This window comes from Salvia splendens, chromosome 17 (assembly GCF_004379255.2).
Source record: "Salvia splendens isolate huo1 chromosome 17, SspV2, whole genome shotgun sequence".
NCBI classification, from domain to species: Eukaryota; Viridiplantae; Streptophyta; class Magnoliopsida; order Lamiales; family Lamiaceae; genus Salvia; species Salvia splendens.
Genome location: NC_056048.1, coordinates 19,193,577 through 19,265,665, shown reverse-complemented (window position 1 = coordinate 19,265,665; position 72,089 = coordinate 19,193,577). Strand labels below are relative to the sequence as shown.

At 42.1% G+C, this 72,089-nt stretch overlaps 1 protein-coding gene and 1 pseudogene across 1 annotated transcript; both read left to right on the top strand.

Annotated features, from left to right (window-relative positions):
• The first annotated feature begins 9,967 nt into the window (after positions 1 to 9,967).
• LOC121774008 (heat stress transcription factor A-5-like) lies at positions 9,968 to 13,985 on the top strand. Its single transcript, XM_042170927.1, has 2 exons — positions 9,968 to 10,180; positions 12,729 to 13,985. The coding sequence occupies exons 1-2, from the start codon at positions 9,980 to 9,982 to the stop codon at positions 13,944 to 13,946; spliced, it is 1,419 nt and encodes a 472-aa protein (XP_042026861.1). The 5' UTR covers positions 9,968 to 9,979; the 3' UTR covers positions 13,947 to 13,985.
• A 24,831-nt stretch (positions 13,986 to 38,816) lies between these two features.
• LOC121774423 lies at positions 38,817 to 49,945 on the top strand (annotated as a pseudogene).
• The last annotated feature ends 22,144 nt before the right edge of the window (positions 49,946 to 72,089 follow it).

Here is a 72,089-nt window from a genome sequence, read left to right as displayed (position 1 = left end):
TTAGAAAAGTACCTTAGGTGAGATACATACGACCAAGTACTAGCAGAACGAGAATTTTTACCGCCTTCCAGGGCGATGAGACCAATTAACACCCATCAATTTGGGTAAGCTTCTAATTCTAAGAAATTATGAGAAAGAAAAGACGAATCAGAAAGTACTATTGTACTACCTATAGACAGCAATTAAAGGAAGTCCATTCCTTTGAGCACACAGATAGTATACATATATACGTATACTAGACGATGAACCAAGAAGTTCCCAATGTCTTTATAAAGTCTTAACGAAAATAGTATACTTTCAAGCATGTTCGGGAGATACATCCCTACACGAAAAGAGATCGTACCCGCGATCTAGTAAAGTGATCTAAGCTGGCGTAACAGGCCCAAGTGGCTACGTGAACTAGAAACAACACTTAGCATGCTGTGAAGCACGAAGGAGAATGCAATGTTTACAAGAACCAGCGTTCTAAGTTATCGAGAAGGATATGAAAGCATGACCTCCAGCTGCGGTTATCAGTTTAACAACACGAGAAACCCCATCTTGGAATGTATGGTTTCCTAGAACATAGATATCATGTACGAGCTTCACAAGAACAGACAAAGGAGTGTCACATAACTAGAACCGATGATTATAATCAATAGTGCTTACTTGGATTCCCAATGAAATTCTTTCTAAGAGTCCTCCCAAAGGACGGTACCCCCGTCTATTCAGAACTTAGTTTGACTCACTTCCAGTTTATGGACCGCAGTCCTTTAACTCATCGTTCATAAAGAGTAAAGTTTGACTGTGTAAGCTCCGGTCATAAATTCTAAAGTTGCTTTTATCTATTACCTTCAGAATAAGCTTATTCTTCAGACATCGTCTATTGAGACTTCTGATTGACTCATGTTTTGCAAGTAGTACGCCACTTTCATTCTTTCACGAAAGCGGTGACCCAGTTTCAGTTCCCAAATTTGGGATACTTCTATGTTTCAAGCATCGTTATTTGTTGATTGTCTCTTTTGAGCCACAATATGGGGGATCCATATCCCGATTTCTTAGACTCGTGCAATGAAATTTCATTCTTATGATGCTTACAGTTCCGACTCCCAGAATGGTCGCGCCTTTTAAATATTTCTCGGCGCATTTCATATTGTGTTGGAACTCTTGTTCACATCCCTATTTTGAAACTGGTTGTAGCAATGTTTTCCCTACAGAGGTGAAATGATTCTATCTCAGTTTCAGTACATGCATTATTCCTAGTCTCGGAATTTTTCTACAGTTTGAAGTTAAGGCAAGCATATTGCACTTTTCCCTAACGAGCTTAGCCTAGCTGATTTTTCTGAATAGTTCATTTCAGTGTATTGCCTTAATGAACCTATGAAATCATTGATGTGATTTTGTTATTCCATATCAAGATGCCTTTGAAACATGATCAATGTTCTTTCATTGCAATCGCCTACGTTTCTAAATTTTTCGCGATTGATCATCTTAGGCGGTGACATGTTTAAACCACTATCTTTGATGCTCAGATCCTTTCAGTTTAATTGGACAACAGTACTGTCCTATTTGGCAACTCACTATGGAAATTTACAGTTAATTCATTTCCATCCATTTTTCGTGACCTATCTCACGATTATTTCTAGCTCCCACCAGGGGCGAGCCTCAGCTTCTATGAGTTTATCTGAAACCAGTTGAGCTACGTAGTTCTTTGAATGAACTCAATACTTACCTTCAAGGTCGATTACCGATGAAAATTCATATGAGTTGAACAAGAGATGTTATTCTTGTCCAGTTGGGTATTCAGGAGCCCTTCAAATTTTCAGTCATACTCATGTGTGAATAATAATCCAAGTTAAGACTATTAGATTAATCATCGAGTTATTGATACGAGACTATCAGAAAAGGCATGGTCTCAGTTTCTTTCAGATACGCATGATAATCATGTCTCTATTGAGACACGTGCAGAAAATGATGCACCAACCAGAAGCGTCGCATAACCAACGGCACAGAGCGTTAAATATTTCACATCTACGTACCTCTTGTAACAAGCCGGTAACAAAATCGAATATTTGTTGTATAGAGAAGCAACTAGCCTTGAGTAGAGAAATAGCAAGGAATTTATATGAATTAAAAGACGTCCGAAGACGTAAAAGACCTATATGACAGTTTGAACAATCGAAATGCTTATTCCGAGTAGGATAAGTAAGCCACCAGAGCAAGGACTCAATCATGGGTATGTAATGAAAGCCATGGAGAAAATGCAAGTACTTTCGTAGCTTATGTTTGACGAAGCAAATCCCATCAGCAAGAGAGATTCGTCTGAGAGGTGGCCAAGAAAAGCTAAAGCTGGAAAGACATTCGGGAAAGAGGAACCCGTGATAGCATCGCTATCCTTACCATCCCTACTGTGAAAGGAAGAACCAAAATTCTCCTTTAAAGAGTTATCGCAGAAGAACCGATTTAGAGCCCTATAATACAGAGCAAGGGCAAACGTTAGCAGTAAAACGCGAAGAAGTATTCTACGATATGCCACACCTCAGTTAAGCGGCTCAGAAAGGAGCTGTCGATAGAGTTTTGTGTTAATCTAGACACGAGATCTAGACCACGTTGGAAAGTCATGCTAGATTAACTCACCACGAATCGCTTAGTCGAACCAAAAGGGCATGGAGACTGGCTGGTGCTATTTCTTGTCACGAACTATTCGTGATGCTCTAATCGTAACCTGTACGTTTTTTATTCCATTTTCTTAATCCTTTGTTCTCTTACTAATTAATTTTATAATTTTATTCCTATGCACCAAGAAAGATACTCCCTCAATTGACAGATTTTATACAACTTTATTTTGTATGTTATTCGGAGAGAATAAATCAAAAATAAATAAATAGGGATAAAATGTGTATTTTTTTAGTAATGAGTCATATTAGTTGGAGCAAATAAAAAAAGAAAGTAGATTATCTTCGGTAGGACATACGGAATAGTAGATTTTAGTAGTTCTATTTTTTTCCACATTCACGCAATTGGCTATAGGAAGATTTTTTAACACCTCGTTTTTATCACATAAGCTAAGAGAACGCACAATAAGGGCGTCGGTCGGCACCCATTGCAGCATAACCGCCAATCGGTGGCCTCCCCCCCACCGCCTACATCCCGTCCGCGCCCATTCTGATGTGACACTACCGATCCGCGCCCATTGTTTTTATTTTTTATTCTCTCTATATATACCCCGTACCCCATATTTTACTTCACACCTCTCCATTCTCTCATCATCTAATATTTCTCTCTTTCTAGCAATGAATCCCGATGGAAGTACTCTGAATTCCGGTGAAAATCAATACCCAGCGGTCCCCCATTCCTCGGCTTATCTCGGTACTGGTTGACCCTTCACCCTGCAAAACATCACAAAATTACTACCAGGTTTGCTACGCCCTCGGGTATGACCCGTATTTCGGTGACAAAATTTATCGGCCAAGCATACTCGATACCCCCTATTCGGGCGAATCCAACATTGTCCCGAGTTCCAAACCCTAGTAACTTACTAAGGACCAGTTTTATTGCTTGGTTTGAAAAAAGATGGATTGGATTAATTATTTGGATAATTTTGGCTTTAACCAAGGTTGAAGTTATCCACGTGTGGGAGTTTTATAGCAATTGAAAAAAGATGGATTGGATTAAATATTTGGATAATTCATTTCTGACGTTTGGTGTCTTCTATGCACTGAGGAGTATTAAGTTGAATTTACCATTTTGTCCTCAAATTTGTGGGAACTGTGTCGTGTTGGTCTCCATTATGTACGAGTGGATTTTGCAGATTAGAGGGGCACGGTTGGCATTTTGCTCCTTAATCCAGATGGAGGAGATGACTAGGGTTTAAAGTCCATAAAAAATTGATGAACTATTTTTGCCAATTTTTCTAAACCCAACAGTGAATAAAACCGGATCATAAATAATAAACCCAGATTCTTAAGAAAGCAGCACAAAGTTGTTATCAAACGACGGATTGTGGTGGGACCCTCACACCTTAACCTGGCTTTATGAAGCAATAAAACGGGTCCTAAAGGTTTAGCAATATGATATAGTACTATGTAATTTGTCAGTGCAGTTAAAAAACTATCTAGATTTAAAAAAAAATCCACTTAAAGCCTTTTTCAATATTTACCCAATTTCATATTCAAATTTATTTGTCAAATCATTCTTTAGAGATAGTGCTATATTTTCACAATAACTTTATAATATTATCATATGTATATCATACTCTATAGTACAAGATAAATATTTTATCTTATTTTATATTATATTATAATATAATTAAAATTTATTTACTCAATAACTAAAGATTAATATTGAAGGGATTTAATTGTTCAATGACTTGCATATATTGGAGTAGTAATAAACGTTATGTAAATATTTTATTTTAAATACGGAGTATACTTTGTTATTAGAAATATACTAATTTTACTAAAATTTGTTAATAGGTACGATTAAACAAGTTTGCTTTGCTTATAATAAAACTTAAATTATTAATTTGTAAGCTTCTTTCGAAGATGATTCTCGACAAGCATTTGTTTTTTCATTTTCACATAACTGAAAACGCATTTTATTTTAAAGATATTCTCTATGATAATTAAATGGAAATGAGTTTGGTGGACCTTCTTGTTGCGATGGATCCAACGAAGAGAGAACTTTATTTGGGAAAGAATAATTAATTAGTGCTGTGATGCATGAAATAGAAGTCTCAATAAATGCTGAGGTGGCTCTTTTTTCATAAAATAAACGGGTGCATGGCTGCATGCACACGCTAGTTGTGTGACGCGAAGTTTAAATCTACACAGCATAATTAGTCAGATCTTGTTGTGAGTAGTTAATTACTTAGTTGCTATATAAGCTGTTTCCCATTCAGTTGTAATAGTTGGTTATGAATTAATGCAAAACTCTCCCTCTTTCTCTCCATCTTCTTCTCTGCGTAGCTCAATACGTATAGGTGCTATTCCGGTCTCTGTTCATAACTCAGGGGACCCCAATACTGCACCAAGTGGTATCAGCTTAACCGATCCTACCTCTGCGATGGTTGAAACACGTTCCGGCGACATGCGCCGATTGGAGGAAATGATGGCTAATCTCTCCGATCGAGTGGAGGAATCTGATAGGAGACGTGCTGAGAGTGATAAGATCCGCGACACTACGGACGGATCTCGCGATCTAGCGATGAAAGAGCTTCGCGACAGTCTCCTTGCTTTGCAACTTCAACAGAACGAGTTTCTAGCTCGTTTTAATCCGCACACTCACGGCGCTGGGCAATTTCCTGGTGGTGTTGGTGCGGGAGGTCCTCAGCAACGTCCGCAATACTTTGCTACTCGTCAATCTAAAGTCGGATTTCCGATCTTCTCCGGAGAGGACTTGGCTGGATGGTTTCTGAGATGTGATCATTTTTTCGCGGTTGATTTAACTCCGGAGGATTCTAAAGTAAGGCTAGCGGTGATCAATTTTGAAGGAAGAGCTCTTCAATGGTTCCAAAATTGGGCAAAATATCAGGATCGAGCTATGTCGACCCCGTGGCCGCTGTTTGTGCAGGCGCTTGAAGCTCGATTCGGAGATCAACTTCTAGGAGATCCGATGACTGAACTCCTCGCCCTCAAACAGACAGGTTCCTTTACTGATTATCATGATCGCTTTGAACTATTGCTAGGCCGTGTTTCTCTATCTGAATCGTATGCGATTAGCCACTTCATTAATGGCTTGAAACCGGTTGTTCAAAAGGCTGTACGTATGTTTATGCCGCAATCCTTAGTTCATGCGTATGCTTTGGCTAGATTGCAAGACATGTCTGTGCCAGTAAAGGACAATTTTACTGCTAGTACTCGTCACTTTACTTCTACGGATGCACGCTCTTCAAACACTTCTACACCACTGCTGCCTACACCTATTACTCCCGCTTTTAAGTCTAGGCGTTTATTGACTGAAGAGGAAATGGCTGATAAACGTGCAAAAGGTCTTTGTTATGGCTGTGATGAAAAATTTGAACGAGGCCACCGCTGTGCTAGGAAGCAACTCTACTTATTGGAGATAGACGATGGGGTAATACCAGTAGATTTAGCCTCTGATCAGGTGTGTGAGGAAGGTGCGGTTGAGGATAATCCTCTGATTTCAATTCATGCTATCAGTGGCTCATCTTCTAGGCATTTTCGTACAATGAGAGTCACTGGTAGACTCGGGAAGAAGGCTCTTCATATACTGATAGATTCCGGCAGCACTCATAACTTTCTGGATTTACAAGTTGCTCAGAAATTAGGCTTTTTCCTCACTAGTGTACCTCCTGTTTATGTGGATGTCGCGGATGGGAATAAATTGGAATGTAATTCCATGTGTAAAGGCTTAAAATGGTCATTGAGGGGTACCACATTCATCACTGATGTGCTCCTTCTTCCTCTTGGAAGTTGTGATATGGTTCTTGGTATTCAATGGCTGGAGACTTTAGGTGATATTCAATGGAACTTTAAGGACCTAACAATGGATTTCACCTTAAATGGGAAGAGGCACTTATTGAGAGGGGGTCATAATGATCAAATGGTGCAAGCTGTTTCAGAAAAAGAGATGACTAAGCTTCTGGCTTGCAATCAGGGTATTCAATTGTGTTGTATCCGGGTGGATAATGAGGGTCGTTCGGAGCTCCTTACTATGCAAAACACAGCTGCTGAGGAGCAGCCTATTCCCTCACATATGCAGGCTTTTCTGGATGAGCATAGCTCTGTTTTTGCAGAACCTAAACACCTTCCTCCTATGCGCTCACACAACCACAAAATTACTCTTGTTCCTGATGCAGCTCCAGTGAACTCAAGGCCTTATAGGCATTCAGCCTTGCAAAAGAACATTATTGAAAAGCAGGTGGCTGCCCTCCTACAGCAAGGGTTTATTCAACCCAGTTCTAGTCCCTTTTCATCCCCGGTTGTGTTGGTAAAGAAAAAAGATGGAACATGGCGCATGTGTGTTGACTATAGAAGGCTGAATAAGCTTACTATCAAGGATAAATATCCAATCCCTCTCATTGACGAATTATTGGAGGAGCTAAGAGGAGCCACGGTTTTTTCAAAAATCGACTTAAGATCCGGCTATCACCAAATTCGAATGGAGGAACAAGATATTCCCAAGACCGCTTTTAAAACTCATGATGGCCACTACGAGTTCGCGGTGATGCCCTTTGGCCTCACTAATGCACCTGCTACATTCCAAAGCTTGATGAATGATGTGTTTCGGCCTTACTTGAGGAAGTTTGTGTTGGTTTTTTTTGATGATATCCTAGTTTATAGCACGAATATGGAGGTTCACCGTGACCATCTTCACTTGGTTTTCCAGAAGCTGAAAGAGCACTCCTTATTTGCTAAAGCTAGCAAGTGTGAATTTGCTAGACATCAAATTGAGTATCTTGGCCATATAATCTCTGCCGTAGGTGTCTCCACTGATCCGAAGAAGGTTCAAGCCATGCAAGATTGGCCTACTCCCTCGGATGTATCTCAGTTAAGGGGATTTCTCGGGTTAACGGGTTATTATAGGAAATTTATCCGGAACTATGGCATTATTTGCAAGCCTCTTACTGATCTTTTGAAGAAAGATGCATTTAAGTGGACTGCTGATTCTGATGCAGCTTTCCTGGCCTTGAAACATGCGATGATTTCACCTCCTGTCCTAGCATTACCCGACTTCAGTGTCCCTTTTGTAGTGGAAACGGATGCTTGCAGCTACGGTATAGGGGCTGTTCTAATGCAGCAAAATCATCCCATTGCATTTATAAGTAAGGCTTTATCCCCAAAGAATAAAGGCCTTTCTGTGTATGACAAGGAATTGTTGGCAATTGTCTTTGCGGTCACTTATTGGAGTCATTATTTGAGTGCTATGCCTTTTGAAGTTCGCACGGATCACAAAACTCTTAGTCACTTGATGAAGCAAAAGTTAACTACACCGGGGCAGCTTACTTGGCTCTAGAAACTGATGGCCTTTGATTTTGTTATCACTTATAAACAGGGTGTTGAGAATGTGGTGGCAGATGCACTTTCTCGGGTGCACTCATCTGAAGTGTTCTGCTTAGCTATTACCACGGTGGCTACGGATCTTTACCCTACTATTCAAGCTACTTGGAACTCTGACCCCTCATTGAAGCTACTGATTACTGACCTCAAGCTGCACCCTACTGCTGCCTCTAAATACTCATGGATAGGTGATCAGCTGAGAAGAAAAGGGCGTTTGGTTGTTGGAAACGATGAGGCCTTGCGCTTGAAAATCATCCATCTTTTCCACAACTCTAGTTCCGGGGGACACTCAGGTGTTTTAGCAACATATAAGAGGTTATCTTCTCTTTTCTACTGGTTAAACATGGAAAAACAGATCAGGCAATACATTCGTGAGTGTGATGTTTGTCAACGATTTAAATACGGCAATAGTGCTTCACCTGGATTGCTTCAACCCTTGCCAATTCCTGAGGCTGCTTGGTCTCAGGTTAGTCTTGATTTTATTGAAGGACTACCTCTCTCTCATGGGAAATCCACCATTCTTGTAGTGGTTGATCGGTTAACAAAATATGCTCATTTTATGTGTCTCAACCACCCTTATTCGGCCTTGTCCGTGGCTCAGGCCTTCCTTGATACTGTCTTTAAGCTTCATGGCCTTCCCACTATTCTCATTAGCGATCGGGACAAGGTCTTCGTCAGCCAATTTTGGTCGGACTTCTTCAAGTTACAGGGGGTCGAACTACATATGTCCACGGCGTACCACCCTCAGTCCGATGGCCAAACTGAGGTTGTGAACCGTTGTTTGGAGACTTACCTCCGTTGTATGTGCGGGGACCAACCAGCCAACTGGAGTAAATGGCTGAGTCTTGCGGAGTTTTGGTATAATACTTCTTTCCACACTGCCATTGAAACTACCCCGTTCGAGGCTCTTTATGGTTACCCCCCTCCTCTCCATATTCCCTATTTCCGTGGTGATTCGTTGGTGCATGACGTCAATGAAAGTCTTTTGGCTCGGGAGGCTATGTTAGACGTGCTTAAGTTCCATCTTGGCCGTGCTCAGCGACGTATGAAGCAACAGCACGATAAACACCGATCCGATCGACAATTCTCTATTGGTGATTGGGTATACTTGAAGCTGCAACCTTATCGTCAAAACACACTTCGCGATCGTCAGTTTCACAAGCTCTGTCCTAGGTACTTTGGGCCCTTCAAGGTGATTGATAAGTATGGGTCTGTGGCGTATAAGCTGGCTCTTCCGGCCGATGTTAAAATCCATCCGGTTTTTCATGTGTCTCAATTGAAGAAAAAGCTTGGTCCTATTTCACAGCTCCATGGTACTCTGCCTGTGGTTGGGAATTCGACGTTCTTAGAACCTGTTCAGATCTTGGATAGGAAATTGGTGAAGCGTGGCAACCTACCGGCGACTAAGGTCCTCATTCATTGGGCGAATTCTTTTCCCGAGGACGCGACGTGGGAATATCTCCATGATATTATGGAAAGGTTTCCTCATTTTCAACCTTGAGGGCAAGGTTACTTGAGGGGGGGACGTTTGATGCATGAAATAGAAGTCTCAATAAATGCTGAGGTGGCTCTTTTTTCATAAAATAAACGGGTGCATGGCTGCATGCACACGCTAGTTGTGTGACGCGAAGTTTAAATCTACACAGCATAATTAGTCAGATCTTGTTGTGAGTAGTTAATTACTTAGTTGCTATATAAGTTGTTTCCCATTCAGTTGTAATAGTTGGTTATGAATTAATGCAAAACTCTCCCTCTTTCTCTCCATCTTCTTCTCTGCGTAGCTCAATACGTATAGGTGCTATTCCGGTCTCTGTTCATAACTCAGGGGACCCCAATACTGCACCATGCTGCTGCTTACTTTGTTTGTAGATTAACGCGTAATCCACAGTTTCCAAATAACAACTCCCATTCCAATTCCGTATCCTTCAAAATTCCAGTCAACTAAATAGTTAATCAGAAATCCCCAATTCTTGCCTCTGATGGACGGCGGCGGTCCGGCGCCTTTCCTGCTTAAGACGTATGAGATGGTGGACGACTCGTCGACGGATGCGATCGTATCATGGAGTGGGAGCAGGAAGAGCTTCGTCGTCTGGAATCCACCGGAATTCGCCCGCCTCCTCCTCCCTTCTTACTTCAAGCACAACAATTTCTCCAGCTTCATTCGCCAGCTCAACACCTACGTATGTCTCGTCTCCATCAATTTAACTCTTATGTCATCCGTTTTCCGCTGAATTGTTCAATTAGGGTGTCCACTATAAGGCGGACACGCCCAATAGCCCCGCCCCAGTTTTTGTCCATAGCCCCAATTTTGTTGTCCATAGCCCCAAAATTCTATTTCCGCCACTATAGTGAACAACTCCAATAGCCCCAAAATTTTATAATCAATTTTCATTTTTAAATATTTTTTAGTTTCAATCAAGTGTAATTTAAATAATCGCAGTGTAAATAACTAGAATACGAGGTAATTAGGCCGAATATTCGTTGTATTGCAAACCGGTAAAATTATACAACGAATAATGAAAATAAAATACAACTACAAAACTCCGGCACCGTCTACTCGGTGTCGGTCTACTCGGTGTCGGAGTCGGCTTCCTCGTCTTCCTCTTCTTCTTCTTCTCTTCCTCCTCCTCTCTCGCTACTGCCGGCCGCGGTATCCCCAGGCGCATTATCAACCAACCCCAGTCGACTCTCAACCCGATTGATGAGCCTCTTGTAGACGTTCCAAGACGTACGGGTCAGTTTCCCCTGCGTATGACCTGCATACGTCTTGCAGTTGTTGCATCAACGTTACGTCTATGCTATTGGCCAATACCTCGTGGGGTTGCACCGTGGGCTGTGGGATTGGGGCAGACTGGGGGATGCGCGATCCGGACGCGGCCGCCGTTTGGCGGGAAGCACTTCTACCTCCTCTGGCTCTGCGGATAGAGGCCTATTGTCCCATGGGCCGTCGTCGCGGCTGGCTCTTCGACTTGCTCGTCGGACTGCTCGAACTCGTGCGAGCCGCTCCCACTGCTGTATTCCCCGGCAAGGTTGTGCCTTGTGCGCTTCGGGCCACCGGCTGTTTCCACCTCGTTCGCCACGATCGACCTGAATTTCGGACAATCCGCGAGGACAAGATACTCCTCCCACAAGGTGAACTTCGGCAGGCCCGTCTTGCGGTATTGGCCCTCCGACAGGGTCTTCACATCTTCTGCGCTTCTGCCACTCTCGGCGTGGCGAAGGTTGTTCTCGTATATGGACGCGAACAGCTTGGTAGCCCGCAGTATCCTACCGAACTTTTTTCGGATCTGTTCTGGGTCGCGCTTCTCGGTGCCGTCGGGCTTCAATTCCTCGTATGCCATCATGACGCGCCTCCAAAAGCTCCCCGACTCCTGATCGGTACCCACCACGGGGTCCGAAGTGATAGCATCCCACGCCTTCGCCACGGCAATGCTCCCGTCTTTGCTGTATGGCTTGCCGCGGCTGGACCCCTCGGGCTGATCACCGCTACCGTCGGCTCCACTGCCCTCGCTACTCGCAATGCCGGGGGAGCTGCCCGAGTGTCCACCGACGTTGCCGGTGCCACGACTGCCGCCTCCGCCCCTAGGGCCTCTGCCCCTACCGCCACCAGATCCCCGGCTGCCGCTACCTCCTCGGGTCGGAACGGGTGTTTCCACCCGCGCTACCGGCGTATCTGGGATGCCGGTACTGAGCAGACCCAGCATAGTATCAAATGCGTCTTGATCTGCTTTGGTGATCGGAGATTGGCTGGCTTGAAAAGGGGAACCCGGTCGCGCCAGGTGAAGCGCGTCTAGGTTGGGTCGGTAATCTCCAAAAGCGGAACGACTCAGATTTCGATGTAAAGCGGGCGGCGTTGGTGAGGATCTCCACGACTGAGATGGAGGAAGGGGTGGACTCGATGCCCACGGTGGTGGAGATTGATTCCAACTCCAAGACTGTGACGGAACCGCATATCCGCCAAATCCCGACGGCTGAGAAGCATATCCGCCAAAACCCGATGCCGGCGAATGATGGGCCGACGGCTGAGATGGATTGCTGTCATATCCCGATTCCTCAGTGTCGGGTGATTCGTCGTCTCCTCGGTGCATTTTGTAGAGAGTGTTTTTGTAGAAAGTGGGTGTATGGATGTTGTGAAAATGGGAGTGGGGGAGGAGGGAGAGTGGTATTTATAGATATGAAAAACGAAAAAAAAAAAAAAATTCAAACAATGCGGCTATAGCCGCGGCGGATTTCCGCCACTATAATAGCCGCGGCTATAGCCGCGCCTATACACTACACGCCGCGTCCTCGCCCCACTCGCGGCGAAGCCTCGTCCGCCGCCCTCCCCCCACCCGCTGCGTCCACCCTCGCGGCGGACAGCCCCTCCACTATAATCGCCGCGCCTACCGCCCCGCTTCCGCCCCGCTCGCGGCTATAGCCGCGTCCACCTTATAGTGGACGCTCTTAGGGTTCTGTATTGAGCGCTTACTGTTTTACCCAATTTCATACCTATTTCAATTTCGATGATCATGATTGTGTTGTCTTTGATTCTTGTTGTTGACATCGTTTTCCTAGTGGCTTCATAGGGAATTTGTGCATTGTTGCTGAAAACTTCCTTCTTTGCTTCTCTTTTAGATTTCCCTTTTGGATGTAGGAAATTCGTGAAATCAACTGGACTCTTGATTTTCCAGATAATAATTGGACTTAACCACGGTTGCTAACGTGTAAAAGGCACATTTTTGGTTGTAGGGATTCAGGAAGATTGATCCGGAGAGATGGGAGTTTGCTAATGATGAATTCGTCAAGGATCAGAAGCATCTTCTTAAGAATATACATCGTCGAAAGCCTATCCACAGCCATAGTCAGCCTCAAGGATCAGTTGATCCTGAAAGAGCGACATACGAGGAAGAAATTGATAAGTTGTCACGCGAGAAGGCTGCTCTTGAAGGAAACTTGTTGGGATTCAAGGAGCAGCACTCTGCAGCTAAGGTGCAGTTGGAAGACTTAACGCAGCGTATAGGTAGCATGGAGCAGAGACAGGAAAAACTTCTAAGCTACCTGAATAAGTCGCTTCGAAATTCTGAGTTTGTTGAACGCCTTGCTCAGAAGCTTGAATCGATGGATTTTTCAGCGTATAATAAGAAGAGGAGGCTCCCCCAGTCAGATGATGTGCAATCGATCCAGGAGACTGTTTCAGTGGACAACGACAGCAGCTGCAGGCCTGAGTTCGATTGTACAGAACAAGACCGAGACTTCTGCAATACACTCAGGCTGGAGTTATCGACAGCTGTTTCTGATGTCAACCTGCTTTCACATAGCACACAGAGCTCAAACGAAGATGGGATAAGTCCTCAAGGGAGAATCGAGGCATGGCCAATAGACATGCATACGGGAACAGAGGGTTTCATATGCCCCCCTGAAACATTGGAGCTATCAGATACCGGGGCTTCGTTAGATCTACACATGGATTCGTCTTTGTCTTGCAAAGTGGGACCCAAAAGCCCGAAACTGCATTCCTTGCATAATACCTCAACATCAAATGATCAGGGTGATGCTCACCTGTCCTGCCTGTTGAACCTCTCTCTTGCTTCATCTCCTTTGGAACTCAATAAGAGCCAGAACTCCACCGTGATGCCTCAATCAAGTTCTGATATGTGTACCTCCTCACGGCCAAACAGCGATACTATTGATGTTGGCCATCAGACTTCTACAGCTGATAGAACATGTCTGGATGAGGCTCAGGCTTTGTCTTCCTCACCCGATGCAGAAAAGCAAGCACCAGCAACGGAGCAGAAACGTGTGAATGATGTGTTCTGGGAACAATTCTTGACCGAAAGACCTGGCTGCTCGGATACTGAAGAAGCCAGTTCTTCTTTTAGGGCTAACCCTTATGACGAACAAGAAGAGAAGAAACCAGTCAAAGGCGTGGCAAGGAACACCAAAGGTATGGAACATCTTACACTCTAAAATTAACTTCATTGCTTTGTTTGGATCTGCTGTGATTCATGGAAATTCATGTCAGTTTTTTTTTGTATTTTTATCTGCCTCATGATCATAGGCTCATGCATAAACCTTGTAATCTTATGAGGCTAGTGGTTATTTTATAAGAAAAAGTTCACCATTTAATCATGTGATTATGGTTGTGAATAAGCTTAAGAACAACTCGGTTGACTTCAAAATGTCTTTAGTTTCAATTGTTCTCAATCAATGCTTGAAAAGATTAAAAGTTATACTCCCTCCGTCCCAAAAGAATATGCACTTTTGATTGGGCACGAGTTTATTGTACAATTGGTAAAGTAAGAGAGAAGTAGAAATAAAAAGTAATTAAATTATTGTTAGTGGAGAATGAGTCTCACCTCATTAGACATAAAAGAGTTTCCAAAATTAGAAAGCGAATATTCTTGTGGGACGGACTAAAAAGGAAAAAATGCATATTCTTATGGGATAGATGAAGTAACTGATTGGATTTAAACGAGTGTGTAGAACTTATTGATATATTGGAACATAATTTGAAATTTTGATTAAGAAATGATTTTGTGGCCATGATAAGCCAAGGCTGTAATGCAAGGCTTTCATTCCTTCCCCTGGGTGTTGTTTGTTTGTCTGTTTTCTTTTTCTTTGGTCATTTCATTATCGAACGTTGGAAACAATAAGACTAATGTCGTGTGTATTTCAATGTAATAACAAAAATATAGTACTATTGATTAGTCACATTCCACTTATTTTATACTCCCTCAGTCCCACAATAGGAGTCACACATAAATATGAGCCTGAGTTTTATGAAATGTAATGAATAATGAGTTAGAAAAGTTAGTGTAATATAAAGTCCAATTTTTTATATTGGTTTTATAATAAAATGTGAGTTAAGTTAGTTAGTGGAATGTGAGACCACTTATCATCTATACATATATAAAAGTTGAGTTTTGAGACGTTTTGAATAATAATTTTGTGCAAGGGAGATAAATGCAAATAAGAAAAGCTGAGGCGTTACTTATGCCTATAGGAAGAAGTAGAGGGGCAAGCTTCATTTGTATTACTAAGCAATTTTTTTACAGCCAGACTAATCACACAAATAATGATATTATTAGGAGAGCCAATTAATTAAGAGCATTAAGTTGTGCGTTTTATAATAATTATGCCATTGATAATTGCCATTGATTATTTAAAAACGGCCATCATGTTAAATTGTGCTTATTATAATGATTATTGCCATTGATTATTTATAAGCCTATCAGACAATGAACGGACTCATAAGAATTTACATAGAAATAAGAATGATTAATTGAAATGAAGAGACTCTTATGCAAATCCCTATAAATACCAGCAATCAAATATTTCATTTCATTGCCTATTAGCAACATCAAAGCTTTGCATTGATCTATGTATTTCCTCTCGAATTTTGTTTTTGCAGTGTAATTACAGAGTGAAATTTGATGTGCTTTCCCTTCGACCTTCGTAGCTTTCGTGTGCATAATGATTCTCTGGATTGTAAAAATTTCTTCTCTCTCTCTCTTAAATTTCGGTTTGCGTTATTAGAGATCGCATGCCAAATGTGAATGGGTTCGTGCAATTTTTTCTTGTTCTTCCTAAATTTGTTGTTGAAAAAATTTATGAGATTTTACTATATTTAGGTAGAAATTTAGATAATGGATAGAAAGCCAGAAAGATAGTGACATACCTGATTTGAATGGACGAGGAACAGAGGAGGACTCTGATGAGGACAACGAGCATCTTATATTAGATTAACTTTGTATTTAAATTGGCTTTATTTCTATAATGAACCTTCAAAATTTTATTTTATTAAATTCTCAAATATGTGCAATGGTATTAACTTTTGCAATTGAGAATAGTTAGTGATATAAACTTTTCTACAACTAATTGTGAATTAATTTGTGACACAAACTCCTACAATAATTAAAAATCGGACATGCGAAAGTGGATCAGTTGTAAGATATAACTTTTTTTTCTTTTTAGGGATAATATCAGTTTGATATAGAATTTTTTTTATCGTTGAACGCATATTAAAACTGGAATTCCGATAAATAAGACATAATCAAGAAAACTTTTGTTATAACTCTAAAATAGTTACGTTATGTATTCCAGAATTTATATATACTATTATACATGGTTATTAATACTAAATATAATTATAATTTTAAACCCATATAGTAATTACCCTAAAACTCGCCTTTTATATGAATAAGTTAGCTAAATTAGATTATTCGGCCATTTTAAAAAAAACGTTTGGAATATTGATATCTAACCATATCATTTAATTAGGAGTATTTGAATTGTCGTTAATTTATTTCGAAATAATAACTATGGCTCTTTTATGTGCAAATCATCCCAAAAGTCAAATAAAAAATTTGTGGTTGCCACATTAATTCTCGCAATTATATATTATGCGTTTAAATGAACAATACTCATCCCTATAAATCTTTTCTCTTGAATTCTCGAGACTCACAATGTCTGATGTTTGTTTTTTAATAAATATACACTATAATCAAGATATGAAAAAAGAAAAGAACAAAACAATGCAGTTTTATAACTTTTGTCCATAATTGCATCGAGAGAAGACTTCTTTCCACAAGACAAATTATGTTGTTGTAGGCACCGACAAAGTTGATGGAGCTCCGAGAATCAAGCAATATAGTGGTCCTAAAATACACAAAAAAATGTCAAGAGTTTGAGAGATGAGGGAGAATGCTTTTATTGTTGTGTAATCCATATACAACTTGATACTTTTTATAGGCACAAAATAAGAATATAAAAAGACATGAAATTAAATCTCTATAAATAATAAAATTAAGGTGATGAATGTTATAAGAAGTGAAAAGCCAAAGCGCTCCCCATGATCACATTCCATTACTCACGCCATTTGATGTAGTGACAATAGGAGTAAAACTAAAATTGAGGAATAAGGATTTTTAATGAGCTTACTATTTAGGGTATTAGTTACTGGTATTTTAATTTTAAACATTTATGTAAATGAGTTATAATTATTTGACCTTTCAAATAATAAAAATAATTTTAATTTATATATAAATTTTTAATTAAAATGACATTATTTTAAATTTGTTTAAAACTCTCCTTTTATATATGGAGTTATAATTATTTGACCTTTCAAATAATAAAAATAATTTCAATTGATAGATAATTTTTAATTAAAACAACATTATTTTAAATTTTTCCAAAACTACCATTTTATATATGTATATGTAGATATATTTTAAATATCCAACAATAATAATTATTTTATAAAATTATTTGAAAAATAAGAACATTTTTTTGAAAATTATTAAAATATACCAAAAGACTAAAAATCCCCAACTTTGTAGCATATGAAATGTAAAATTAATTTAAGATATTTTTTATCAAAACCTATAATTTAAGATTGCACTGGTGAGACACTTCCTATTAGAGCTTCATTTCATTGCAATATAGTGACCCTAAAACCTAAACCCTTAACCCTAAAACCTAAACCCTCGACGTGTCCAGAGCCTTTGTCCTAGCGGCAAGGAGCTTAGACATTATTGCATGAGGTGCCGAGTTCAAGCCCTCTTGACATCAGTCGTAATTTCCTCCTATCTATAGTATAAGAGTTTATTTGTAATTTCCACCCTTATATAGGAGTTAATTTTTTTTAAAAAAAACCTAAACCCTCGACGTGACAGGCTGTGGTGGGGGAGTGGTTCGTGGTTCAGATGGCTCTCTCTTGAGGGCCTTTTGCACTCCTCTTGTAGCTGCGTCAGCCTTCGAGGCAAAGCTTTTAGCTCTTCTTCATGGGTTGACGATGGCTATGGAGTTCTCATCACAGGTTTGGACCATGAATTTTACACAGGTTTTAAGTATGCTAATTAGGTCAGAAAACTGAATATTAAATTTAAAAATTGATTAGCATTCAAAGCTATAATGACATATTTTTTTTCTTATAATGTAGGTCGGGTAATATTAATTGTGGAATTTAAATGTTGAATCACAAAAGACATTTAAATGTTTTTATGATAATAGAAAATAATAAATTATTATCTATATTTCAATAAAATTAGAAGTTGGAAATATTTTTTTTGTTTTTATGATAATTAGGCGAAGAGTTAGTGAGAAAGTTTTTGAAAATTAATACTAATACATATCTCCATATAATTGAGATGAAGGTAACGGTTTAGATTTTTTTTTTTAAAAAATTAACTTCATATATTTATATCATTCATATGAAGGAGGAAATTACAAATCAACTCCTATAACAAGGAGGAAAGATAAATTACGCCACCCAGGGTTCGAACTCGAGACCTCCAGGATGGACGCGGTATCCAGCACCCTTTACCGCTAGGCCAAGGGGCTTGGATAAGGTAACGGTTTAGATTCAGGGTTCAATGTTTAGCTTTTAGGGTTTATGATTAATGGTTTAGGGTTCAAGTGTATCGAGCCATTCTAATTGATCTCAAATCTAGAAGCTAATAGGGTTTAGGGTTTAGTATTTATGGTTTAGAGTTCAGAGTTTAGTGTTTATGGTTTATGATTCAAATGTATCGATTGAGCGACTCTTATTGATCAAAAACTCTCTTTTATTTGTGTATAGAGTTGCACAAATTAAAAAAATAGAATGTCATCATGTTTTTTTAATTAAAATTGCACTTTCTTGATATGAGTATATAATCAGATTTACAGCCAAGATTCAGGTAAAAAAACCTCTACTATCAGTAAGGATTATCAAGTAGGCCAACCCAGTGTAAGATATCGAATACAAATCTAAAACCCCAAAAATAGAATAAGTGATCAACAAAGTAAAATTGAACTGGGGCGGAGGGAGAATTTTATTGATATTTGACTCATTTGTTGGTCATGATGAGTATATCTTAAAGTTAAGGGTTTAAAATTTAGGTTTCAAGGTTTGGGTTTTTAGTGTATAGGGTCACTATATTGCAATGAAATGAAGCTCGACTAGGAAGTGTCTCACCAGTGCAATCTTAAATTATTGCAACGTAAACTTACTCCTACAGTTATAATTCAACGGTTAATTCATATTTTCACAGAATTAAAATGCTTTTTAATTTTAAGTCTAATATTTAAATGTCAAGATAGTTAATTAAAATGTCAACACAAATATGTGTTGAAATTTTAATATGATCGTATTGACATTTTAAAAAAAATTAGCATTTAAACGCACTCTTGTGGCCATGTGGGGTTAATGTGATTGAAAAAGTATAATCCAAAGTAAAAGGATGTCGAATATTCTTTTGTTTATCATTTCACAAATTTTATTTCGGATAATGAAATAAATATGAAGAAATTAAAATGACCCGTGCATCGCACGGACGTGATACTAGTTATAATAAAAGTGAAATGTGACTCTTATTATAGGACAGATGAGAGGATGATCTGATATATATGCATTTTGCCTCTCAAACGTAAAATAATCACAAGCTTTGAATTACCGACCACTTAAAATCAAGCAAGGAAATTTTGATTAACTTAAAAAAATTTAAAGCTATCAGCAAAATATCCAGCAACATATCCATGCATTAATGGTATCGACATTTGAGCAGGGCGTATATTTATTCTCAACAAACGAGCTAGTTTTGGTACTCAATTAATACTCCCTCAATCTCAAGGAAGATGATCCCTTGGGACAACATGAGATTTTATGCATGTTAATTTTAAAGTGTTTAAAAAGGGAGAGAAAAGGTTGTTGATGTGTAAAAGTAGGATAGATGTAAAAAGTAAGAGAGATAAAAAGTTGTTGAATGTTTAAAAGTTAGAGAGATGAATAAAGTAACACGGGAAAAGATAATTGAGTATTTTAAATATGTTCTAAATAAGAAAGGGATCATTTTAATTGGGAAGGATGAAAAAGGAAGGTGAGTCATCTTCGGTGGGACGGAGAGAGTACAATTTATAACTAAGCGAACCCAATTATTCTAGTTACAAAAGATGGGACGAGAAAATTGCGAAAAGTAATTAAAGTGAAAAAGAAGGATATAAATCAGAAAAAAAGTGAAAGAATTCATAGCCCCCAATAGATGGCTGGCTCTATTTGGTGCAGTTTTTGCACGAAGAGTGGTCCAATTTTACTAATTTATTCAAATGTTAAAGACTTTGGGTCTATCGCCCAGCCATGCGATCTTTAAGGGCATTAGCAATGGGGCGCCCTATAGGACGCCCTATGCACCGCCACATCATCATTTTATCCTCTACCATTCCACCTGCAGTGGGGCGCCCTATAAGCCGCCCTAAAGGCCGCCCTATAGGTTTCACTATTGTTTTGTTAATTAATTTAAATGTTTTCAAATATGTCAATGCAAAATAATTAAAAAACACCACGATTAATTAAAAATGGTAAATCCTACATTGATTAAAAAAGTTACATGAGTTAGAAATGAAAAAAAAGTTGACTACTCTACAAAAGTCCCAACTTGCGGCGCAACTCATCGATCATCCCCTGGAGGTATTCGGCTTTGGCCGGGTCCTGACACTGCATGAGGACGTTGTGCGTGTCCAACAACGTCCTCCGGTTGGCGGCCTCTGCCAACTCCGCCTAGGCAAGTGACGTGGGGGTTGGGGTCGGGGTCGGGATCGGCGATGGGGGGCAGCGCGGCTTGTGAGGAGGATGTCGCCTTCGCCTTCCCCTTCGCAGCCTTGACGCCAACGGGACACCGGTGTGCCGGAACTCTCTTCCTCCTCATATATCGTCCGGTTGAGGTCCACCGGATATACGCCGCTTTCGCTGCTCGTGTAAGCACCGGCTTCGGTGGTCCTCGTCCTCTTTGGCGCAGCCGATGGCAGAATCCCGCCTTGGAACTTCTGCTTGTCCTTCAAGAGCACCCAGATGTTGAAATGCTTGAAGTCGCCGTACAATGACTGGTACGACAACAGCGCTCTATCGCGTACATCGCTTAAACTCTCGCCGCTTCCCTGCTCCCTCAAGCACTTCTCGTACTCCGCCGAGAACATGTTGAATTGCTTCTTCACCTGATCCCAGTGCTTGCGGAGCTGCTCCCTATGACGCTTGTACACCCTCGGCGGCTTCGCCTCATTGTAGCGCTCGGCGATGCGCTCCCAGTACACAACCTATTTTTGGTTGTTCGCAAATACCGGGTCCTCCGAAATATCTACCCAACACCTCGCCAAGACGAGGGTTTCATCCGGTTGGTAGTTCGTCCTCCCGGGGGCGTACTCTTCATTCATTTCCGGAGGTGGCAACTTGTACGCCCGGTGCCGGTTCCGCTTCTTTCTGGCGGCAGTGGAGGGGGCGGCGGTGGCGGCGGTACGGCGGGGCGGGTTGGAGACGACTCTATGTCGGACAGACCTTACGAATCCGTACTGAATTCGGGATCGTACTACGTGTTGGAGTCGAAGGGCCGATATTCGTCAGGGTCGGTACCCGACCAACGTGCACCACCCCTAAACATCGGACTATTCGGACTTGGGTATTCACCGGAATCCATTTTATAGTGTAATTTGAGAGTGGAAATGTGAATGGAAATGTTAAAAATGTGAATGTGGGGTAGGGGGTATTTATATAAAAATAATTTTTGAATTAAAAAAAAACAAAAAAAAAAACAAAAACGCGTTGCATCGTCCGCGTTGCCCACAGTGGGCGGACGATGCATCGGGCATCGTCCACACACCCATAGTGGCGGACGATGGCGGGCCCGAGGCATCGGGCGGCCTATCGTCCGCCCCATTGCGGATGCTCTAAATATATGATGAGTGACCTATAAAAAAGAATAATTATTCACTGCATATATTAGTAAATTTTTATAATTTAATTTGTTTAATTCTCTTTGCTCATTCATACTAAAGGCCAAAGTTCATGCACTATTTTTTAGTACTACAACTACTTGCAAGTATACCAGGTAAGTGCAGTATAGCTAATGGTAAGCATAGAGATATCGAACACAAGGAATGATATCATAGATTGGCTATCTAAGACAAGGCTTCTACTATTTAGACACACGATTGTGGGTTGGTTTGAATGCTCAAAAATAGTAAATAAACAGAAAGCAAGAAAACAATTGCGATAAAACACAGAGATAAAGTAAATGAGACAAGGGAATTCTAGGTATGTGCCTTCACAATTATGGTTTATACAAGTTCCAACTACAACACTCTAGCAAAATTCAAAGCTTTACTAGCATGCAAATCCTCCATACGACACAAAGTAGATTTCACACTAAGGTAGCCAATCTTAGATTAGGAACTCTCAAAAGTACATAAGAGTCATATTGTTCCCACTCTCAATTAAAAGTACCGTTTTAAGGGGATTAATTGTAGTGTTAACTAAGTTCTTCTGGCATGCAAATCCTCTCTCGATTAATTTGCAAGCCAATAGATCATCACAAAAATGTGTCCCCCAAACATGAAGTATTATCTTGAAACGATTATTAAATAAATATGAACTGCATAAACTAAAGTCGTTACTAACACATCCCTAGAATTCTACAGATTTAGCTACTCATAGACAAATAATCTAAACCCATATTTGTAGGGAGAACATTCAAAACATAAAAACTAAGATGATAGCTTCAAACTCCTTGAATGATGAAAACGATGATGAACGGTGGAAGGAACTCTCAAATATTATTCTCTAGTGTATTATGCAGCAAAAGGTTTATTTGATGAAGCTTGAGGGGGTATTTAAAGCCTTAGGGTAGTGCATCATGATATGCTAAATCTTCTTTCCTAGTTAGGAAAGTCTTGGAGAGAAATTAGGTAAACTGCTGCGTCGCGTTTCCCAGCGGGCCACTGGGCAATTCCCAGCGATCGCTGCTGAGACAGGTCGCTGTTCACAATCCAACGGCCGCTGTACGTGTTCTTCTTTCAAGCACAAATTTCTGAGATGGGCCGCTGCAGGGTCAGCGGGCTATGGTCGCTAGCGGCCGCTGAGAACGGACCGCTTGCTGCCTCGGAGCATCGAATGCTCCAGACTTCAAACTTCGACTTTTAGCTATCTTTTTAGACTCTATTTTGCACATTTCTCATAAAACATGTTAAAATACCAAAATAGATAAAAATGTATAAATAATGGACATGAATTGGAGCAGAATCCGAGCGTATCACAATTCCGGGCCTCCAACTTGTTTCTTAGGTACTCATTGGTTCCAATTACATCAATTGGAGCAGATCTATTATCACTGCTTTAATTGCTAAGAATAAATTGCCGTTTGTGGATAGATCTTTGCTGCGACCAAGTGATGATGATCTATTATTCTTCGCTTGGATCCGATGCAACAGTATGGTGGTCTGAAATTCGATTTCACCACATATTTGTTCAAGTGTTATGTATTCGGATAATGCACATGATATCTGGTCATATCTTAGGGATCAGTTCTCTCATGGTGATTCCGCTAGATCCTATTAGCGCAAGCAGAAGATTATGTCTCTTATGCAAGGTTATTATGATGTGAGCACTTATTTTACTAATCTTAGGATTGTGTGGGACAAGTATAAGCATTCTCAGCCTGTATCTTGGTGTACCTTTGGCACATGTCGATGTGATAGTGCTATGCGATGGCACACATATCAGGAAGAAGAATGCACAATTCAGTTTCTAATTGGATTGAATCCTTCTTATTCTCAGATTCGGTCTACTATCTTTTCAATAGTGTCTATACCTTCATTGTCTAAGGCGTTCTCTCTAGTTGTGCAAGAGAAGAGGCAAAGAACTATCAGTGACAATTTTGTGATGCCTATTCCAGTCTCTTCAAGTGAACAACCGTTTAGTGTGAATGCAGGTTCCTCTAATTTTGGTCGACGAAAGCTTCTATGCTCTCACTGTGGCTGCACTAATCACACCGCTGATAGGTGTTTTTCCCTACACGGCTTCTCTCAAGGTTTTGGTAAGGGCATAGACAACCAAGCTTCAAGGATTTCTCTAGAGATTTCTCTAATTCCAAAGTGGTCAACTATGTTGATGATTTAATGCCTGACAGTTGTGACAATGTGACTGCCGGTTCACTGCCTCAGTCATCTATTTTGCCTTCCTCTGATCAGCTTCAACAGCTGATTTCACTCTTGCAGACTTAGCTTGTTTCCACATCACCATCTACAACTCAAATTCCTGTTGCTCAATCGAATTCTACATTTAATCCTCTCCAAAAACCTTTTACTAGTATTAGACTGCTCTCGCCTTTTGTTGCTCTTTCTTCTTTACCATCATCTGTGTGGCTTCTTGATACTAGTGCCACTCACCATGTTTGTTGTGTTATCACTCTCTTCAGTAAACCCTATTTATCTCCTGTCAGTGATGCCTTTGTGAATTTACAAAATGGTACTAAGGCAGGTGTCACTCACATTGGTACCATTCATCTCATACCTACCATAACTCTAATTTTTTTACTTTGTGTTCCTCCTTTTCTTTTTACCTCATATCTATCAGTTCTCTCACTTCATCTCTACCTTGCTCAGTATCCTTTACTCATGACTCTATCATCATTTAGAGAGCTTCTCCGGGGACTGTGATTGGGAGGGGTAGCAAACTTGGTAACCTTTACTCACTTGATGCCTCCACTGCCCACAATATAGGTTCCTCAAATTCCAGCTCCTGTGTGAATTCTGTAGTAGCCATTGATCTCTAGCATAAGAGACTCGGTCATTTGTGTTACCTGTCACACCCGCATTTTCTAAGGATAGAAAACACGGTTGATCGCGACTAGGGGATGATTAAAGAAGCGGGGAAGAAAGGGGAAAACAACACAACTAGACCATAGCTCGAAACAAACGGGAATAGCTCAAATAAAATCAGAGTATCATTTCAACAATCAACAACTCCAACTGAAAATATCTCAACAATACAAGAACTCAAAAGAAACAATATTTAGCGGAAGCATTTCGAGAGTAGAATAATGCTATGTATGAAGACACAACATATTCTAGACATTTGATAGACATTCTTCACTTTTATGCTCAACACCCACCGCACTCGTCACCGCTCAACCTGCACATAGGGAAAACACATGCAGGGCTGAGTACTTGATGCACTCAGTGGACTCATGCCGAAAATAATTTTCAATAACAATATTTATCATGCCATTAATGAGTGACCTCGGGGTTTTAACTTTGAAAGGGCCCGAGTCACTAAAACATTTCACCAACATCATCATCAACATCACCATACCATATCTGAACATACATGACAAGGAATGTGGCCACATTCCAAGCCACTAGACCGGCCAACTCAAAGAGATAGCGCACGATTTACGGGGTGTACTCTAGCCTGTGTAGGGACTCACTCCCTAGTCAGACCCGAATTCGATTAACCATACATGACAAAAGCCACTTCAGATAGGTCCCATAGCAACACAAAAATATGGCATGACAAACATATTTCCCAAAAATGAATATACTTAGGACATAGTCCTTATTTGAAAAGAAAGCCCACCTCGTTCTCTTAAATCCTCAACTCGTCTTTCAGCCGTTTTGTTTTCAAATAGCTTGCCAAAAATTCCCCCTTTTATGGAAGAACATAATATGCAAAAAATTTGACTTTAGAGAACAAAACATTTAATTAAAAAAAATGCATGTATCCTGGTGATATTAAATCTTACCCTTCATCATTACTTAGAAAATTCTGAAATCCTCGTACGTTAATCATAAGGTCAGCCGACTTTATCACAACAATATGATTCTTTAATTCAATACGTGAAGCTCCTAGCTACTGGCCCAAATTCCATACACTATCTCCTTTATTTCTTTTGCCCAATTCCTAATATTTTAAAGTTGGCCCAACAAAACAAAGAAAAGAACTCTCTTCATCTATTCCAATCGGTCACTCTCTCTGTACTTGTTCCCAGAAACATGAAAATTCCCAAATTCTCTCTTCTAAGTCTCTCACAGTCAGAAATTCCCAAATTGAAATCAATACAACCCAAAATTGGAATCAACACAGTCCTTGATTCCTTCTCTTTCTTCCCCAACACAACACTCCCCCTCTCTTTCCCTTTTACCAGCAGTGATGGCACACCATCTCCGATGAATTCACGGCTGCTGTCCCATCTCTCTTCTTTGTCCCTCCTTCGTGTCGCCGGCATCCAGCAGATCTCACCACCGCTGCCGTCTCATGTCCGGTATCACATCAAATTCCCAAATCTCTCTCGCCAATGCCGTCTCCTCTCCTCTCTCGGACTCTCTCTCAATCTCAACTTTCTTCTCCAACACAAATTCAGAGGCTCACTCATGTCTGCAATCCCTCTCCTTCTCTCCGACATAACTCAGCACCGCCGCCACCGTTTTTTTTTCACTAATTTGCCGACGCGAGCTGCTGTCCGCCACCATTCCCTATTGCAGCAAGCACCGCCTTCTCCTTCAACGCGTTGTTCAGCCACTGAGACACGGCCTTTAATCGTTCGCCACCGCCGCCGCCAAGGATCAGTTGCTGTCATGCCCTCTGCTTGCTGTCCGCCGTTGCTTCACGTCCAGGCCGACGACGCAGGCACCGTCGCCCTGCACTGCCGGAGTAGGAGTCGTCGCCGTCCGGCCGGCGGTCTTCCTCTCATTCGGTTCTCCACCACCGCTGCCATCATCCTTCCGCTCTCGGAGTTCATTCGCCCCTGTCCGGTCAGCCCTCCAGTCACTCCACGTTGCCGTCACTCTCTCTTCCAATGGAAAACCCATAAATTTCAGATTCCTAACTTCACATTCCTCTCTCTAGTCTACCCGTTCAATTTTCGTGAATTCCAACGATGCTTGGCTGATCCGATGAGTAGTAAGAGTTATATTGATTTCTCTTCTCTCCCCGTTCCCAATTCTAGAAACAAAACAAACGTATTTCTTCTCTAAATGTGCATATACATATACCAGAGCTTTTATTTTGGGGTTTGTTAAAGAGATTTGTTCCTATTTTTGAGCGTGCAGAAGATCATGGCCAAAAATCTAGTAACTGAAAGTTGAGGGGAGTAATCTGCGGTTTTTATTCTCTTCGGGTGATTGGGTTTCGAATGAGAATGGGCTCTAGAAAATTATGTTTTTGGTTCATTGGCTTCAAATTGGGCTAGGAGAAAATAATTATTTGGCCCAAAAGTCAAATCCTTCTCTCGATAAAAGAAACAAAGGAAAAAATTTCCAGGTGCACAAACGATGTCACTACAGGAACAATTAAAAAGGGTAAAAAAAGTCGGGGTATTACAATCTACCCATCTTAACAAAAATTTCATCCCAAAATTTGCTTACATCCTTCGAATAAAAAAAAATTCTCCATGAACTTGAAATCCAATTTCCAAGCAGCTTCCTCGTATTGCTTCATAATTAATAACTATAGCTGAAAATTTAACACCTCGTGTTCTTGGTTATATCGATGCCTCTAGTTGGTGTATCACTTTTACGCATGCCTGATTATAGAAACTTATTCCCCCGTGTGCATTCGAAAAGCTCAACCTCACCCTTTTCTCCAAGTCTAGTATCAAGAACTCGAAAATTAATCAAGCAGTCTTACTTGGATATGGACTGATTTCAGAATTGTAGCAACACTGCTGAAAGTGTCTTAATCAGAAAGGCTGCATAATTTAATCAAGAAAACAAGAACAACATTTCTAGCTCAACTCTTCTTAATCTCATCACCAACTTGAGAAAATTGGTTTGTAACCAAAGCATGGACTAAACCCATTGAACTTAACACATCCATTATGAGAATTAAATGGTTTAAACGGTATCAAATAAAATCCATAGAGCTTGAGAATTTACTTCTGATGAGAGCTCGAAAGAATATGAGATAGGTCATGAAAACAGGATGAAACTGAATTAAGTCTCAAATTGCATAGTAGGCTGCCAAATAAGATATTTCAATTGTCAAATCAAATTTGCAAAATTTCGGCATCAATGAATGATGGTTCAAACATGTCATGACATGAGATGGTCAATCGTGGGAGGATTTAGAAGCATAGACAAATTGTAACACCCGTACCTTAAGTTTGAAATTAATCTTATGTAACGGAATAATTGTTAAAATTATTTCGAAATGCTATGCTTCTCGATAAATGTGATATGGGAAAAATTATGGTTTGTGTGTGGTGTGAAGAGGAATGTGTTTAGGTGTTTTCTTGTTGTGAGCTATGGGAGACACGTTTAAGGTCTCGTTGAAAGGTCGATGATGAAATTGCTACTCTTTAGCAAGACGAATGAATTAAATGGAAAGAAATATATGTTTTATGGATAACGACGTGCGTAAAGCGAGGAACAGTTGAATGGATATTATATTTGGAACAACACCAAATATAAATTATGTACGATTTCTCGTACTTTAATTTTTGGTTATGAAGAACGAGATAACAAAATTTAATTAACGCCCGTGAATTTTTTATTAACGAAGGAAAATACGAAAAATATAAAAATGTATGAATTTATTTTGGTTTTTTCAAAATAAATTTGAAGACCAATTAAATACAAGATAATTTAAATCTAATCACTCTTTAAATCCATCAAGTGGTTTTTTTACTTGGGCTTGTAATTTATTTGATGATTTTGGCCCAATTGAAATTAAATCATGGAAGACCAAGTATGGATTTTTTAATTAGCTGAGCCCAAATTAATTCTTTCCCCCCCACGTCGACGGTTTCCCCTCTTCACCCCCATTCTCGGCGGTTTCTTCCTCTTCAAGGGGAGACTCCTCTCTATTCCACCTCTCCACTTCCCTCATCAATACCTACACCCTCCTCAAACCCCTCTAACCCACTCACCACTTTCACTTGGCAAAAAAAAAGAAGAGAGAAGAGAGAAGAAGAAGAAGCGGCGAGAAGTGCCGAGAGAGAAGGAGGAAGCTTGAGCCACCACCTTGTGTTCTTCTACCATTTTCAACCATCTTGGAGGTATAATTCTTTTCCACCCTCAAAGCATGAGACGTTTACTAGCTTTGCATACATGATATATATCCTTGTTCCATAGCTTTTCTTCCATAATCAAATTAAGTAGAAACCGACGTAGAACCAACCGAATGATCGCCGTACGTAGCCGAAGCTTAGAAAGAACTTAGCTTTATGTTAATATCACGTGTTGCGAGTCTTTGCGGAGTGTTTCCGGGCGGGTTCGGAATGGTTTCGGGGGAGGAAAAACCGTCGCCGGCGATGGGCAGCGGCGGACAGCCGTGCCCGACGCTCTGGGGCGGGCGACGGCTTCCGACGGCAGTAGCTTTTCCCCGTCCCCGCCGTGGCAGCGGCCCGGTGAAGTAGCAGCGGCAACGCGGCGGCGGTAGCGCGACGGCGAAGCTAGGTTGATGGCGAACCAGCGATGGCGACGACCGAGGACGTCAACTCCTCGACGACAGCGCAGAGGCGACGACCCGTCGACGGCGTCGAGCCGGAGAGAAGAAGATTACTTGACCTTATGTCGGGATGCTCATGGCTGTGGAGTGAGGCACTATGAGGGAATCAAGAGATTGATTGATGGACTACCGGCACCTTGGAATAGGTGGGCCGACGAGGCTTCACGGTCATACGTCTGGCATAAGCTTCCCGACTACAGCATGCAGGGAGACATGCATGGTTTTGTGAAGGTTCTCTTGGAAGCACTGGTCGATGCTCGTGATGGACCGCCACCCTATGCTCCTCCTAGGAAGGAGGCGTCCTCATCGAGCCGCAGTCCCTACAGCAGAGGTCGATACGAGAGTGAGACGCCGCAACCAAACTGCCCTAAGAGGAGAAGGCTTGGGATGCGTGCCTCCGCACCTTCCGCGACGAAAGTCCTTGTGGTTGATGAGCATATCGACGACGCTACTGATGTGCGGGAGAGTGATGAGGAAGAGGAAGAAGATCCCCTTGAAGATGAGGAGGATCCCATGGAGGGTGAGGAAGACCCCGAAGAAGAGCCCCTTGCGAGAGAGGTTGAAGTTGATAGCGAGGAAGGGGCGAATTACGAGAGAGCTCGCTCCCGAGGAGTAGTGTTTCTGTTGCTGTTTTGTTAGTTTCGAATGTTTGGGTTTTGACGAACTATGTAGTAGTTTCTTTTACCGTTTGTTTTTTCCTTCCCTGTTTCAAAGACTTTGTGGAACACGTACTTGTTGGTTTTAAATAATAAAGTTTCCCGTTGTTTTATCGTTGCGTTCGTTTTACCACGTTGTGTATGGAAAGTTGTGTTGTTGCTTTGGAAAGGTTGTGTGGAGTGGTGATGGTTAAAGTTGAATTTTATACTAATGCATGTATTGAACAGAATGCCTCCCGACGTGCCGCGGTTCACCACGAGAATGGGGCAAGCAACGAGACCCAAAGCAGTGTGGATCCTGAAGGACAACCACCACCACCACCTCCACCACCGCCACAGCCGGAAACGGAACATCGAGAAAGAGTTCCGAAGGAACGTCCTCCCTTCGATGGAATGGGAGATCCAACCAAGGCCGAGACCTGGATTCAGGCCATAGAACGCATCTTTAAGTTCTTGAGGTGCACTGACCAGAGCGCCTATCGTGCGTGACTTATCAGCTCACCGGGTCCGCAGAATTCTGGTGGGAGACGAAGCAGCGGACAATGACGCAGGAAAGAACAGTTAGACACCCTGACGTGGGAAGACTTTAAGGAGGAACTGTATGACAAATACATTCCAAGGAGCTACCGTAAGGCAAAGGAGGCGAGTTCTACAATTTAAAACAGGGGCGGATGACTGTGACCGAATATGACCGTGCCCTATGTGACATGTCTCGATATGCACCCGAGCAAGTAAACACCTACGAGAAGATGGCGGAGAAGTTTTGTGCCGGTCTGTGGCACGAAATCAGGATGGCGTTGGCATGCCGTGGTAGACTCTCGTATGCCGAGTCATTATCTCGTGCATTGGACGTGGAGGAAGCGATGCCACGGGAAAGGACGGTTACACCCACTACTCCAACACCGCCGACCTCACAGCAGAATTTCCGGGATAAGAGGAAATGGGACGGGAACCGCGCACCCTTCGACAACAAGAGGTTCCAGAGTACCCCAAACTCTTCCCAGGGAAAAGGAAAACAAGCTGCTTCCATTCCAAAAGTGGAGATTCCGTCAGAGAGCACCTCCTTGTGCCAAATGTCAGAAGAAACCACATGGGAGAGTGGCAAGAGTCGGGACCAATGTGTGCTACAAGTGTGGTGGAAGTGCGGACAACTTCACCAAAGATGCCCGAGCAAGCAACAATACTGGAGGTGGGGGAACGCCGACGAACTGTTGAACTCTGTTATTTCCTTTATTGTCGAACTCTGTTACCTTTCATTTTGTAAACTTCGGGATTGAAACGTTAGTTAACTTAAATGGCATTTCGCCTTTGACTGTTAAGTTGTATTGCCTTGATTTGATTGTTTCCCCTTCTTCCCCGCTCCTTAATTCCCCCACTGGTCACGATTCCCCGTGCTTCCTATCCTTAGGAAGTGCGGTCGTGACACAAATGTCATAAAGTAGCACTGATCATGGTTCGACGACATCAGGTTATTGAATAATGATATCACATCAATGGATTCACAGGTTTGCAACCAACATGAAGTGAACTTTTTAGGAAAACCAGCTAGATCAAACACGTTAAGGAAAAAGAGAACACGATAGCATTAACTTGGTGTTGCAGAAAGAAAAAAAATCATTGAGCATGAAACAATATATGAAGTGAAATTGAGCTGAAAAGAATTTCACTTCTGCAAGGAAGAACTTGCCGCATGCATAGTTATGAAATAAAAAGGTGTACAAAAGTTCCAAAAAGAATATTCCATCCTTTGAAGAAACATGTATGTGAGATGCGATCATACCGAAGGTCATAACTGTAAACAACTTTAGGAATGAAGTTCAATGACGGAAGCTCATAAGGTAAAAATATTGTCCTTACGAAAGAAGAATCAAAGAAGACTCTAATCAAGATGTCCAAAGATACAAAGGTAAGCACCAAATTTTCAGGAACTGAAAGTGAGTCATGACTCGATATAGGAAAAGAAATAATGGGCACTACTTGCAAAGCATGAGTCAACCAAGGTGTTTAAATAGACAAGGGCTCACGGTTATTCTATACGTATCGAAAAGAACTTAAAATCCCAGTAAGTACTGTTGATTTAAAATCGTTCATTCTAGCTACGAATGTCGCTCTCCCTAGTCCATTTTTCCTGAGCCTGAACATGGTAACATCGTTCTAAGAAACCTTGGACTCCAAGTTGAGATTCATCGTGTCATTACAACTAATAACAGTAGTCGAAAGCCATATCTTCATAATATTCTTTGCACGTGATAACAGTCATTCTCTTAAAACGTTGTAGTTATACTCACGCTCTCAACATGCTATAACGGTCGTTTTCGTCGCATCACCACTTTTGACATAAGATTGGATTTATCTTATTAGATCGCATGTATGATCTCTACCTCCGTTGTAGGATTACATCATTTCGCATCTTTTCTTGCCTCGAACATTTTCTCGTCTGGAACTTCTCTTCAATTTGCACTTCTTCTTTTCTTAAACTCTTTATCATATACTACGTCTTTTCGCATTCTCCTTGTTCTTGTCATTCAGGGAAAAACAATACTGAATTTGTAATCATAAAATAAAGTTCGAGTTCAAACCACATATTTCCATTTGTCCTATCACTCGGAAAAGTGATATTGCAGTTGGCAACAACTAAATTCGATATCACTCAATCTATCATACTTCTTAGGCACTCTATGTTCGCATACAAAGTTTGTGGCATCATATTTCACTCCCACCAACAATTTCATAATATACCGCATACTTCAACGTCAATAGACCATCAATTAATACGTGTTTCACACATTAAGCTTTCTCCAACAGTTCGCGTCATTCCAAGAAATAGAAAAAAATTCCATGGTCCACCGACCTCTATCCCCACTCTTTAGCTACTTGCCTCAGATCTTGACAAAATAGGGGTTCGCCCCAACTTTTAGATTCTCGTTCCTTTTCATTGCTCAGAAAAGCAATAGGGAAGTTTTCAACTCATAACTACAGTTCTCACAGTCAACTAGGCCTACATCTTAGGCACTCTAAGTTCACAACACATTTCATCATCTCGTAGATAAAAAAAACTATCACATTAAAAGTCATGCATACTCCAGCTAACAAGTACTATACACAACATTTCGCTTCCCAAAACACAACGATTTCACATTTCACATCTTCTTTCAAAACAAAAATTTTCTTCAAAACTCACACTTTTTTAAAAAAAAATCAACATCTCACTTTCAACTTTGAAGTACAAGTTTTGACTCAAAATTCAAAACATACTTGAACATCAACTTTCATCTTTCATGTAAAAACAAACAATCCATCGTTCCTCATCAAGACTCGTTCTTTTCTCAAATATCAGCAAATACTCTTCCCAACTCGAATCAATCCCTCACAGAAAGATTCTACTTCCTTATTCTTATAAAATTTTCTCCTCTTCTTCTCAAAAAATTTCTCCTCTTCATTTCTCCAAAACTTTCTCATAAAAATACTCATAAAAATAAATTACCTCTTTCACGGTTGAGATTGGAGAAGCGGGATGTTGAGCCTTCCAAATTTAACCTTCTTTAAGTCTAGCGAAACAAGTCTAGACTAGGACTGAAAAAGACTCTCGGGTCCAAAGCGGAAAGAAAAATTGCTCTGATACCACTCTGTCACACCCGCATTTTCTAAGGATAGAAAACACGGTTGATCGCGACTAGGGGAGGATTAAAGAAGCGGGGAAAAAAAGGGAAAACAACACAACTAGACCATAGCTCGAAACAAACGGGAATAGCTCAAATAAAATCAGAGTATCATTTCAACAATCAACAACTCCAACTGAAAATATCTCACCAATACACGAACTCAAAAGAAACAATATTTAGCGGAAGCATTTCGAGAGTAAAATAATGCTATGTATGAAGACACAACATATTCTAGACATTTGATAGACATTCTTCACTTTTATGCTCAACACCCACCGCACTCGTTACCGCTCAACCTGCACATAGGGAAAACACATGCAGGGCTGAGTACTTGATGCACTCAGTGGACTCATGCCGAAAACAATTTTCAATAACAATATTTATCATGCCATTAATGAGTGACCTCGGGGTTTTAACTTTGAAAGGGCCCGAGTCACTAAAACATTTCGCCAACATCATCATCAACATCACCATACCATATCTGAACATACATGACAAGGAATGTGGCCACATTCCAAGCCACTAGACCGGCCAACTCAAAGAGATAGCGCACGATCTACGGGGTGTACACTAGCCTGAGTAGGGACTCACTCCCTAGTCAGACCCGAATTCGAGCTGCTGTCCGCCACCATTCCCTATTGCAGCAAGCACCGCCTTCTCCTTCAACGCGTTGTTCAGCCACTGAGGCACGGCCTTTAATCGATCGCCGCCGCTGCCAAGGATCAGTTGCTGTCGTGCCCTCTGCTTGCTGTCCGCCGTTGCTTCACGTCCAGGCCGACGACGCAGGCACCGTCGCCCTGCTCTGCTGATCGGAGTAGGAGTCGTCGCCGTCCGGTCGGCGGTCTTCCACTCATTCGGTTCACCACCACCGCTGCCATCATCCTTCCGCTCTCGGAGTTCATTCGCCCCTGTCCGGTCAGCCCTCCAGTCACTCCACGTTGCCGTCACTCTCTCTTCCAATGGAAAACCCAAAAATTTCAGATTCCTAACTACACATTCCTCTCTCTAGTCTACCCGTTCAATTTTCGTGAATTCCAACGATGCTTGGCTGATCCGATGAGTAGTAAGAGTTATATTGATTTCTCTTCTCTCCCCGTTCCCAATTCCAGAAACAAAACAAACGTATTTCTTCTCTAAATGTGCATATACATATACCAGAGCTTTTATTTTGGGGTTTGTTAAAGAGATTTGTTCCTATTTTTGAGCGATGCAGAAGATCATGGCCAAAAATCTAGTAACTGAAAGTTGAGGGGAGTAATCTGTGGTTTTTATTCTCTTCGGGTGATTGGGTTTCGAATGAGAATGGGCTCAAGAAAAATATGTTTTTGGTTCATTGGCTTCAAATTGGGCTAGGATAAAATAATTATTTGGCCCAAAAGTAAAATCATTCTCTCGATAAAAGAAACAAAGGAAAAAATTTCCAGGTGCACAAACGATGTCACTACAGGAACAATTAAAAAGGGTACAAAAAGTTGGGGTATTACAAATAAACTCGAAACTATGAATGATGTTTTGTCTTTTTCCAAGACCACTCACACTCTCTGTGAGGTCTGTCCCTTGGCTAAACATAATCACCTCTCTTTTTCAAATTCAGATTCTATGGCTTCTGATATCTTTGATCCTATAAACTGTGACATTTGGGGTCCTTTTTCCTCATGTACACAAGGATATGCCTATTTTCTGACCATTGTTGATGATAAGTCTAGGTTTATGTAGAAATTTTTCTTGCAACACAAATCGGATGTTAAAACCATACGGACTCTGGTACGGAGTGGAGAGTGTACCGACGAGGGACTAGGAGAGCTGTTGGCCGACTGAGTTAGCAAATCAGAGGGAGAGTTTGTTGCGGAAGGGACCTGAAGTTGTTATGGAAGGTCAACAATTCTTGACGGTTGTTATCAACCAATTCTTATTATTTCAATTCATTTATTTTAGCTTCTACCGTCATTATAAATAGGGAGTTTCTTAGAGGATTATTCATCTTGGAAAAATATCTGAATAGGACGAGTTATCTCGTAGGACTCTGCGGAGGAGTTCTTTTGTTCCTTTCAAATTTAGTAAATTCAATAAAGGCGAGTATTTTCCCTTCTCAGATTTCTATCCTCTCTTTTGTGGCAGTTTGTTGAGCACCGCTTATGCTCTTCCCAGTTCGACGGCCTTTACTCTATCAGACTCAATTTTTACATACCGTATCTACTTAGTTTTCTAAAAAGATCAAAACCATCAGATCTAATAATGGCGCTGAGTTCAACCTACCAACTTTATATACATTTTTTGTAGTATAGTCCAACACTCTTGTGTAGAAACTCCACATAAAAATGCTAGAGTGGAGAGAAAACACTAGCACCTACTAAGAGTACCTAGAAGCCTTCTCTTTCATTCTCATTTACCCATTACTTTTTGGGCGGATAGTGGCTTGTTGCCTCATATATTATCAACAGGATTCCCTCTTTAGTCTCACCAAATAATACATCTCCACTCCAAGTCCTCTTCAATAAATCCCTTTCCTACAATCATCTGAAGGTTTTTGGATGTCTGCTTTGCATCCACTCTTCACAGAGAGAGAGATAAGTTTTCTCCAAGGGCTTCTAGATGTGTTTTTCTGGGATGTCCCTTGGGTTACAAAGGGTATAAGGTCTTAATTATTGACTCCATGCAGGAGATCATCACGAGGAATGTGGTCTTCCATGAAGATATATTTCCCTTTTCTCACTTAAATCCTTCCACTTTCCCTTCTTCTGCCTCACTAAATACTCCAGTCTCATATAATAACTCTGCCTCAGAATCTAACTCTCATTTAGAAAATGCCTCTATTCCAGTAATACTCCAAATATTCCTGCCACTGATTAGAGAAATCAGATCACAAGAGCTGGAAGACTCACTAAATTTCCTTCTCACTTGACTTATTATCTATGCTATACTGTTTCCTCATCATCTCTTTACCCAATATCTTCATACTTTTCTTGATCCAAATTATCTCCCAATCATCTCAAATACATATTCCTCATGAATAATGTGTTTGAACCAAAATCATACTCCCAAGCTTCTACTTCGCCTGATAGGCAGCAAGCTATGCAAGAGGAACTTACTCTCTGGAGAAAACTAAAACATGGAGAATTATGCCTTTACCTCCTCACAAAATCCCAATTGACTGCAAATGGGTGTATAAGGTCAAGTTCAGAGTGGTGCCTTAGTAGAGAGGCTCAAGGCTCGTTTGGTTGCCAATGGGTTCACATAGCTTGAAGGTGTTGATTTCTTTCTCACTTGGATATAAATAATGCATTTCTCTATGGAGATTTGGGAGAAGAAATTTACATGAATCTACCTCCAAGGCTTGTTGTTGAAGGGGACAGTTCTGCTGGGCCAAAACTAGTGTGCAAGTCGAACAAATCTTTATACGGTCTGAAATAAGCTTCGAAACAATGGTACCTCAAGCTTTCTGATGTTTTGGCAAAATTTGGGCTCCAACAATCCGCCTCAGATCGCTCTTTCTTCTTTAAGAGAGACAACTCAAATTTCTTTGGTGTTGTTGTATGTGTTGATGACATTTTAGTTGCTACTGACAGACCATACATGGTAGAAGCATTTAAGCAATTTCTCTTAGAGTTCTTCAAATTCAAAGACTTAGGAGTTCAAAAATATTTCCTCGGCCTTGAGATAGCAAGAAATAAAAGAGGTATTTTTGTCTCTCAAAGGAAATATGTGATGGATTTGGTCAGAGATGCAAGCTTGCTAGGATGTAGCCTTCTTTAGTTCCCATGGATCCAGTAAATTAGTTGAAACAAGATACTGGACACCCTATGAAAGATCCCTCTAAGTACAAGAGACAAATTGGAAGATTGCTCTACTTTTGCTTCACTAGACATGATATAACGTTTGCATTACACAAGCTTAGTCAATATATTTCAAAGAATTGTGATGAGCAATGGAGGCTAGTGAGAAAATACATAGATATCTAAAGGGAACTTTAGGCCATGGCTTATTTAACTTAAGTGATAATGCATCTATACTTCGCATTTTTTCATATGCTGACTGGGCAGCATGCCCTGATACAAGGCGATCTATGACAAGTTATTTCCTATTTCTTGGCTCTTCTTTGATGTCCTAGAAAGCGAAGAAGCAGCACACTATTTCAAGATCATCATCTAAAGCCGAGTACAGAGCCATGCCACAAGCAACTTGCGAGGTAGTATGGGTAAGATCATTGCTGGAAGATTTGCTGTTAAAGTCGAGAGAACAGTCTCTATTTTCTGTGATAACCAAGCGACAGTTCACATCAACTCCAATCCTGTACTTCATGAGCGTACAAAGAACATTGAGATTGATTGTCATGCTGTGAGAGAAAGATTCTTAGAAGGTGTGATCAAGCCTATGCACATAAGAAATGATCTGCAACAATTAGTTGACATTTTCACCGAGCCTTTGGGAGCTTCTGCTTTTGGAGATATTTTGAGCAAGATGAACTTTTATAGCCCATACAGTCCATCTTGAGAGGGGTTGTTGAAGTTGTTGGTTTGAGCTAAAGAAGAGAAGAGAAGTCGACCGTTGGGAAAGATCTGTTGGTGGCGGTTAGGGAGTTACTTATCCAGCTGGCATTGAATGAGATATTTTCTTTTGTGTTAGCTCAAGTGGGTCTAAATAAGGAGCAAACATCACTTTGTAAGTTTGATCAACTAATTCAATCAATAAGAAACAATATTTCTTCGTTTTATTTTTGTTTTCTCTTTCCAATTTTTTTGGTTTGTTGTGATGTTTGAGTTTACAATTTCAACAAATCCTTTTGAAAACAACACTCCACAGAGCTCCTGAAATCCCCTGACGCCCCCTCCGGCAAACGGGTGGCTCGCCGAAGAATATGTATGTCAATCTTGAGCACCGTGGGTACGATGCATTTGTCAGCAATCTTGAGCTATGTGGGTACACTGGCTCGACATTGTGTTCCGTCTCCTTCCAAAGGTCCTCCGCCACCACATAAGAAACAAAGTCAGAAACTTTTTAGTAAAGATATTATTCTGATCATGGCAGGGCACTGCTTGTAATCTTGCTAGGTATTTTCTTCATTCTGATGTGTTGCTGGTTGAGGAGAAAGAAAATGAGAGAGAAGCGGAGAAAGGCGGAAGGGCGGAAGAGAAAGGCGTCCTGCCAACTGCTGCAGAAATGGAAGAGAGCGACAGAGAGACGGGAGGAAGCTTGTGAACTTTGATGGGCCGATGGTGTTCGGCAGATGATCTGCTATGCGCCACTGCTAAGATCATGGGCAAAAGCACCTATGGAACAATCAGCTACAATGGAAGATGACATTCAAGTCGCTGTCAAGAGACTCGGTGAGAAGATAACAAAGGGCGAATGGAAGTTCGAGATTGAGGTCAATGCCTTGGGAAAGATTTCTAGTAAAAGAAGCCCGTTAAAACCGTTGTCAACGAAGAGAGATTGAGAGAAGAAGAAGAAGAGAGAGAGAGAGAGTCTATTTTGGAATTTTTAATTTTTTAATTTTTAATTAATTTTATTTTAATTAATTATGTACTCCTAATTAGGTTAAAATATTACTAATCTGGCGTTGGCCGTCAGTTTTTGAATGAACCGTAAAAGAAGACCACTTCGACTACGATTTCGTTTGTTTAGGAATTGATTTTCAAAAAGTGAATGTTCTGGACCAACTTCGTATTTTGGTCATATGCTTAGGACCAAAAATGGACTTTACTGTTTCTACAATTATTTTGTTACCTTTATTTTCACTGCTAGTTGCCACCATATTATGGATTTCATCGGTGAAATGATTCAAAAATAATTACAAAAGTTTGAAACTTAATAATATACTTCCTTTGTCCCACAATAATTTTCACTCTTTTCCATTTCGATCCATCCCACAATAATTGTCACACTTTATTTTTACCATAAATGTTAAGTAGGTCTCACATTCTACTAACTCACTTCACTCACAAGTTATTATAAAAACAATTTAAAAATGTGGGTCCCATATAATTTTTCTAACCAACTTTTCTTTACATTTCTTAAAACTCGTGCCCACAATAAGAGTTACAATTATTGTGGGACAAAGAGAGAATCATTTTAGTATTGAAAAATATAAGTTATATCAGAATTTGACTATTCTTATCAGTTTATTTCCCGATTTGTCCATTTAGTTCTTTCAATTTTAACTCTATATTTCTTTTATAGGTACAAATTAAATACGAAAAGATCATGACTTTAATCCAAACACTAAACCATCATTGTTTAGAGTAAAGGCCAAAACTGGTCCTGAACATATGACCATTTTACGATTTTGGTCCTAAACTTTATCTTTTGGATTTTTTGGTCATGTACATTTCAAATCAGATCACAATTGGTCTTGGACTAACTGTTCCGTTAAAAACTAATGGTCAACGGGTTTAATCCCAATTTTGACCAAATTAGACTTTTAATTCTAATTTTTATTCCCTAATTAATTCCCTAATTATTTTAGTAAATATTCATTTAAAATCAGAAATAAATAATATGAAAAAAATAAAATGAAATACAATTGCTCACACTAAAACATGTCTGCTCTCAACACTTACGAAATTTACTCAAAACGTCTCTCTCTCTCTCTCAAGGATTCACTTCGACGGAACCCTCCTCCGATCGGTGATGGCGAATCCAAGGCAGATGATGGAATCCTTCTCGACTAACCCTATTTTCTCGTCGGAACGAAGAAACCGTAATCGACTGCAATTGCAAGACTCGTACCGGAATCGGCGGTCACGTTGACCGCCGCCACTCCCGCGCAGTCCCTTTGCTGAAAGTCGATCGCTCTACAACTAGGGTTTGAGAGGAAGAGGAAGGAAGAAGATGAAAGATGAGAGGAAGGAAGAAGATGAAAAAAAAGGAGTAAAAAATCATAATTAAAAGTCTAATTTAGTTTTTAACGGAACAGTTAGTCCAGGAACAATTGTGATCCGATTTGAAATGTACAGGACCAAAAAATCCAAAAGATAAAGTTTAGAACCAAATTCGTAAAATGACCATATGTTCAGGACCAATTTTGGCCTTTACTCTTTTTTTTACAAGAAATGAATGCGAAAATAGACAGACTCTATATCTCATCCTCCCTCTCACACAAATTCCCAATTTAAGAATCGAGCCCGCCTTTTCTCTTCTTTCAATTTTAAACATTTATAACAAGCTCACAATTTTTAGGAAAATTATCTACATCAAATGAAATGCATATGATGAACCTTATATTCATTGATCGATCGAACTAAGATTCAAAGTTAGACACATACTCTAGAGTTTTACTACTCCCTCCGTCCCGGCTAAGATGACACATTCCTTGGCCGGCACGAGTTATTGGTTAATGTGTTTAATTGAAGAGAGAAAAGAGAAAAGGTGGGTGTAGATATTAAAATAGAGAGAGAAGAAAGATGAATATTTTAATAGGAGTGAGAAAAAGTGGTTGGATGTATTAATTGGAAAGAGAAAGTTTCCAAAAAAGGTAATGTGTCCTCTTAGTTGGGACAAACTAAAAAGGAAAATGTGTCATCTTAAGTGAGACAGAGGAAGTAATACAATAACCCGAAAACAATCAACAATACCAAATTAAATCAGTAGAAATTACTCTGTCCTAAAAAAAATAGAAACATTTGAAACGACATGAAAACAATTAACAATATCAAATTATATCTTAACTATATACTACCCCCGTCCTTAAAAAAATAGAAACATTTGAAACGACACGAGTTTTAATAATGCATAATTGGTAAAGTAAAAAGAGCAAAAGAAAAATGGGTAAAGTAAGAGAGAGAAATGAAAAAAATATTATTTATGCAATTATGATTGGCGGGAGAAATTACGTGACAATATATTCAAAACACTGAATTCTTAGAAAATTATATACCTGAGTTTAATTTAAGTAGTAGTAGTAATCAATCTTATTGAAAAGGGAATAAAAATGAAACATGGAATAGAACATCTCGAGCTCCAAAATAGAAACATAAGAATATAAGATGTAGCTAGGGACAAAAAGTGGAATAGATTGCGTATTTGATAGACCCTTGAGAATCTATCGTTGAAATAAGAGAGCATACGAAAGTAATTTGCAAACGGAAAAGGATATACCCTAGTTGAGGTTCTAGGGTTTTCACGCCAAGAAGAATGAGAATAAATTTATGTTTATTTCTCAATGAATCAATGAATCAAATTTATGTTACTACCAAATTTTGTTAATGTGGAATGCTACAATTAATTTTGAACAAACGGTATGCTGATTACTATATTTATACAAGTAGATAATTAGCTGGAATTAAAAGGGAAAATGCATAAGTGGCGTTTATGTTTAGGTATTCAAGTGGTTTATCAGTTGAAACACTGTAAAAGAGTTTAGTAGAAAATGGGATACTGCTTGTTATGTAGCTAATGATGCTGGTTTTTGGAAACTTTGCTGCTTTTTTTTTTTGGACTGTAATAGGAACTGGAAAAGAGAAGCCAGATTACCTTGCTACTGTGGATACTGATCCGAATTCACCAACGTATTCCAAAGTCATTCATAGGCTGTCCATGCCTTACCTTGGAGACGAACTGCACCGCTCTGGATGGAATGCTTGCAGCTCTTGCCATGGCGATCCATCAGCTGTGAGACGCTTTCTTGTCCTCCCTTTCCTACTGTAAGTAGGCCTTATTTTTCTACGCTTCCCTTGCCTCGTTGTGCTAATCGTGTACTATTACAAATGGATTGTTTAAGTTGTTTATTTACAGCAACATTTAAGTTCTTTGTAGTGTTACAAATGTCTTATTATTTCTGTGCTCGCTTAATTTGTTCTCTATTTCTCAGGTCTGGGCCCGTTGATACTCAAAAGGATCCAAGGGCTCCATCTTTACATAAAGTCGTTAATCCCAAGGATATAATAGAGAAGACGGGGGTGGCATATCCTCACACAGCTCACTGTCTCGCGTCTGGTGAAATCATGGTGTCATGTCTTGGAGATAAAGATGGGAATGCTGAAGGAAATGGATTTCTACTCCTGGATTCTGACTTTAATGTCAAAGGAAGGTAGACGTCTGCTCATGGATTATTAACAAATATTGTAATGAACTCATGTCATGCGACTTTACCTTACCTCTGGAACGTGACTAGTCATATGTTTCAATTTTGTTTTGAGAAGACATTATGAAATGTGAATGGTCGGACAGGTGGGAGAAACCGGGGCACAGCCCCCTTTACGGCTATGATTTCTGGTACCAGCCTCGACACAAGACCATGATCAGCACATCGATGGGAGCTCCTTCCACTTTTATCAAAGGTTTCAACGTTCAGCATGTTTCTGATGGTTTATATGGGAGACATTTGCACGTCTACAGCTGGCCAGGAGGAGAGCTGAAACAGACGTTGGATTTTGGAAATAATGGCCTCGTACCTTTGGAGGTTAGTACTAGTATGCTACATTATCATTCTCCTATAAAATATGATCTATTCAATTTATCCACATGATCCAGCCAAAGATACAGGCTTCGTGGGGTCACGAGGTAGCAATATCAGTGAAGCCACTCAAGGTGCAGAATTGGATTCTACCAGAGATGCCTGCTCTTATAACTGACTTCATGATGATCGTTTCCTCTACCTTGTAACATCCAGAGAGGAAGTCCTGTTGTGGCGGAGGCGGAAGATGGCACAACATACGTCAACTCCAGGTACGCCTCTTTTGCTTCTCAACGTAGTGTGCTCAAGCTCGATTCGTTTACTATCAATGTCCAACTCGAGTAGTAAATTCAATTGAGCTTATTCGAGCCAAGTATTCATTATAATAAATGAAGTTAATTAGTAATAACATTTGATAGTGTTATTACTAATTAAAGGGTAAAAGAACCAAGTTCACTGAACGAGCTTTTATCAAGTTGAGACCCAAACAACTCACATCAAAACTTTTGTAGTGTCATCTCCTAGGCTCATCATTTTCTATAATGTATCGACAAGGGTGTTAGAAATAATGGGAAGAAATCCCCAAGCCTTGTACATGCGGTACTCTAACTATTACAATCGAAAGGAAACTTGCAACAAAAAGAGGAATGAAAATTACAATGGAAATAAAGCAAACCAAATTTATAAGTCGAGTCGAGGAAAGCCCTCTTTCCGCAAGACAAATTACGCCCCGGCTAGTGCTCACGGAATGGCGTATTGCCCCCAATAAAACGACTTCCTCCTAGCGTGTAGAAGCACCTCAAACCCGCTAGGCACCGGCGAACTTGATGGAGTTCCGAGAATCGAGCTAGACAATGCTCCTAAAAAGCTAACTAGAATGCTTGAGAGCTAGAGAGAAGATAGAATGTTTTGTTTGTGTGTCCACATCTCTCAAATCCACATGCCTTATATAGGCACAAAAGAGGACATGGAAGGTCTTGATCATAATCCACCATTAAGCAAACCATTATGCAAAAGGTGGTTACAAGAGATGGAAAGCCAAAGGATTGGCCATATCAAAAGTTTCCATCAATTTACATGTTTTTTTCCAACAATCCCCCACATTGGTTAGAGCGCTGCAAGCTCAAACCAACACCAGACACAAATGCATGCATGCAGACTCTATGCTCAATTCTCGAGAAACAATATTGCATTTGGAATAGTAGCTTGGGGCTTTGAACTTTCCATAGTCAACACTATCGGGCATACCGGCGGCCTGGTGGACGTGATGCCTAGAACCATTCCTCCTTGGTGTATACCGAGACAATAATATTGGCACAATATTATTTACAAACTCATCAGTTCTCACGTTTGTGTCCTTTACTGGCCATGGAACACCACTTTGGATTCATAAGTGATTCACATGTTGAAGCGGCCCACACTTCTTCACTTACATAGGTGATTCTTTTCCAGGTATCCTGCAATACCCACCTCCTCGAGGTTTCTAAGAATCATTAAAAGTCAAAACTTAGCCTCTTACCACATGCAGGTTACAACACTCAATGCTTTCTAAAGAATGGGCGAAGATAAAAAATCTTCCGAGTGTTACAACTAGATTCATATAACTTCGTTTTCCCATTGAACCAAGCCCATGGGATCTCCAATCGTATGGTTGGGTTACCACTATAATCATCTTTTAAGATGTGGTTTTCAGTCCCATTCCTTTTAGCAATTTATGCAATTGATCACGGTTTAAACCTTTCGTTAACGGATCCGCTAAGTTATCAACTGATCTTACATAGTCAACTGTGATAACACCACTTGTGATCAATTGTCTGACGGTATTATGTCGCCGACGAATATGTCGAGAGTTACCGTTGTATAAGCCACTATGTGCTCTCCCTATAGCTGCTTGGCTATCACAGTATATCACTACTGTCGGCACTGGCTTCTTCCAACATGGAATACATTCTAGGAAATTTCTGAGCCACTCGGCTTCTTCCCCTGCTTTATCCAATGCGATAAACTCAGATTCCATGGTGGATCGAGCTATACACGTTTGTTTCGTCGACTTCCACGAAACAGCACCACCCCCACAGTGAACACATAACCACTCGTCGAGAACGAGTCTTTTGAATCAAATATCCAATTTGCATCACAGTACCCTTCAAGTACTTGGGGACATCTTGTGTACTGCAACTCAAAGTTAAGAGTATACTACAAGTATCTCAAAACCCTACGCAGAGCTTTCCAATGTTCCTTGCTTGGGTTGCTCGTAAATCGGCTCAGCTTATTCACCGTACACGCAAGATCTGGTCGGGTGCAGTTTGTGATAAACATCAAACTCCCTATGATCTTTGCATAATCTTCTTGAGCTATAGGCTCACCCGTGTGCTTACTCAAATGCACGTTGGGTTCCAATGGAGTCTTAGCTGGCTCACAATCGAACGAGTGAAATTTCTTTAGCACTTTCTCAATATAATGAGATTGTGTCAGAGCAATTCCCTCATGATTCCTTTTAATTTTGATTCCGAGAATCACATCAGCTAAACCCATATCTTTCATGTCGAAATTTCTCTTCAACATATTTTTGGTTTCGTTGATAATGGCACTATTGCTGCCCGTAATCAACATATCATCTACATAAAGACACACAATAACAAAACCGTTATCTGTGTTCTTAATGTAAACACACTTATCTCACTCATTGATAGTGAATCCATTTGCCAACATCACGTTGTCAAATTTTAAATGCCATTGTAATGGTGCTTGCTTCAACCCATATAATGACTTTACCAGTTTGCATACTTTACGCTCTTGCCCAGTCACAACAAACCCTTGGGGTTGTTCCATATATATTTCTTCTTCCAGATCACCATTCAGAAACACAGTTTTCATATCCATTTGGTGAATATCGAGATTGTGCAAAGCAGCAATCGCAAGAAGCACCCGAATGGAAGTTATTCTCGTAACAGGTGAATAGGTATCAAAAAAGTCATGCTCTTCTTTCTGCTTAAAGCCTTGGACAACTAGGCGAACTTTGTACTTATCTATAGTACCATCGGGCTTATATTTCCTTTTCAGAATCCACTTGCACCCTAAAGTCTTACAGCCTTCAGGCAAGTCTACTAACACCCAAGTGTTATTTCTCATGATGAATTCAATTTCACTATTGATAGCTTCTTGCCACCACGCTGCGTCTGGGCCAGACAGAGCTTCCGCCAATCACTTTGGTTCGTCATCCAACATAAAAGTTATGAAGTCGGGACCAAATGTTTTAGCAACTTTAACTCTTTTACCACGTCTTGGTTCAACATCCTCAAGACTTGACCTCGTCCTTTTTGGAGGATTAGAACTAGTGGATTCATCCATCATTCTTTCACTAGAACGATCCTCTTGCCTCTTGTAAGGGTAAACATTCTCAAAGAATATAGCATTCCTTGACTCAATCGTTGCTCCTTCAGCCACGCCAGGCACAGCTGATCTATGGACTAGGAAACGATAGGCACTACTATTAAGTGCATGGCCAATAAAGATGTAATCGACTGTTTTAGGGCCTATTGCAACTTGTTTCGGAGGTGGTACTTCTACCTTCGCTAAACACCCCCACACTTTGAGGTATGAATACGAATGTTTCTTCCCTTTCCACAACTCATAAGGAGTCACATCCTTATTTTTTAGTGGAATTTTGTTCAGGATATGATTCGCTGTTAACACAGCCTCCCCCCACATGTTCTGGGGTAATCCTGAATTACTCAACAAGGCATTCATCAGTGTTCGATTTTTGCGTTCAGCAACACCATTTGATTGAGGAGAATATGGAGCTGTGGTTTGGTGAATTATACCACTTGCATGACATAATTCTGCAAACGGAGCTACATACTCACCACCTCTATCACTTCGAACACACTTAATTCGACAATTAAGTTGATTTTCAGCTTCATTTTTGAAGTCTTTAAACGCTTCAATTGCCTCATCTTTACTTATTAATAAGTAAAGGTAACAATACCTTGTGCAATCATCTATAAATGTGATGAAGTACTTTTTACCACCTCTTGTTTGCACAAATTTTAAATCACATACGTCTGTATGGATCAATTCAAGAGGTTTGTGCTTCGCTCTACCGAATGGAACGGCAGTTTAGCCATTTTGGCTTCAACACACACTTCACACCTTTCTTGTGAGTTAAACTTATCTACTTTTAGTAAATTAAGATTTATTAGTCTTTTTATAGCATTTAGATTTACATGTCCCAATCTATTATGCCATAAATCAGAGCTCTCAAGCAAATAAGAGAACGTGTCATCTTCCTTATTGCTTATTCCTTTTCCACGGTGAATGACCGTAACATTCAGCTCAAAAAGTCCATTCACTAGGTGGCCTTCACCTATGAACTTTCCATACTTGGTCAATAAAACCTTTTCACACTCAAATTCTAGTGAAAATCCATGATTTACTAGAAGTGAGTCTGACACCAAATTATTTCGGATGTCTGGGACATGCAGTACATCCTTAAGGGTAAGAACTTTTCCAGATCCTAATTTTAGGAACACATTACCCACACCAACCACCTTAGAAGAGGCTTGGTTTCCCATACGTACTTTTCTACCTCCAACAGATTTGTAGGTAGAAAAAACGCTTCTCTCGGAGCACATATGACATGTGGCACCCGTATCAACAAACCATTCATTTGGATTGTTACCATGGTTCACGTCGGAGACCATTGCGACCACCTCGTGATCATTGTTGTTTATAACAACACGTTCAAATAATTTGCACAATATCGTCTCCAACAATAAGTACACAATTATATCGAACCATATGTCCATTGGTATATTTAACACCACAAGCATCCCAATTATTACTACCAAGTCAAAATTGGTCTTGCTTGTCAACTGACAAACGATAAACACAATTCTCAAGAGAGTAGATCTCAAAGAATTAACCATTTCGTTGCCCATGAACATTGGTACTGTTCGTTTCTTCATTCCAGCTTTGGAGCTCATGTTTCCTCCAACTTCAATTGGTATAATCCTGTCTTAGAAGAGTACACTAATTTGTCTTGCGATTGTTAGAAATAATGGGAAGAAATCCCAAAGCCTTGTACATGCGGTACTCTAACTATTACAATCGAAAGGAAACTTGCAACAAAAAGAGGAATGAAAATTACAATGGAAATAAAGCAAACCAAATTTATAAGTCGAGTCGAGGAAAGCCCTCTTTCCGCAAGACAAATTACGCCCCGGCTAGTGCTCACGGAATGCGAAGGAGATTCACGACCGATTTCCAGAGGAACCATTTGTTGGGGGGTAATTTTTGTTGTTAGAAAGACTTAGATTGGGAAAGAAGTGATGAAAGCGTACTAGCCAGGATAGTACAGGGAAAGGACAAAAGGAAAATGTAGGGTAGGAACCATGGTATGCGGACCTAGCCAACTACTTAGTTTCGGGGGAGCTTCCAGAAGTGCCGAGCATCACCAAGGCTCAAAGAATGAAGATCAAGAGCGAGGCGAAGAAGTACTACTTTTGGGACGACCCATATCTTTGGAGAGTAGGAGCAGATCAAGTGATAAGAAGGTGCGTTCCTGACTGGGAGCAGAGGGACGTATTGACGCATTGCCACTCTTTGGCGTGTGGAGGACATTTCGGTCCCAGGAAGACAGCGAGAAAGATCCTGGATAGCGGATTTTATTGGCCAACCCTCAACAAAGATGCCTACGAGTTCTGTAGAGGTTGTGAGCGTTGTCAACAGACCGGTGGAATATCAGCGCGAGATGAAATGCCACAAGTCCCGATCGTTGTTTGTGAGTTGTTCGACATATGGGGGATGGATTTCATGGGGCCTTCCCTCGTCGTATGGGAACTTGTACATCTTAGTCGCAGTTGACTACGTCTCCAAGTGGCTAGAAGCCAAGGCCACAAGTACTGTGAAGCAAGGGAGGTAGCCAAGTTCCTCAAAAGTAACATTTTCAGTCGTTTCGGAGTACCAAGGGCCATAATATCCGATCAGGGCACCCACTTCTGTAACCGCACCATCGAAGCGTTGATGAAGAAATACGGTGTTCATCACAGACTATCGAGCCCCTACCACCCACAAGAGAACGGGCAAGCAGAAATCTCTAACTGAGAGATAAAGAAGATTCTGGAGAAGACCATCAATCCTTCCAGGAAGGACTGGAGTATAAGGTTAGAGGATGCTCTGTGGGCATATCGCACAGCCTACAAGACCCCCATATGAATGTCTCCGTACCGAATTGTTTCGGGAAGATGTGCCACTTACCAGTGGGAATTGAGCACCGGGCATACTGGGCAGTACATCAAGTAATGTAGATGCTACAGCCCGTGAAAAGTACGTGAAAAGGAAAGGAAAGTGCAGCTGCAGGAGTTAGAGGAACTCAGATTGGAGTCGTTTGATTCAGCCATGTGGTACAAAGAGCGAACCAAATTGTGGCATGACAGAAATCTGAGGACCAAGGATCTCCATGTTGGGCAGAAAGTACTACTCTTCCAGTCGAGGTTGAAGCTCATGCCTGGGAAGCTCAAGTCAAAGTGGACCGGACCCTATGTCATAGGCTAAAGGTATTTAGGGATAATAGTGATGTGGCCGGTTTCAGTCAAATAGGGGGAGCAGGGGGCATAACCGGAGAAGCCCCATCTGAACCGATAGTTCAGTCCAGAGTACAACCAGAAGGAGAATCTTCCTCGGCGACCGCATCGCCTGAGACCTCAGAACTCTCCCCGACTAACCAAGAGACTGATTCAATGGATATTGATGCCATTGCCGCCCATTATGATTCAGATCCAGAGGAAAGGGAGGCGAAGAAAGGAACCGTTGAACCCGAGAGGACGCCGGTAGCAGAGCCTATTCTTCAAGAAGTGTCGAAGGAAGAGATAGATCTTAATGAGTCCGCCAAGAAGCAGGGTCTCATGACTGATGAGGAATTCGAAGCACTGTTAGCGGAGGTAACTCAAGGGGAGGGGAGAGATGAAGAGGAGGCAGTAAGCGAGGGTAGAGAGACCAGCCAGTAGAATAGAAGGAAGAAGAAAGAGTCGAGTCAGAAAACGTCCCAGCAAGAGGCAGGAGCGGATGAAGCGCGTACTGCTCAGGAGGAGACAGTAGCGAGCATGGAGGTACCGGAGCCAGCAGCACCTCCAGTGATAAAGTCAAAAGCCTTCAAGCGAAAGCTAGTGTTGAAGGGCGACTCAAAGGGGCACGGCCGAAACTGCAGAGGGTATCGCAAAGATGCTTGGGCAAATGGGCAGCTAGTAAGGCAAAGCCAAAACAGAGGCAAATCCGGTAGAAATTTGAGCGAAAGAAGAAAGGGGTACTCCCACCAAACCTGGGGGAGGAGTTTTTACCCGCGACTAACTTAGAGGAAACTGCAATGGAAGCAGCAGAAGCGGTCTCTCCGACGCCGGGTGGCCAAGGTGAAGAGGCTGATTGGGTGGCTGAGGGTCTGGACCTCGCATCCAAGTCAGCAGGCCAGGAGGAGCAGGAATTGACATTATCCGTACCAGCGGAGAGACTAGTCCTGCTGCCCAGGATCAGTGTTCAACACAAGCTGAGAAGGAACCCGAAGAAGAGAAAGACGGGGTTGATGGAGAGGAAGCCAGATACAAGGCAAAGAGGAATGAAAGGGAAAAGCTCCTATGAAGAAGAAGCCCAGCGCCAAGAAGCAACGCACTGTGAACACCAACGTAGTCATCACGGAACCAGATTGGAGGGCACCGCCTCGCCAGCAAGAGACGAGCGACAGTGATTATACAACCAGTGAGGTTTCTGACTCCGACATTGACATTTCCCTGGAGAATGAAGAGTATAGAGAGCACCAACTCCCGCAAGATCATCAGGAGCTTGTACATCCCCCATTGGAGAGGATGAGGTACCGGCGCTGGACAGTGGACCTTACTGATGAGTTAGTTGAGGATATGAAGCATTTGACACGAGGAAACAGGCAGGAAGCGTTTGGCGACAAGGACGATAGCAGTAAGCAACTTAAAAGTAGAGAGGTACTTCATTACCCATTCCCTTGAGGCTTTGAGCTCCCGTGTACCCTTCTATTACATTTGCGTTCTTTGGGTTTCGACTGGCTATCGGAAAACTAAGATCCGAGTATACCAGTGAGATTGGCGAAGGCAGTTTCACCCCGCGTTTCTACGCGATGGGTGGGGAAGACATACCAGCTGGGAGAGCTTCAGCAAGCCAGAATGTACAAGGTCATGAGCCGCGGGCACAAGAAGCGCTAAGAAAGGTTAGAGAAGCGCAGTAGAAGAGTTGGCGAAAGAGAATAGGCAGGCAAGGGCGGAGTTGAACCGCTTGACGAACGTGATGGAAGAAATCTTCAAAGAATTGGGCAGAGCAGGGAAGCTAGTAGTGAGAAAGCGGGGGGAACGAGTGGCCATGGCGGCCAGGATGATGAACCCATGGAGACCGAGACAGAAAAAGCAGCGCAGAAAGGAAGTCAGACCATAGGGAACCGAGACAGAAGGAAAGGAATTAGGAGAAGGAGATGCCGAAGAGTCGGCAGAATCTGGGAACAAGCAGTCCGAGAATGAGGAGGAACAACCGGAAGAACCACCTGCACCACAACCTGCCCCGCGAAGGAGCAAGAGGACCAAGTGACCAACTATACTAACCAGTTAGTTTTCTTTTTATTTTCAGTTTTTAGTTTTTCATATTTTAATTGTGTTTTGCTGTGTTTTAGGTAGTATAATTTGTGTTGTAAATGTGTGCAAACCCGTTCTAACACTTAGCCTAGTCAATAGTCTTAGTGTGAGAAGTTAAGGGTTTGCCAATTTGGCGCATGTTTTATGTTTATTTGTTTTTACGTATGCATGTTAGCTCACACTTAGTCCATTATATAGTCGAAGTGTGAGAAGTTTCAGTAGAAACATGTGTTTTGCTTGTTTGGTATGTCTGTGTGTCAGCCATACTGGCCATTACCTTTTTCCACTTCACAGCCTTATCTGAGGGCAGACACTTGTGAAGTGGGAAGGGGGGGATGCAATGGCCAGTATGACATGTGTACATATGCGTTATCTGTGTTTAGTGTTTGTGTAGTACTCTCTCCGTCCCCCAATTTGAGTCACTCTTTGACTCGGCACGAGTTTTAAGAAAAAGTTTGAATGTGTGGTGTAATAAATGGAGTTAGGTAGTGAAATGTGGGGCCTCCTTGACTTTTTATGTAATAAAGGGTAATTTTGATGTCCAAAAATGGTAAGTGGAAGAGTGACTCTTATTCGGGGACGGCCCGGAAATGGAAAAGAGTGACTCAAATTGGGGGACGGAGGGAGTAATTCTTTAGGTCTAGTTTTTTTTTCTATGTATGTGTTGATTGGGCTTAAAACTCAACTATCTCGAGCTGACGGTGAGGGGAATTGAAGGAGATAGGACATGCTGGACAATGGAAACCACCCTTTTTAGTATCCCCTAGTCAGTATGAATGAAGCGAGTATGAGAGAAAAGCCCACCCCTAGAGACAAGCACAAAAGCCCTCTTAAAATGTGAGTTAAAGCCTAAAGTGGAACCACTTTCCACTAATTCAGAAAAGAAAAGAGTGGCTGCCACAAGGTGCCTAGGGTAAAGTGACCGCGTGTAGCAAACACTGAAGGCAGTAGGAAACCCTCCCTCGAAAAAAAACCACCTTTAGAACCCCACTTTCTAGCCATATATACCCCGATATAACCCATTAACCACTGGAACTGTGTGTGTGCAAGGCATAAGGCAAGGAGGCAACTGGCCAGAAGTACAGACAAGAAAGAAACCAACTAGAGCGAGAAATGATAAAGCAAGGAGAAAATCGATCAGGAAGTAATTACAGGTCCAAAAAAATTAAGAAGGAATAAGGTGGCTAAGCCACGAAAGGAAGAAGAAGAATGAGAAGAAAATGGTCGAAAATACTTGACCACACCAAAATAATGAGAAGGAATAAGGTTGGCAAAGCCACAAGACGCTACTAACCAGTTGGGAAGAAACTTCAGAAAAAGTCCAGTAAAGCAGAGGTGACAGCTGAGAGCCAGAGCGCACACAGTTTCCCCATATCGGTATAGGATAGAGATTTTGAACCTTAGAGCCTTAGGAACAACCACCCGAAACACTATAAACCAATATCCCCATTACAAGCCTAAAAGACCTTTAGTAGCCGCACGTGAGATCTAAGTCCGAAGCATTTGTGGTTCAGTATTGTGAGAGAATACAGTCCTTACACCCCTGGTGAGGAATGAGTGACAGAGCGAACCCATTGTTTGGCCGAGAGTTTGGGCGATCTTGACAAACGAATATACTGGCTGGGAGGGAAAGGGGGGGGGGGGACGGCAGAAGTTCAAGGCTGTCTAAGGCCGGATTGCACCTGATCCCAAGGGGAGGAATGGTTGAAAATATAGCCCAATTATTGTGTTTAATATGTTTGAGTGTTTAATTTGTCTTTTATGTGTGTTTGTCCTTGTTTACATGTTTTTCGTTGCATCACAGTTTAGAGTCTAGGTTAGGATAGAGTCTGTCAGGGGAGTAACAAGGCTAGAACTCGACTTACTTCTTTTGTTTGTCCTTCACGCTTGAGGACAAGCATGTGGTAAGTGTGAGCAGTTTGATAAGTCGTATTCTAGGCATTGGTTACTGGTCAGTATAATGTGCATAATTGGAATATATATGCAAAACAGTTGCTAAAGTGTGCAGGGATAGTGTTCTGGCCAGTATGGGAATATTCGGAGAATTCAGGTGAAAAGGGCGTCAGGATGTTGCTATCCTGACCAGTAGGCATGCCAGAAAGGCTCGAGATGGAGAAGAAGGATAGCTGGGAAGATTAGCCGCAAGCAAGGGGCAAAAGAGTCATTTCATGCAGAGAGTCTACCCTAAAAATCAAGGGAAGCCTCCCTATAAAAGGAAGCCACTTGGAGAAAAAAAAAGAGGAGAGGAGAATTTTGGAGGTTTAGTTAGAAATCTCTCTTCGGTAGATCAATCCTTCAGCATTATCCTTCATATTTCTCGTTCCTCGCCACAGCCATGGTCACTTGAATATCGTTGGTTCGCTAGAGTTCCACATCCTCTCGTTCCAGTCAGCGTGTTTCATCGTGTTAACAGTTCCATTGCCCGGAGTGGCAAACAATCTTTATTTGCTTTCTTAGTTAATTGCAACTTTGTTTTCTCACATTGGATTGTCGCATTTTTCAGTATTGCCTACGTTGAAGTTTAGTTGTGATCCAAACGTTTTATGCTATGAAGTTGTTTTTGTGCATCGGGTCTTGTTTGATTTAGTTATTTTCTGCCCGGATAGTTTAGATCTAGTGGTTTCGGTATGTTCCAGTGTTGAATCGCATGTTCTCATTCTGTCGTTAATTTCTCTAAGTTTGCAAGTTTAGATAGCTGTTAGATTTTAAATCTGAAATGGTTAAGTGTGAAAGTCCAGTTCACGTCAATTCTGCCAACTTGCATGTTGACCAGAAAGCGTAGTTACAGTTTCAGTGTTCGATCTTTAATTTGAAGTTTTAAGTGTAGATCTGTGTTCTTGAAGTTGTTAATCTGTGTTTTTATGGTGAGTAGTCTGGATGTGTTGATCTGATTTGATTCTTGTTGAAGACGATAACATTTCCATCCTACTTGGGGACCACTTTTGCTTTTTAGTTGCCTTTTACTTTTGTCCCTTACTTTTCAGATGGCACCTACAGATCTGACAGAGTAGCCACCCAACTATAAACGCATGCATGATTCGAAACTGAATTTAACTTTGGATCATTCACCGAATTTCCTGGGTCGAGCAAACAAGTTTCCTGGGTCAAGCAAATAAGTTTCCTAAAACAGCCAGACAACAGATCGTAAGAAAAGCAACAGATCAGATTTCCCTAAATAGCTACTGACAAGAAGGCTGCAACTAACAAACTAAAGCAGATTTGATCCTAACTACCAGCAAACTTCATCTTCTTCATGAAACTAAGCTAAAACAAAGCTAAAACAGAGCATTGAACACTATGAAAACAGAGCATGCTTCAAAACCTCTCGTAAACACGAAATTCAAGCTAGAACTGCCAGATCTACTCTCCTGGGTCAAGCGGAAAGCAGAATAAACACAGATATACCTTGCATGCATCACCTAAACTAACAGATCTCAGAAATCGAGCACGTGAATAACTAGATCTCAACCTCTAAACTACTGGAAATCATGTAAACATCATGGATCTAAACATCTAAGCCATCAATTGCGAAAAGCATCCAAGAAACATAAGTAAAAACATCATCAACATGAAAGCAAACACCAAAGCTTAATAAAACCATAAATAAGTCGAGATCCAAAGGCGGAGTCGTCAATTCCTCCGATGAAACTCGAGATCTTACTACATCGTCTCAAAAACGGTAAAGAAAGCAAGGATCCAACGTCGGAGGCGTCAATTCCACCGTCGAAACCATTGAACTAAGCTAAGAAATCAGCAACCAAACTAAACTAAACTAAGAGAGCAGTGGCGTTAAGCGCCTATGAGAGTTTCATACCTAAACTACGAGAACGGTAGCGTTAAGCGCTACCGAGAGCTCCCTACCTAAACTACCATAGCTTAAGCGCTCCCTTCTTCATTCATGTTGGTCCATTTATATAGGGAGGCTTCAAGCTCGAATCCCTAGGGTATGCTCTTCATGATTTGACGTTTTTATCCTTAAAATAGGATCTTTTAAATCTGCTCCATTTTCCCTGCCCCGGTAATTGATCTTCATTCATGGGTCTGGCAGATTATTCATGCACTTGCTCTTTGACCTAGCGGATTTTTGACACTTTTTACTCTTTTTCTGCTCATTTTGCACCTGCTCGGTCAATTTGCAACATCCTCTTGACCCAGCAAATATCTGCACACTTAAGCTCAAATTTACGCATTATCTCCCCAAAAAGGCATATAATATCACCAAAAACCAATGCATGAAACGAGCCTTATCAGAAAGCACTCCTGAATGCAATCGAGAAGACTAGTCCAACAGCCTCACAAGAAAAAGAAAAACCTCCAGGTCAAGGAGAAATTTCACCCCAGCAATACTATGGCCCCCAGGAGGGAGATTACCAGGCCCAAGTTAACGCTATGGGAAGTTGGAACCTAGATGGAAGTTGGAATCCGGGGAGGCAAAGGGATGCACCCTGGAGGAACCATCTCAATTTTAGATGGTCTGACAATGATCCGAACCAGCCACCCCCACAACAGAACACTCAGTTGACACAACAACCAGAGAGACAGACTAATTGGTCTGGGAGAAATCAGGAGGGGCAGAGCAACTGGAACAACCAGAACCAGGGAGACCACTCTAATTGGGGGAATAGGGATCAGACTCAGGGGAACTCTTACGTACCGCCACACCAGAGGAACTACACTGGATACTATCAGAATTCCCAACCACCTTACCAAGGGAACCAAGGGCCAGGAAATCAGTTCCACAATACTTCAGGGGGTCAAGGAAACTTTCGTCCGAGTCAGGGAAGTGGACCACATCTGGGTACAGGACCAAGTTCAGGCCATGCGAGTTCTAAAACATCAAAGAATCTAGATGACATGGTACATGATTTAGTCAGTTCTCAACAGCATACGTAGAACAATGTGCAATCCAACAATGACGTAGTGCATAAGCTTCAAGATGCACAGCTAGAGCAGAAGGCAGCAATGGACATGCTGGCCAAACAGTTGTCTCAGATAGCGACCTCTTTGAGTGAAATACGAGGGAACGAAGGGAAGATTCCTGCTTCAGTGAGGCCACCAGACAGGTCTAACATCAGCCAAATCACTTTGAGATCTGGGAAAAGGTATGACGGCCCATTGATGAAAATGAATGAAGAGACACCTGCCACCGAAGGTGAGAAGCGGAAGAACCCAGTTCCTGAACCTGAAAATTCAAAAGTAGAGAGTACCTTAAGGAGGGATGATATTCGGGAAGGTAAGCTGGATAGACCGCTAACCAGAGAAACTGAACCATTCTTCCTAGATCCAGAGCCAGAAGCGGAAAAGGAATTAGCAGGGGAAAAAATGGACGGAAGTCCCAGCTGAAGGATCTGCACGACCAGGGAGGCAACTAAAGTCGTTCCCACACCGAGGAGAGACTAAGAAGAAAAAGGATGAGCCTGTGGATTTTATGGACATCTTTGGGAAATTGGAGATCAACCTACCATTTTTGCAGGCTTTGAAATTGCTGGTGTTCAGCAGATTGACCAAAGAGTTCATAGCCAGCAAGGCCAGACCCAGTGGAAAGATTCTGATTGGAGAAAATGTATCAGGGGCATCGATAAATGTTTTACCGCTTTCCATTTACAAGAAGCTGGTAGGAGTAAGTATGGTGGATACGAAAGTGGTGATTCAATTGGCGGATAGGTCGTGCATTTGTCCAGAGGGGGTTTTGGAAAATGTTATAGTCAAGGAGCATGATTTCATGTATCCAGCCGATTTCCATGTTATCAAAATGAGAGACAATGAGTCTGCAGAGTCTAGCGACGTACTTCTAGGGAGACCTCTTCTCCGAACCGCTAAAACTATAATTGATGTTTTCGATGGAACCATATGCTTGGACTATAATGGGGAGAAGTATACTTTTAGCATAGACGAGGCAATGAAGAAACCTTTAGATGTAGAGAATTTGCATGCGATCGATGTTATTAACCCCCTGGTCCAGGAATTTCTTGAGACGGAGTTAATGCAGGAACAGATGAGTAATTCAGAGTCGAGCCATTTGATCGACATGGAGGTAGCGAGATGGTGCGAGGCAATGCACACAAGGGAGTTATCGGATGAAGAGCTGGCCGAAGCAATTTCAGAATTTTGCACGAATCCGGGGGCAGCAAGATCAAGAGGATCAGCCTATGTGGCTAATCTGGAAAGTACTCCAGGGATTGGAAAGGTAATGAAATCTGATGAAGAAAATAATCCCTTGCCCTAGGAAACAAGCACTCCCAAGAAGGAATTGAAAACGCTCCCTCCAGGACTCAAGTATGCCTATCTGGACGGAAACGCGGCATTTCCAGTAATCATCAATAGCAATTTGACCGAGGAACAGAAAAAGAAGTTACTGGATGTAATCAGAAGGAACAAAAAAGCGATAGGGTGGACTCTCTCAGACCTAGTAGGAATTAGTCCTGATCTTTGCATGCACCACATTAGGCTGGAGGAAGGTTGCAAAGGCTTGTAGAGACCACCAACGCAAGCTGAATCCAAACATGAGAGAGGAGGTTCTAAAGGAGGTCTTGAAACTGCTTTCATTGGGTATATCATTTACTCCATACTTGATAGTGAATGGGTTAGTCTGGTCAATATGGTACCTAAAAAGTCAGGAATACAGGTGGTTAAGAATGACAAGAATGAATTGGTGCCTACTCGCCTAGTTACTGGCTGGAGGATGTGCATCGATTATAGAAAGTTGAATGAAGCAACCAGGAAGTACCATTTTCCATTACCATTCATTGACCAGATGCTGGAGAGATTGGCTGGAAAGCAATATTTCTGTTTCCTTGACGGGTATAGTGGATACTTCCAGATCTATGTAGATCCCGATGACCAGGAGAAGACTACATTTACGTGTCCATTTGGCACGTATGATTTTAGAAGAATGCCGTTTGGACTGTGCAATGCGCCAGGCACCTTTCAACGTTGTATGATGAGTATCTTCTCGGATCTACTGGAGGATTGCATCGATATTTTCTTGGACGATTTCACCGTTTATGGGAATTCCTTTGACTCATGTTTAGCAAGCTTGGATATAGTGTTAAGGAGGTGCCAGGAGAAGAATTTAGTCCTCAATTTTGAAAAATGCCACTTCATGGTACCGAAGGGAATCGTCTTGGGGCATGTAGTCTCCGAGAAAGGCATACAGGTGGACCCAACAAAGGTTGATGTGATTTCAAAATTGCCTTACCCCACGAAACAGAAAGAAGTTAGGGGATTCCTAGGGCATGCAGGGTTTTATAGAAGATTCATAAAGGACTTCGCGAAGATTGCTCAGCCACTTACCCATCTGTTGCACAATGATGTTGAGTTCATTTTCGACGAGGAATGTAAAAAGGCTTTTCAGCTGTTGAAAGATAAACTGATATCAGCCCCTATTATCAGAGCACCTGACTGGAGTCTGCCGTTTGAAATAATGTGTGATGCAAGTGACTACGCAGTAGGGGCGGTGCTAGGTCAAAGGATAGATAGAAAAAGTTACGTGATCTTCTATGCCTCAAAGACACTAAACCAGGCCCAGAAGAATTATGACACCACAAAAAAGGAAATGCTGGCCGTCGTGTATTCCTTTGAAAAATTCCGACCATACTTACTAGGGTCTAGTGTGATCGTTTTTACCGATCACGCAGCTATTGAGTACTTACTGGTGAAGAAAGAATCCAAGCCAAGGTTAATCCGTTGGGTACTTCTCTTGCAAGAATTTGATTGGGAAGCAAAGGATAAGAAAGAAACAGAGAATAAGGTGGCGGACCACCTGAGTCGGATTTTTCAGGGAGAGACGGACGAAGCAATACCTGATGCATTCCCAGAGGAGCATTTGTATTATATGGAAAACTCTGCTAGACCCATCAGATGGGAAGAGATAATGGCAGTAACAGGTCCAGGGGATACTGAAAAGGGGAAGTGCCAACTAGACGCCGAACCTTGGTTCGTAGATATAACTAATTACTTGGTTACTGGAGAAATGCCTAGTTCTCAAGAAATCACCCGGGCCCAGAAGATGAAACTGAAAAGCAAAGCCAAGTACTATTTTTGGGACGACCCATATTTATGGAGAATGGGAGCCGACCAAGTAATTAGAAGGTGTATTCCAAAATGGGAACAAAGGGATGTGCTGAATCATTGCCATGCCCTAGCTTGTGGAGGTCACTTTGGACCAAGGAAGACTGCAAGGAAGGTGTTAGATAGTGGTTTCTATTAGCCTAAATTACACAAGGATGCCTTCGAATTTTTCCAAAATTGTGAAAGATGTCAACAGACCGGGTGAATTTCCAAGAGAGACGAAATGCCACAGTTCCCTGTGATTGTTTGTGAAATTTTCGACGTATGGGGGATGGACTACATGGGTCCATTCCCATCTTCATATGGAAACACGTACATCCTCGTGGAAGTCGATTATGTGTCTTAATGGATAGAGGCTAAGGCTACAACCTCTTGTGAAGCCGGTGAAGTGGCTAAGTTCCTTAGAGCTAACATTTTCAATCGGTACGGAATACCTCGTGCCATAATATCCGACCAAGGGACACATTTCTGTCACCGGATGATAGAAGCTTTGATGAGGAAGTACGGGGTCCACCACAGACTTTCTACCCCTTATCATCCCCAGTCTAATGGACAGGCGGAAATCTCAAACAGGGAAATCAAAGCAATACTGGAAAACACGGTGAATCCGTCAAGGAAGGACTTGAGTAAGAGGCTTGGAGATGCGTTATGGGCCTACAGGACAGCTTACAAAATGCCCATTGGAATGTCACCTTACAGGTTAGTGTTTGGCAAGATGTGCCACCTGCCCGTAGGAGTGGAACATAGAGCATACTGGGCGGTCAAGGAAATTAATATGAGACCCCAGGCTTCGGAGGAAGAGAGGAAGTTGCAACTCCAAGAACTAGAGGAGTTAAGACTGGAGTCATATGAATCCGCAATGTGGTACAAAGAGAAGACAAGACTCTGGCATGACAAGAACCTCCGGGTCAAGGAATTACGAGTAGGCCAGAAAGTGCTCCTTTTCCAATCCAGGCTCAAGCTGATGCCTGGGAAGCTTAAATCCAAATGGATCGGGCCGTACACTATTGTTGGCATTCGAGCAAACGGAGCTGTGGAAATCCAGGACAGTGCCTCGAACTCTACTCCTTTTCTTGTGAATAGTCATCGGGTAAAGATTTTTAGGGATAATTCTGAGTTGTGCGTAGTGGAGGAAGTGCCACTACACACACTTTCTGTTATCACCTAATCGGTCTGATGAGTAGTGCTTTCGCTGAATTCCTGGCTCAGGTAAATAGAAATGCATTTTCAATTTATATACTGAACCAGGGGCTCTCGAGGAGCACTCAATCGAGACAGATGAGCCAGAGGAGTGTTTGAATTTTGAGCCTGCGGAAGTTTGGATCACCAAGGGTTTGCTAGACGCGATGAAGAAATTCGAGGATCCCAAAAGGGCTGCGACTTACAAGCAGCAGTGTAGCACAAATAAACTTGCAAAGTCTGGAAAACGTTATGATCCTGAGGAGCTGAAGGAAATAGCTTGTGACGAGGATTTCCGGCAATACATCGATGCCATCGGGTTTAACTGGTTGCTAAGGCATAGCACTGCGGACGTACCGACGGCCCTAGCACGTGAATTTTTCTCTACCTTTCGATTAAAGCCCACGACAGATTTGGATACAGATTCGATCACTTTCTGTCTGTTTACGGAAGAACACGAGATGAGCATTCGGGAATGGTCTCTCCGGATGGGACTGTTCACTCGTGCAGAGGATGACGAGGGAATCTGGAACGATCGAATGGTAGGGGCGCCGAAATTCACTCCTGGCTTCAAACCACAATCTGCATGGGAATTCATCACACATCCAAAGGTGGGACAGTTTAAAAACAAACAACTCGAAAGGGTTTCACATCGGGAATCACGTGCTTCGCTTTGCTCAGACCTTTGTCAGCTATAATCTTATGGGTACTGCCAACTCTGCCTTGACGACGGCGGATCTTTACTTCACGTGGTGTATGGCCACAGGAGTCAAAGTGCACCTAGGCTACTGGTTAGCCCAAGCGTGTCACCAAATGGTCGCGAATCCTTCCCGACACATGTATACGTGTCCCCTCTTAGGGGCTTACTTACAAGGCAATACCGTAATATAGATTGCTAAATCTGCCCCCGAGGTAGATATGTGTGAGTCCCCGGAGGTTTTCAACGTGGACTATTTCTTCAATAAAGGATTGCTATACATGCATGGGAAGGACGTGTGTTTCTATGAAGTCGGCAGATTGGAGCCCCAGGTCAAGCAGGAGCAGGAAGTTATTGAGTTCAAATCCAGTGCTGGGTATGATGAGGTGAAAACGGAAGTGAGTGTTATGCGCAAGGAATTGAGTGAGGTCAGGAAAGAAATGGGTGTGTTGAACAAAGAACTCAGTGACACCCGGAATGAGATGACCGGATTGAGGACAGGGTTGGGCGGAATTAGGGAAGAGATGCAAGCCATCAAGGAGTGCATCACTGTTTTGGTGGGAAAGTCATCTACACAGAACGATCGAACGCCGGAAGCCGTCAACTTAATGATGATGATGACGAAGTGGCTAAGGGAGAGATTTCCCGAGCCTCAAATGACATTACTTGCTGGATCTAGCAGTATGCTCAAACAGCCAGGGTAAGGAAGTGCAGCACTACAGCTCCCCCCACCATCAACCAAGCCCTTGACAGCCCCGTCCGCATCCAAGCCCGTGTCAGTCAGGAAGCCGGTCTCTACGAGAAGTGAGAAGGAGGGTGTTCAGCCAGAGTCGCCGGTGAGGAAGAAAGCGAGAGTGACCCGACCCTATGTCCCGTCCCAGTTTGGCTCCCAAGGGGGCCAAACCCCGAATTGAAATTCCCCCATGAACAAGTAACTTCTACTTCCTGTTTTCTTTCTTTCTTCCGTTTATACTTTGCAATTTTTCGTATGTTATGTGCCTCTGCATGTTTTATTTTTATATGTTTGTGCCTTCACTCCCTTAGCCCAATGCTAAGCCTAAAACCTGGTATCAATAATTCCTCAACCCTCTTCTACTGGGCAGTATAGTGAAGGTAGGGGTCGAATCCCACAGAGATGGTGCGTTAAAACTATTGTGGTGATATTCTGGATGGTTTGGTTAGCTACCACGCTTGGGTTGAGTCTCTACCTAGGCAAGAGCTTAAAGGTAATTTCCTACTGACTAGAATGGCGAAAGAAGTGTAAGGGTGCAGCTGTGTACGTGGAGATAGGGGGACATTTTTGTAACAGAAAATATCTGAAAGGTACGAGATTCTATTTTGGGCTAGACAGAATATTCAGAGGGTAGTGGTGGTTAAGGTGACTGGGCTGAGAGATCTGTAGGGTACATGCAGAAAAAGTAAAGGACAAGGGTACATGCAGAAAAAGTAAAGGACAAAAAGCAAAAAAGCATCTAAAAAGCAAAGTGGTCCCCAACATTAGACAAGGACATCATCTTCTTCAACAACACAACCTAAAATCAGAAAATAATTCCAGATTCAACACGGAAAACACAGTTTAACAATTCGCGAACACAGATCCACAAGTAAGAACACCAAATCTTGAATCAAAACGCAGAAACTGCAACTCCGCGCACTGGTCAGCAGGAAAACGAAAACGAACTCAAACTAGAACTCACATGCAGCGATTCACTCACGATCAATAGTTCCACATTTAACTAAAGGAATTTTGACGGAAACAAAGAAAGGAAAGTTTCAGCACTTAAAACACCAAGGAACCTTAGATCTAAGCTAACTAGGCGGAATAGAAAGGAAAAGAAATCAACACCATAACTGAAAAGGAAATCAACTTCATAACATAAACACGTTCGGGTCTTCAACAAGTACTTCAAAAGCAGAAAAATATCCAAAAGCAAACAAAGATCCAACGTAAGGAAAGCAAGTAAATTAAACTACGAAAGCGAATAAAAGTGTTTTGCCACTCCGGGCGATGATATCTCTAACTATGGTTCTGCTGGCTGGAACGGACGATCTGGAACTCCGGGAACATCTAGATCTTCAAGTGATCATGGCAGCGGCGAAGAACGAGATTCTGGACTGGGCTGAAGGACTGAACTCCGAGAGAACTCTACCTAAGAATGGATGATGGTGAATGAGTTGATCCTCTTTTTCTCTCTCCAAGTGGCTTCCTTTTATAGGGAGGCTTACCCTTGATTTTAGGGTAAAACCTCGTGGCGAGATGACTTCTTTGCCCTTAATTGTGGTCGATCAGTCCCAGCTATCCTTCTTCTCGATCTCGAGCTATTTTTGCATGCATACTGGTCAGTAAGTAGTCGTCCTGACGCCCTTTTCACCTGAAGCATCTGAAGCTTTATCTACTGGCTAGAACACTCAACCTGCACACTTAAGCAACTGTTTTGCAGATATAATCCAATTACGCACATCATACTGACCAGTAACCGAGGTCTAGAATACGACTTATCAAACTGCTCACACTTACCACATGCTTGTCCTCAAGCGTGAAGAACAACCATAAAGAAAATAAGTCGAATTCTAGCCTGGTTACTCCCCTGACCGACTCTACCTAAACTAGACTCCATACTACGACGACGCAAAGAAAAACACTTGGACGAATACAGAAAAACACACAAACAAACAATAAAAACCAAAAACACAAAGGTTGGGCTATATTTTCAACCACCCCTTACCTCGGGATCCGGTGCAATCCGGCCTTAGACGGCCTTGAACTTCTGCCACCCCCCATTCCTTCCTGGTCAGTACATCCGTTTGTCAAGATCGCCCAAACTCTTGGCCAAACACTAGATTCACTCGGTCTCTCATACCTCACCAGGAATGTTGGGACTGCATTCTCTCAATATGCTCAACCACGCTTGCTTCGGACTTGGATCTCACGTGCAGCTACCGAAGGACTTAAAGGCTTGTAATGGGGCTATTGGGTTGCAGTGTTTAGGGGTAGATGTTCCTAAGGCTCTAAGGTTCAAAAATTTCTACTTTATTTGATGTGGGGAAACTGTGTGCATTAGGCTTCTGTCAGTTGCTTTTCTTGGCTGGTGCTTCTGGCTTTGATCTCCAGCTGGTCAGTAGCTTCTTGTGGCTTCGCCACCCTTATTCCTTCTCTTTTTTTTGTGGTCAAGCTTTTCTGACCCTTTTTCTCCACCTTCTTCTCTCTTTTTTTCTTTTTTTCCTTTGTGACTTTGCCACCCTTATACCTTCTTCTCCTCTCCCCTTTTTTTTGTGGACCCGGGATAACTCCCTGATCGATTTCCTTCCAAACTTTCTTGCCCAGCTGGAGTCTGCTTTCTTATACATCTTTCTGGCCAGTAAGCTTCATTCGCCTCTGCCTTGCACACACACAATCCCAGCAGCTGGGGGTATTTATCTGGGTAAAAGAGTTAGGAAAAGAGGTTCTAAAGGTGGTTTTACTTTTTATTTTTTTTTCTCTTTTTTTATGGATGGGGGGGGGTTCCCTACTGCCTTCAGTGTTTGCTACCCGTGGTCACTTCATCCTAGGCAAATTGTGGCAGCCTCTCCTTCTTTTCAATCTATGTGGAAAGTGGTTCCACTTTAAGCTTATAACTCACATTTTTAGAGGGCTTTTGCGTTTGGCTCTAAGTATGGGCTTTTCTTTCATACTTACATCATCTATCCTGACTAGGAGGTACTAGGGAGGGTGGTTTTGGTTTTCCAGCATGTCTTATTTCCCTCAGTTCCCTTCACCGTCAGCTCAAGACGGTTGAGTTTTAAGCCCAATCAACATACAAAATAAAAAAAATAAAAAAACTAAACTTAACATGACACTAACACAAGCACAAAGACTACACATATATACATACTCATCATACTGGCCATTGCGTCCCCCCTCCCACTTCACAAGTGTCTGCCCTCAGATAGGGCTGTGAAGTGGAAAAGGTAATGGCCAGTATGATGGAAATGTAGACAAACAGACAAAAATGAAAAATTAAAACTAAAACTTCTCACACTTAGACTATAGAATAGGCTAAGTGGGAGAGTTTAAAGTCCTAAACAGCAACCAACAAAACACATAAATATATACAAAACTCCTCACACTTAGCCTATGCAAAGGGCTAAGTGTGAGCTGGCATGCTTACGACAAACAGAAAATACAAACACAGAAAACATAAAAGACAAACCCTTAACTTCTCACACTTAGACTATAGAATAGGCTAAGTGTTATGAATGGGGTTTGCGCACAAACAGAAATTATACTACCTAGACACATAAAACACAATTAAAAGAAAAAAAACGAAAAGCTAAAAACGAGAAAATAAAAAGAAAACTAACTGGTCAGATGGGGGTGGTCTAGCGAAGTCTCCTGCTCCTCCGTGGGGCAGGTGGTGTAGGCTGCTTTTCCAGGGGTTCTTCTTCCGTTCCAGTGTGATCCTCACTTTCCTTCGACGGTTCCTCGGCTGCTGCCGGCACCTCGGCGTTCTCTTCCTCGGGTTCGTCTACCATTGTTTCTGGTGGGTGGGTCTCATCGTCCTGGCCTCCACGGCCGCTTGTTCCTGTGGCTGGTTCCTTCTTCTGGCTGGTCACTTCTTTCAACAACACATCTATCACGGATGCCATCCTGCCCATCTCCGTGATCAATCGATGGTTTTCCTCTCCCAAAGTAGTCACTAGCGTCTCCATGGCGTCCTGCTTTTGAGCCAATGTCCTCTGCTCTGCGGATCCCTTCAACATCCGTTCCACTACTCCCGCTAGCTTGACCATCTCTGCTTTCAATTGCTTATTCTCCCCTCTAACTTCTTCCATCGCTTTCTCGATTCTGGCGTGACGCTGTTCCTGATCCTGTGCTTCTGGATGTGCTGCAGACCTCCCAGTCGGTATAGCTTCTTCTCCCATTGCGTAGTAGTGGGGTGCGCCCTGCCTCATGTAAATGGTGTTTGTTCGGATGAATAAAGGTGTATCAAAAAGACCAGGAGGATCCACCATGATCTGGTCGGATAAGTCTTCGGCCTCCGTGATGATGATATTGTTTCTGACGAACAAACCCAATATATGGCAGAGAGTGAGGTTCCTCGCTGGGTGGGTGGCAATTAGATGGCATTGGTAGGCGGTCCAAAAACCCAAATGCAACTTCCTCCCCCGCTTGGCGCACCAGAGAAGATATAACTCCGTCATTGACGTTCTAACAGCGGAGTTCGACTGCCCCAATAAATTGAAATCCAGATAAAGCTGTACCAGACGCAGGATTGGATTGTTGAAATGAACGGCACGAGAAATTGTGGACTGGAATTGCCCTGCATTAGGGTGAGTAAGTTCCTCCCAGGCTTCCTGGGGCTCAAATTCCACGTGTTTGCGGGGAATTCCCCGCTCCCTGCTTCTCCACTCAGGCCCTACGGCCTCATCTAGACTGCACATTCCGAGACGCACGGTCCACTCAATCAAATTCATCCGTATCTCCCCTCCAAACAGTCTAAAGCTGATGCACTCCTCATCGAGATCAGTGGTGACCTTAAATCTAAAAGTCGTGAAAAACTCCTTTGCTAGTCTAACCGGGACACTAGGAGCCCCATTCTCCAACAACCATTCGAAACCTAACGCATGCAAATAAGATAGAAACTGCTCGCGGGCACCTAATTCATCCAAAGAAGGAATGTGAAGTACCTTTCCGCCCTTCACCTGCTTACTCCCTTCATCCTTACTATCAAAAGTTTCATCTCCTCCACCAGTTCATCCGTAAGGTCCACTGTCCAGCGCTTAAACCGGAGTCTTTCTGCAGGTGGATGCAATAGTTCCCAATGATCGTCGGGGAGTTGCTGCTCCGTGTACTCCTCATCTTCCATGGTCGTATCGCTATTGGATTCAGACTCTTCACCGATCTCATATTCACTGTCACTCTGTGTTTGCTGGTTTGATGGGGTCCTCTGGTCAGTCTCAGTGATCACGATGCCTGTGTTCACTTTACGTGACTTCTTGTTGCTGGGCTTCTTCTTCATAAGGGCTTTCCCCTTTCGTTTCCTCTCTTCACGGTATCTTACTTCTTCTCTGTCAACTTTGTTTGCCTCTTCGTCGGGTTCTCTCTCAGCTTGTGTTGAAAGTGGGTACTGGGTAGTAGGGCCGGTCTCCCTTGCAGTATCCTCTAGGGCAGTAACAGGTAAAGACTCCTCCCCAGGTTTTGTGGGAGTGGTTCCTTCCTCTTCGCTCAAGATTTCCACGGGATCTGCCTCTGTGTTTGGCTTCGCCCTACTAGCTGTCCCCTTTCCCAAACATCTCTGCGAAACCCTCCGCGGGTTAGCCGGCTCCGCCTTGGAGTCTGTCTTCACTACCAGTTTTCGTCTGACCAGAATCGGTTTTATAACCTGAGGTGCCACTGGGGTGGGTGCCTCTACTCCTGGCTCTGCTATCTCTGCTCCCGTGTCCTCTGATATGGTTCCTGATGTGGCTTTCTCTCTTTCTCCTACTGCCCCCAATGCGAGGTCTAGACCCTCAGCCATTGGTGCAGTGTCATCTTCCCTCCGGTTGACCCTGTTCAGAATCGAGTCAAACTCTTCGTCTGTCATGAGGCCTTGTTTTCTGGCTGATTCATTCAAATCTATCTCTGGCCTTTTCACTTCTTGGAATACCGGCTCCTCCTCGGGCGTCTTCTTTGCTTCGCCACTCCCTTCCTGGGTTCCCCTCTCCAGGCTGGCCCTTTTCTTTCGCTCCTCAGAGTCGGAGTTGTAAAAGGCGGCGATAGCTTCGAGTTCTACCGAATCTGGTACCGAGGTTTCCGACGGCGCGGTCGCCGAGGGGGATCCTTCCGCCGCCTGTACTTCTGCGTGTCTGACCGGTGCGTGCGGAATTTCACTGGGTGTGGTTCCTACGCCCCCCATTTGACCAAACCAGTCAATGCCGCCGTCCAGTCCCGCGTGGGGTCCTGTTGACGAAGAAATGCCATCATGGCATCCATGGAAATCATAGGTGGTGGCTGAGCGGTCGGTGCTGGTGGCGGTGGATTTTGCTGTGGTTGTGCCTCCTGGGTTTCTTGGCGGCGCGGTTTGATTTTCTTGGGGAAAGCTTTCTTCCCCATGAGTGGAATCTGCGATTTAGTGGTGAAAAGGTAGGGTTGAGAGTTGGGGTTGAGAATGATATTTCCGCGAGAGAGATGGACAAGAACTTCTTGAAAGCGAATTGAAAATGAGGGTTTGTGAGGGAAAAGGGGTGGGACGGTAAGTTTAATTCGGGTGAGAGAGAGTAGTTGCAGGTGGTTGTAACCGGTTATCAAGGGTAGCCGGTCGCGACGTTTCAGACGGGAAGGGCTGTTGAGGTTGCTGTCCTCTGATTGGTCCGCGCGTCTTTTCCCTCTGCTCACGCGCCATTTCTCCTGCTGTCACCCTGCAAAAGCTGCACAAGCTTGAATTCAAATTTTCGTCCTTTCCATAATTCCTCCTATACTTACCTAAAAAGGAAACTAACTTAAATGGGCACTTAAATAAAATTTGAAACAGCACCAGATAAGTAATGCATTGGTCAATGTGCACTTCAAATCAAAATTAAGGCCCGAAAATATTTTTTTGGATTTTTAGGAATTATCTAGCGTGCAAAGATTAATTACGTATTTACAATATTTACAACTTCCTTAGGTAATTTGGAATTCAACTTGGCCAGTATATGCAAACTATTTTCAAAGGGAAATTGGCCGCGTGGAATTTCAAATTCCTATCTTACTGATCAGTATGAAACCGATATAAGTGGCTGTAGTGGAATTTCATCCACTACACCCACCTCGCTATTATCCCTGAATATTTTCAACTTATGCCCATTTACTATGAAAGGTTCAGAGTTAGAAATACTCCCTGAAATTTCTACTGCCCCATTAGATCGGAGTGCAGTTATGATGTAAGGTCCTGTCCATTTGGACTTGAGTTTCCCTGGCATAAGCTTCAATCTTGACTGGAAGAGTAGTACTTTCTGGCCAACATGGAGCTCTTTAGTCCTCAGATTTCGATCATGCCATAATTTAGTTCGTTCCTTGTACCACATTGCGGAGTCGAATGACTCCAATCTAAGTTCCTCAAGCTCCTGCAGTTGCAGCTTCCTTTCCTCTTCACATGCTGTAGCATCCATATTCACTTTCTGTACTGCCCAGTATGCCCGATGCTCGATCCCAACTGGTAAGTGGCACATCTTCCCAAAAACAATCCGGTAAGGGGACATGCCTATGGGGGTCTTGTAGGCTGTTCTATACGCCCAGAGAGCGTCCTCTAACCTTACACTCCAATCCTTCCTAGAAGTGTTCACCGTCTTCTCCAAAATTTTCTTTATCTCGCGGTTAGAGATTTCTGCTTGACCATTTGCTTGCGGATGGTAAGGGCTGGATAGTCTATGGTGCACGCCGTATTTCTTCATCAAGGCTTCGATTGTGCGATTACAGAAGTGTGTACCTTGATCGGATATGATCGCCCTGGGTACACCGAATCGGCTGAAGATATGGCTCTTTAAGAACTTGGCCACTTCCTTGGCTTCACACGTGCCTGTGGCCTTGGCTTCTACCCATTTGGAGACGTAATCTACAGTAACTAGGATATACAGATTCCCATAGGATGAAGGAAAAGGCCCCATGAAATCCATACCCCATATGTCGAATAGCTCGCAAACTATTACGGGTACCTGCGGCATTTCATCCCGGGCAGATATTCCACCGGTCAGTTGGCAACGCTCACAACTTCTGCAAAACTCGTACGCATCTTTGTTGAGGGTTGGCCAATAAAAGCCGCTATCCAAAATCTTCCTTGCCGTCTTCTTGGACCCGAAATGTCCTCCGCATGCTAATGAATGGCAGTGGGTTAAAACATCCCGCAGCTCCCAGTCAGGAATGCACCTCCTTATCACTTGATCGGACCCTACCCTCCACAAATAGGGGTCGTCCCAAAAGTAGTATTTCGCTTCACTCTTGATCTTCATTCTTTGGGCTTTGGTAACACTCGGCACTTCTGGAAGCTCTCCAGTCACTAGGTAGTTGGCCAGGTCCGCATACCACGGTTCCTGCCCTACCTTCTCTTTTCCTTTTGCTGTATCATTCTGACCAGTAAGTTTGAACGCTTCTTCCCAATCAATTTTTCTGGGCGCAAAAATCACCTCAAACAAATGTTCCTCTGGAAATCTATCGTGCACTTCGTCACCGTTTCCATCTTGCACTATTCTGCTCAAATGGTCCGCCACCCTGTTCTCGACTCCTCGCTTATCTTCTACCTCCCAATCAAATTCTTGTAGCAAGAGTACCCATCGGATCAAGCGTGGTTTGGATTCCTTCTTGGCAATCAGATACTTAATCGCCGCATGGTCAGTATACACTATGACTTTGGATCCCAACAAATATGGCCTGAACTTCTCGAAGGAATACACCACTGCCAGCATCTCCTTTTCAGTGGTATCGTAATTCCGCTGAGCTTGATTTAAAGTCTTGGACGCATAAAAAATTACGTACCTCTTCCCGTCGATCTTCTGACCCAGCACGGCTCCTACTGCAAAATCGCTGGCGTCGCACATTACTTCGAAAGGATGGTTCCAGTCAGGAGCCCTTATGATAGGTGCGGATATCAACTTTTCCTTGAGAAGGTTGAAAGCAGCCTTGCATTGCTCATCAAAGATGAATTCCACGTCATTCTGAAGTAACCTAGTAAGGGGCTGGGCGATCTTGGAGAAATCTTTGATAAATCTTCGATAAAATCCGGCATGCCCCAGAAAACCCCTTATTCCCTTCTGATCAGTAGGGAACGGTAATTTGGATATAACATCTACCTTGGCTCGATCCACTTGGATACCTTTCTCTGAGACAACGTGTCCTAAAACTATCCCTTCGGCGACCATAAAATGACACTTTTCGAAGTTCAAAACCAAACTCTTTGCTTGACATCTCTCCAAAACTATATCCAAATGGTGAAGGCAAGAGTCGAACGAGTCTCCGTAAACCGTAAAATTGTCCATGAATATCTCTATGCAATCCTCAATCAAGTCGGAAAATATGCTCATCATACATCGCTGAAACGTACCTGGAGTGTTGCACAGGCCGAAAGACATGCGACGGTATGCATAGGTTCCAAACGGGCAAGTGAAAGTGGTCTTGTCCTGGTCCTCAGGATCTACGTAAATCTGGAAATACCCGCTGTACCCATCTAGAAAGCAGAAAAACTTCTTCCCAGCTAATCTCTCCAACATTTGGTCGATGAATGGCAGGGGAAAATGGTCCTTCCTGGTCGCATTGTTCAGCTTACGGTAATCGATGCACATTCGCCAACCTGTGACTAGCCTCGTTAGGATCAGTTCATTCCTCTCATTCCGAACTACTTGGATGCCCGACTTCTTTGGGACCATGTGGATCAGGCTGACCCACTCACTATCCGGTACTGAATAGATAATCCCTAGCGACAACAACTTCAAGATCTCCTTCAATATCTCTTCTCGCATGTTAGGGTTTACCTTCCTTTGAGCATCTCGATGTGCCTTCGCTCCTTCCTCCAACCTGATGTGGTGCATGCAGACGTCGGGGCTAATTCCCACTAAATCTGTAAGACTCCA

Coding starts and splice junctions, on each gene's coding strand:
- LOC121774008 (XM_042170927.1), top strand. CDS start 9,980: ATGGACGGCGGCGGTCCGGCGCCTTTCCTGCTTAAGACGTATGAGATG. Junction 10,181..12,728: donor TTCGCCAGCTCAACACCTAC/GTATGTCTCGTC, acceptor TTTTGGTTGTAG/GGATTCAGGAAGATTGATCC.